The 72,089-nt window shown below is 38.2% G+C and overlaps 1 protein-coding gene across 1 annotated transcript; it reads right to left on the bottom strand.

Annotated features, from left to right (window-relative positions):
* Positions 1 to 14,871: 14,871 nt before the first annotated feature.
* Positions 14,872 to 41,380, bottom strand: klf15 (Kruppel-like factor 15). Its single transcript, XM_020922436.2, has 3 exons — positions 41,155 to 41,380; positions 37,600 to 39,123; positions 14,872 to 18,499 (listed from the first exon to the last, which is right to left on the bottom strand). Exons 2-3 carry the CDS (start codon positions 39,045 to 39,047, stop codon positions 18,331 to 18,333), a joined length of 1,617 nt encoding a protein of 538 aa, XP_020778095.1. The 5' UTR covers positions 39,048 to 39,123; positions 41,155 to 41,380; the 3' UTR covers positions 14,872 to 18,330.
* Between the last annotated feature and the right edge of the window lie 30,709 nt (positions 41,381 to 72,089).

Below are 72,089 nucleotides of genomic sequence, written 5' to 3'. Positions count from 1 at the left end.
GATTGAGGAAAAATGTGGTTGTTGACACGGTACAAAGTTTACTCTAATGATAGATGGAGAGTCATTATGAAATCCCATGCACAGATTAGACGTTTGATGAATGCACCACACACATACCTGAACATTTAGTCTGAGTTTTCTCAAACAGAAAACACTCTGTTCCACCTTCTGATGTCATGTGGTAATACAGGAAAAGCTCCACTGTGTTTTTAAAGGTGTACTATATATCTTCAGTAGAGAGTCCGTCAGCTTCTTGTTTGGAAATGTCATAGCTCTGCCTGGAATGTTCTACAGTATGACATTAAACAGCTCTACATTACATGAATTAAATTACAGGTGGTTTTATAGCTCAAAAATATCTAGAAAACAGGCATTCTGACTGTGAGCGGGGTTGCCTCTCCACAGATCTGACATGTAACTTGGTCTGGTTTCACCACATGGTGGAACAAAGCATTCTGAGCTGTGGAGATGTAGACAAACTAATATTACAGTGTTACTCAAACATGTGTCAATGAAACAAAACACAACTCCAGGTATGTTTTTGATGAGGTAACAACAATCTAACAATAAATCTCACAAATAATTTTGTGTCATAGCAATAAAACTCCTATGCAAATTAGACATTTGAATGCACCACACAGAAGCTGGAGGGCGAGATCCAGCGTGAATCATAGAGTTTTTGTCCAAGGTGAGGTATTGCCTGAAGGAGGTGACTACTTCAACTGGCAGCCTGTTTCTTCACATACCTCTCCACTACTTTCTACTTCTTTGACTCTGAACCAACACCTCCATTCACTTTCTTTCCATGCCAGGAGCAATGCAGACTTCTTCAAAGCGCCATGTCAGCCGTGCATAATACTTTTTGACATGAGGATTGAAGTAGTGAGTGTTGAGGTAAGCTTAACCTTTTTAGTGAAACATGGTAAAAAGGTTTAAGGTTGTTGGAGGAGTAGCTGGATTTCCAAATCAAACAACTCTTGCCCTGATTATCTGCTTCATTGACTTTGTAAGGAAATCCAAGAAGGTCAGGAATTATACTATTGGTGGAAAATACTTAATAGAATACAGAATGTATCGTGTGTTGATACAAAAGCGTGTGTGGTTTCTCAAATATCACTGTTTCAATTTTGACATCAAAAGAACAAATTCTGTCCAGATTTTAACTTCATAAATCATGTGGTTGACTTGCTTGAATGGGCAGGTTTTTTCTTCTTTCCATATTTTATTCCCACTACCTCCAGTAGTTGGCGTGCTAACACTAAATCACAGTATGAAGCATCGCAACACAGCATGATGTGTGTTTTCTGGACATAGACATAGTTTTAGATTTTTTAAAACGTGAAATGTGAAAACAGAGGTATCCAAGAACATGTTTAAAGGCCAGTAAGACTACAAACAATAATGTTTTCCTTACCTGGTCAGATAGAACCACGCGCTTTGACAAAACTTTACAAAGATGAGTGGATCTGGAGTCGTATCCTATCTCCCTGATTTCAGAGGGAGTTATTGACAGGTGGATTAACCAATCAGAGAGATTTATGGTTCGCACTCTTAAAAAATAAACATGGCTATTTATAAAAAGGGATAAAAACAACATAAAGGACTGAGAAGCAGATGTTTACTCCCTAAAGTTTGTGGCTAATAAACACAATGAAGAGAAGTCCTACTAGAAACACACAGGTAGAACATTAACACATAAAAACACATGAAGCCTCATCATCACCCCGGGATGTATAAACATTCTTAACACAACTCCAGTTATATGGAGAATAATTCAGGTCTGAGTTGGGTTTGCTCAGTGTCTGTGTGGAACAATTTCCATGTGAATATAAACCGTAGATTGTTGGTAAATTCTGTTTTCAATTCTTCAGTTCATTCTTTCTTCACTCTGTTTTTTTGTCAGACAGGAGAGTTTGTTGCTGCTTCACATGTTTCAAGCTCTTCCCGTAGCTTTCCTCAGAAGGTCCACCTCATAGTGTACTGACGTCTTTGGTTTTGTTAGACAATGGGAAAATCTTACGCCCCCTGTTCTCTGACGTCTTCTCCAGGACTGCATCCCATGTGTGTGATAAGGTGTGCACTCCCTTGTCATGATTTATGTACCTTGGACCTTGTTTGCGGATCTCGATGACCTCTATGATCCAGCGCTGGTCTGTCCTGACTGACAAACACCTTAAAGCTCACAGTCAGAGCATGCCGATTCAGTCTAAAGCATTGTATTACTAAACATATTATAAGCAAGTTGAAACAAAAACAAATGGACACACTTTGCTTTTTGGAGCCAACATTTCACTATCGCTACCAGATAGCTTCATCAAGGATTGTGTTGGTGACTGTGATGCCAATTCATACAACTTTGTCTCCGGAGTGACAGAGTCCTCCAGTCACCTACACAAGCCCTGAAGAAGATATCAAAAATGTCTAAAAATTTGCATAATTTAATTGCTAAATATAAGTTGTAGTCAAATATATTTTGTTTGATAAAGTAACTTTCCAGAGGCACATACAAGCATGACAATACGCTTGTCTCCAACCTGTAAAGGTCAATGCAGAACAGACCTCTCATTGTTTACTCCACTGATTACTGTTAAACATTTTTATTTACCGCCAGAGCCAACACCGTAAAACACACTAAATGTTTCAAATTAGAATGAAGAGCTTTGCATTTATTGCGCTGTGTGTTGTCTGCCCAGAGACATTTGGAGCTTCCTGGAACAATGCTGTGGCTAATCCCGGACCCCTCCAGACAAACATTTTCATTGGATACCTGCTTTTCTGTAAAACTGCAATTATGATAAAACTCCAATGGAACTTTTTTGTAGCAGTTTTATTAAATTTGAACCACAAGTCTCAAAAGCGCTGATGGCTGTGTGGCTTCGCAAACTCTCTGACCTTAGGCAACCTTCCATCTCTCAAATCATGTGTTATTCCCTTGTTTCCTGTGCATGAAGCTAAAGAGGTTATGGTCTGATAATGACAAGAGTGGATGACGAGTAAAGGAAATCAGGAACCAAATTCAAACACAGCAACACAAAGCTCTTTGTGATGAGAAAAGCTTTTGTCATATCATAAAGCATTGGCTTGGTTCAAGATCAGTTTGTGCTTGTGTAGCCAGGCTCCGCTCAATTTCATTTCTCCAGTGACTAGGTCAGGAATCAGAATACACCAGATGGTTTACAAGAACCTCGAAAGTTGTAGACCATCACCGGCCAATCAGCAAAGAGCTGTGAAGCCATGACTGGGTCCCTTTTGTGATACAGCACAACAGCAAACAAAGCGGTCAAGATGGATGTAGACCAAGCCATACATTCTGTGTTGGCACCGATTCTCAAGACTGAAGATTTAAAGCAGAACAACAAGAATGTTTGATGAATTTTATCAAGGGGAAAGACGTTATTGCCCTTCTTCCTACGGGATTTGAGAAAAGCTTAATATACCAATTAGCCCTGTTAGCGGCACATTACATATGTCACAACCAAATAGCAGTGATAGGTTAAATAAAAAAGTACCTGCCAGATGTTGAGCAAACTAATCCTAACGGTGCGGGGTCAGACAGTTTACACAAAGTGAAACCGGGTGATGAACCAGGCTACTTGAATGTGACCCAGAGACAGCAAATCTTAATTGTGCCCCAAAAACTGCATATAAATATTGGTCAGTAATTTTCAAAACCAACATGTTTTATTTTATTATAATTATTCATTTCAAAGCAGAGCTGAAGTCCAAAACAGTTTATTTATTTTTGACAGAATATGGTAAATGGCCAAATTTGTGTAACATTTCAAGGCACTCAAAGCACTTTCAAGGAACACTCACTTATTGACACACATATATTCACACACCAGCATACACAGGCACTGTTGGCAAGATTAGACAAGTGTCTTGCCCAAGGACACAACCAAAACCAAACTATGGGTCAATAGCAGTGTAATATAGAAGCAAAGTCTGGCTATACCAACATATCAGATTGTATTGTCCAAGTATTGTCAAAGTTCCACCTTAAACATTTGCTAATATTGTTACAAACTACAAAATAACATTTACCCAGGACTTGATGTTCCCCAGAGCTGCTGCTACTGTCCAGAAGTGATTATGTAATCCTTTTAACAGAGTAAAAAAGAGAAACGCCACCAGTGCTCTCTCCTAAACTCAGCTCCAGCTGGCAGACCGTGTGCTTTTGTTGACACTGTGGAGTGGGTCTGAACATGTCCTCTTTGCCTCACACCAGCTCTGCAGCATATGTGTTTGTGCTTATGTATATATTTCCAAATTGCAGTGGGTGAATTAAGTGGTAATTTTATGGAAATGGCTGCGTGAAATGGAGGTGGCAGGCGGTTTTGCTGGACGCTGGAGTCCCGTCAGTGTTCAGTACAAGCCCGAGGAACATTATGTACACATGGGCACGTGCTTGTGGACTGCTCTTTTTGCAGTGGTGGAACAAAACAAAGTAAAAGTAGTAAAGTACTGTTATTAAGCATACATATTAGGTATTTGTACATTACTTAAACAGATTTTAATGTGGATACTTTTTCCTTTTACTTCATTTGAGGGCAGGTACTTTCTACGGCACAACATTTTTGAACAGGTTCATGGTTTATTTTTTAACATGTTTGTAGTTTGAACAAAATCCAACACAAATCTTTATCAAAATCACTACATCCATCCGTCCATCCATTTTCGTCCGATTATCCAGGCCGGGTCGCGGGGGCAGCAGTCTAAGCAGGGACTCCCAGACTTCCTTCACCCCAGACACTTCCTCCAGCTCCTCCAGGGGGATCCTGAGGCGTTCCCAGGCCAGTCCAGAGACATAGTCCCTCCAGCGTGTCCTGAGTCTTCATTTGAACCTTTATTAGATCTCAAAATTTGCACAAAATACTTTTACTTTTAAGTACATTTTTAAACAGTTTACTTTAATACTTTTTCTTTTGGCTTGACTTACTTTGATGTGGTACTTTTACTCCAGTAATTGTACTTTTACTTAAGTAACAAAACTGAGTACGTCTTCTATGACTGTCTGCTTGCAAATGCTGAGAGTAAATGTTAATAGTTTTAAGTGACATTTATGTGTTTTGTAGTTGGATTTTATAACGTGTATTTTTTATTTGCATACAGTGTTGTATAAAACCCACTGACTGATTTGAAAATGTTTTCTTAAAATACATTTGTACACTGTAAAATGTAAATACAGTATGCAGCGGTGTGAGACAAAAGAAATACTTCCTTGTCAACATGTGGCCTGCAGTATTCTGAGAAAAGCACTGAGCCAGATCTAGACTTCCATGAACTCAACTCGGGCCCTACACAAGTGACCAGGATTTCATTCCTAACTGTAAACTGTTGAGTAATATTTGTTTTCTTTTTGTAACTTTATTTTTAAGAGCCTGTATTACACTATTTTCTGATCTATAATAATAGTGGAGTTGTGTTTTGTTTCATTCACACATGTTCACACAAACCCTGCATATTTAGGATGAGTTTTTCTTCTTCTCACAAATGGAAAACACTCTGCTCTACCTTGTAATCAGAGAACTATAATAAAATCCGGAAGATGAATCCAAGATGGCATCGTATTGTTTTCAATGACCTGTCCTCAATGATGCATGGGCCCAAAAAAGATTTTCACTTCGGACCAATCAGAGCGAGATCTGGTAGAGCGGCAAGCGTGGGTTCAGAACGGGGCTAGGCTAAGTCTTACAAAGCTAACTTTTAGGCGCTTTGAGGACTTAAAAATGTATTTATTTATTTTTTTTAAGTTTATGTTGTGAAAATAGAAAAGAATCCTACAAAATCCAACCTTTGTGAAAGTTGTCGATGCCCTGTCAGCCAAATACGGGTAGTGTGAATTCCCAAAAGATGCACTGTGCTTCTACAGGAGAATTCTTTCTAGACCCAAGCTCCCGGGAGCTGCAGTACCTGGAGCAGCCACTAGTTGGTCTCAAGTTTGTTTTTATTATAGATCCATGCTTGTGATGCTGTGCTGCAATACAGAAAATGCTCTACTTTGTTTTTAAACTTCACACATCTTCACCAGAATCATTTGGATAATTTCAGCCCTGTAATTACCACTCTCTGCTTAACAAAAGGTAAAAGGTAGGTGTTGAAAACTAAATAACACAAGGAGGTAAGCTTTATAATGTCAACTATGAACAAAATCTACAGTGGAATCCTCAGGCGTGACAGTGCACCTGACAGTTTACCCCAGAGGCAGTACACAATGGGCCTAATCCAAAGAACTGATTATCCCAGAGTATTTAAGTATAACAGAACTTACAACTCTGTCTGATAGAATGTGTCAATAACTAGTGCTGTCATGCGATAAAAAAAATTGAGATTAATTAATTATGATCTGTAATTAATTAATCTAATTAATCTCTTTTTAATCTCACCTAAAAATTGCTGAGAAAAGACTTCAATTTGAGGTATTTTCATTTAAATTCATTATTACATTATTGTGGCATATCAAAAGACTCATATAGAACAAAAAACAGTGACTTTATAAAGTCATTTATTTTTTAACAAACTTTAACAGATGCAGTCACTTACATTCCACAGTATCATCATTATTATTACTATTACTAATCTGCAGTGTTGGGAAGGTGACTTTTAAAATGTATTCCCCTACAGATTACAGATCCCAAAATGTAGTTTGTAACTTAATCCATTTAATTACTTAAAGTGAGTAACGTAATTTGAATACTTTGGATTACTTGATATTGTCATGCTTTTTAAAACTACATGAATGTAGCAATCACATCCTGCAAATGTTGTTCTTGTTTGTTCTCTTCAAATTGGCTGTTGAGCCCAAGTCTCCATGAATAAGAAACTGTTTGCTGTAAAGTAGCAAAGACAAGGAAATCTGAACATAATAACCTTTGTCTACTTAAAGACAATAAAAAGTCCAGTCTTTCCTTAACCATATTAAAAATATTATTGATAAGAGAAATGCTTTATATATGAGATCACTGGTTTTTGTCCTTGTTTTAGTCCTGGTTTAGACCTGGTTTTAGTCCTGGTTTTAGTTCTGGTTTTAGTTCTGGTTTAGTCCTGGTTTAGACCTGGTTTAGTCCTGGTTTAGTCCTGGACTGGGTTAGTCCCGGTTTTAGTCTTGATGTTAGTTCTGGTTTAGAGGCGCACAGGAGGAAGCGCGGTTTACGCAGCGTACGCGAGAAAACGTACGCGGCGCACGGGAGGACAGCGGTGTCCGCGCAGTAACTACAGAGGGAAACGTGGTCCGCACGTTCTCAGGTTAATGACGATGATGAAGGTGTGTGTTTGTGTGTGTGTGTTTGTGTGCGTGTCCCCTCATGTGGCAGGTCACTATAGGACAGTAGTGCAGACATCATGAGCCTATGCAGGTTGTTTTCACCAGTGACATTTAAGTTGTAGGGGATTTTATATTTGTTATTTTCTTTTATATTTCACGTCGGGAGAATAATTTCCAAGACACGAATGTGTTTTTACCTGTGCACTGTTGCCTCTGTTCTACTGGTTCTACGACCTCGTCCATTGTGCGACTGACACCGCCAACGTTAACATGACGTTTACATCGCTCTTATTGCATGCGTTTTGTGTGGGTTTCCGGCAATGATTGGAATTACCGAAATAAAAAAATGTATAAATGTGTTTTTTGTGTGTGTGTGTGTGTGTTGTTGTCCCAACAACACATAAAAACAGATTTTATAATAAAGCAACTCGCATACAGAAACAGTAAAGTTAGAGATTAAAAATGAGATTAACGTGATTAAAAAACATAACGCGCTAAATATGACTGTAATTAATTAATCGCAATTAACGCGATAATTTGACACCCCTATCAATAACTTACAAAATATATATTTTTAAATTGCTATGTATGTATGAATGCATGTATGTATGTATGTATGTATGTATATGATATGACTGTAGCAAATACAAGTAGAGCAGTACATGTGCTCAGTAAATGTCAGATGAAACTCAAGTGTTGCAATGTGTACAACTGAAAACTGTAAAAGTAACAAGACACTGGATACACATGGTACTACTGTAAGCTGAAGGTGGGTTGTTTCTACTAAAGCATCGTTAACTCGTAACGGCATACACACGGTTCTCCATTTTTCTTTTATTAGCAATTAGCCCCTTTAAACAACAATTACACCCAGCCTAGTGTACTTGCTCACTCCTGACTGACTGTCAGCTCTGACCTCTTATGTAACCGGTGTGATGGGGTTTGCAGGCGGCTGTGTGCCCCCGACCTGTCTCTTCTGCCAACAGTATCTGTTTCTGCAGCCCCTCTAGCAGATTTGTGAAGAGTGCACACAGCTGTCCGAATCTCACACTTTTCAGGAAACTTTTATAACACTGCTTTTTATGTTATTGCCATTAGAATCATTGTCCGTGAAAATGTTCCAACTAGAGTCTTCCAAGAATTGTTGACTTACTTTTGTTTTTTTTATAAGAACAGGCTATTTCTCTTATTGCCTGGCACTATCCAATTCCTTGTACTGAGCACATTCCTCAGTGCAGATGGCAATGCAAAAGTACAAGTTTAAAGCAATAATATGTAACTTTCTGGAGGTGGCACATCACCCACATCAAGGAGACAGAAAGTTAAAACCATACTTGGAAGATTGATGTGCTTTTTGCAATACTGTAATATTTTCATGGAAACAAGCAGGAGCCGGTTTCACTTCGTGGAAACCGTCTGACCTCGCAGCATTAGGATACGTTGGCTCAACGGGTAGGCGGGTACTTTTTTATTTAACCAATCACTGCTATTTTGTCTTGATGTATGTAACGTGCCAAATCCCGTAGGAAGAAGGGCAATAACGTCTTTCCACTTGATAAAATTCACCAAACATTTTCTTTTTTCCAGCTTTAAATCCTTGATCTTGGGAATCGATTTCAACACAGAATGTATGGCTTTGTCTACATCCATCTCGACCGCTTTGTTTACTGTTGTACTGTACCACCAAAGGGACCCAGACAGGCGCTTGAGTTTGACGTCATGGCTTCACAGCTCTTTGCTGATTGGCCGGTGCATGGCCTACAACTTCAGGGGTTCTTGCAAACTGTCTAGTGTATTCCGATTCCTGAGAGAAATGAAATTGAGCAGAGGCACTAGGTGGTACCAGCTTGGCTAAGAGAAGCCCCTCCTCCAGGCCAAATAAATTTTAAGATCTGCCATACTGGTAAAAATAAATTAAGTATAAGTATAATGGAAAAGAGATATTCATCTGGTCATTTTAACGCAGTTTAGAGAAGAAGTTATCTTGTATCTTCCAAATCTGAAGACATAATCAAAGACAATATTGAGGCTTTGTTTCTAGGTCTTTGTATGCAGTGAACTCTCGCTTAGTTGGACTCCTCACATTATTTATTTTGTCTGATGTCCATGTTGAGATGTTGCCTCAATATTACGCCTACGCTTTTGGTTGTGGACAGCAAAACATGAGTGTCCTGTGGGTTAGCAGAAGATGAGATGAGACTTATCACTTGTTTCTGTTATGGTCTTTTTTCTTGATGTAGAATCCCATACATCTATATATTCCATACTAAAAACTGTGGTTGATTCACATTTTTATTATTTATTTATTTTTGTTCAGTAGAGAAGGTCAATTCCAACTCTGAAATTATCCAAAATTGAACGTGTATGTATATTAAAAGAAGGTGGAGGGTTTTCTGTATTTCCACCTTTTCTGTTTGAGAAAATAACACAGCATAAATATGCAAGATGTGTGTGTTAAACATGTGTGAATGAAACAAAACACAACTCCAGGTATGACTGTGATGAGGAAACCACATTATAACATAAATAAACCTTTGATAACCAAGAATTCTTGTATCATCAACATCTGTGAAGCTCCAACTGAGGTATTTACTCCGCTTGTTACAGCTTCACATTTACCCAGCATGCCTTTTTTAAGCCACCATCATTTAAAACATGTCCAGATATCATGTCATGTTATTGTATGTAATCTATGCGTTCATGCCTCTTCCGAGTATTCAAGGAACATGAACTGTACAGAAGTGCAGCCTAAACCTGAGTAGAGCCGTTTAGATCCAGCTGTGTAGAATTAAACCCGGCTGCTGATCCCGGAATGCCTCAGAGACAGGCCTGCCCCGTAAATCAACAAGTACTGTATCCTCCAACACGCAGGCATTTAGCTTTTAGCTGCAATACCAAAATAGACTGAAAAAGCAGTTAGTAATGCAGTATTTGCTTTTCAGAACTGTGTGAATTACGTTGTAGTATGGGTTCGTGATTTCATTTTGACGTGTTAATAGTGATAATGTGATATCAACCGTCACATCATCACTGTTGCATTGTTGTTCCTTATAGCCTCTTGTATATAGCTGAAATACTTTTATTACTTATTTTTTATTGTTTTGCTATCTTTTTTACTACTTTTTGAGAATGTATTATTAACATTTATATTTTTGCTCTTTGATATTATATTATATTGTGATGTGTGAGCTACTGTGTCCAAATAATTTCCTTTGCGGATCAATAAAGTTTGTCTAAGTCTAAATCTATAATGAGACTTAGACTTTATTGATCCACAAAGGAAATTATTTGGACACAGTAGCTCACACATCACAATATAATATAATAAAATGTGATCTGTGATTATCAGTACAATTATCTGTGATTATGCATAACCTGTGATTATGAGCTGTACTTTTGTGTGTTTCTAACAATTTGTGTTTTGCTTATGATGTGTTATTGTAAAGCTGATACAGTGTCTTGTACAAGAATTTGATTTAAAGGGATAGTAAATATATAACAATTGCTTCAGCCTTTTCCTTTCATTTGGTTAAAAACATACAAAAACATGTCTATATGCTGTACATTATGTAAACTGAATTACTGCAAAATCCCCCCATCATCATATATTATAATAACAAAGAGCAACAATATAAATGGTTATAATAATTTCTAAATAAGTAGCAAAAATAGCAAGAGAACGGTGTCAAATAATTTATAATTATATAAATGTATATGTGCAATTAAAAAAACAAACAAAAAAGGAAATATGGTAATACAAATATATCTCAGCTATATACAAATATACAAGACAACTAATTACTGCTAATTACTAATTAATAGTTTAGACATTATGCAATCGTATGGGGAGCTGTGGTTGTGGGTAATGTGTGTTTGAATTCGTATCAAAAATAGTTTATTAAATGGTAATTTATACAAGGCAGAAAAAGGATAGTCAAATCTGTTAGTACTTATGGGTATTTGAAGTCTCTGGAGAGTATTGTGTAATGGTCAATGGCTGTCGAGAAAACATGATGTCATGGGAGATGTCATTCAGTGTTTTATGGTCTTATAGTTATAACGAAACGCCTATAGTGCAGGTGTTGGAAGTTGGAATATATTACAAGCTTTCTAATAGTTCTGTCAATGTTGTTTTCTTTATAGTTTAGTAGAAGATAACACATTCATTGGTGCTTGCATTAAAGATGCACTGAGAATTTGTTCAGGCGTATGGGGCATCACCTTCTTTTCTCCCTGGAATTGTTGACACTTGGCCTGAAGAGTCCTGTATTACAGTTTTAAACATATTTACTTACCATTTATTTACATTTTGTTCTTTTAATGATTAAAAATAAATTCATTTTTACTGGGCTGGGTCACATCTGTGTTACTGTTGTCATGATAGTAAAATTTCAAACTCAATTTCAACAGCAAGGAATAGACTCAATACTCAATACCGATTCTGATCAGAAAAGAAAACAATTTCTTTAGACAATAGAATGTGATTTTAAACATTAAATCATAGTACTTTCTTTTATATTTCTAAGTGGTCTTATATCCTTCAGTGGTCCAGGTAGGTTCCACCCTGGTCCATTGGCATATACTAGTCTATGTGCTCTTATACTTGTTCTGATACAGCTCAAGGTCTTTCTAAAGATATATCAAAAAGGCTAATTTCTGTCTTATAAATGTGATTTGCTCAAAAATATCTAATATCTAGTTTTAGAATAGATAGGTATCTGATTTTCAATACTTTTGGAACCCTTATTATGTGCAGCACTGTGGAAAGCTGGTAAACCTGTGCTTTACAAATTAAATTGGACTAGACATACATATGTTTGGGATGAAAATGCAGTCAATTCATGTTTCAAATCACGTTTCATCAGAGTAAGAATGTCGTCTATGATATTTTTGACTTTGTTACTTACACAGCTCGTAAATTCACACGTGTCCGTCAGTATAAAATTTATGAGCACAACTGTATTCACCAGGACAGTGGAGGAGTAAGACTATCTTGGAAATCTGTTGCACAACTCTTTCTTGTGAATGAGTCCTCTCACCAGTTGACCACAGAAAAAATGTGTACAGTATATATTTTATCTGTAAGATAACATACAGTATATATTTCATACTGTCATTCAACTTGTACTTTAAAGGTCCTATATTACACACAGAATTGACTTTTGTGAGCTTTAAGTCATGGAGTTGTGTTTTGTTTCATTCTCACGTGTTTGAGTAATCCTGGTTTATTACTCTTTACATCTCAAAACCTCAAAATTCTCTGTTCTACCTTGTGAGGTCATGAAGTGGTAGTTTTCAAATTAAAAGCTACCTTTTAAAATTTTGTTCAGCAGGGATTTGCAGTTCCAGTGCTGAAATCATCCAAATGATTATAGTGAAGGTGTATGGAGATTAAAAACACAGTGGAGCACTTTCTGTATTGTCACGTGACATCACAAGGTGGAACAGGATGTTTTCAGTTTGAGAGAGTGTATGTTTGTGATGAGGAAACTACATTGTAACAGGAACAAGGGTGCAGGTTTGGGCTCAGCTTTGGTGGGGACATTAAAAATACACAGAGTCTGGGTGAGAGAGGTGGTTTCATTTTTCAGTTCGCAAAATGTACAGTTTGTGTCCTCTGCCCTTCTAGATGATTCTTTAGTGGGTAACAGTGATGTAGAAGTTCATAGTAGATTTCCCTTTGCTTGTTGGTGATGAGATATTTGTGTGGTAATGTCCAAACATTTTTCCATGGAATATTATCAGTAGAGTTCAGCTGCTAGCGCACAAGTAGAGCTCTGTTTGGGAGGTGGCCTGGCACCACTAATGACATCAATCTTTTGCAGCCAGTCAAATAGCGGCAGGGGTAACCCTGTCTTCATATCACTGACTGTATCTCAGACTTGATTAACTTGATTAATTGAGTTAGGAAAAATATTGGAATACATTTATATTTTTGTTTATTAAAATAAAATGGCAAATATTGGTAGAGACTTGTTTTTCCCAAATATTGGTTGTGACATATCCCCACCGTCCCTATGCACACCTACGCCCAGGAACAGGAATCCGAGAATAGTGTAATAAGGGCACTTTAAAGGCATTGAAGTTTGGAGGCACCAATCCCATATTTAGAGATCTCTTTGGAGTCTGCATGTTCTCCCTGTGTTTGTCTCAAAAAAAAAAAAAAAAACCTTCTTTTACCTGTGATAAATAACAGTTGAGTGCTGCAATTGTTGATTCTGCAGATATCCACGTGTCTTTGTAAAGGATTGCACATGTGTGTGGTTTTGGCTGACCAGGTAATATTTAATCTCCCCTCTAGGATTTCTCTGAAAATGAGATTCAAAACACCAGAGGGACTTTGCTAGTTAATAAAATATTGACTAGGGCGACAGCAGCACAGATGACAGAGTGCTCGTTCACTGATCTGAAAGTTGGCAGTTCAAATCTCACTCTCATCACTGGTAGAGCAGTTAGATCCACTGGACCACAAGTCGGTGGCGCATTTTCAGATCCCACAGTTGAATGCTGTTGTTGTGTCCTTGGGTCCAGTGTCATAAATAAACAACTGGTATAACTGAACATGCTGTCTTTATGGTAAATGCCGTGTGTTGAAAATTGATGTGCATTTCTTTCTACAATAAAGAATACCAAACAGTGTACAGCAGCTATAATTTTTCTTATTTACTACATTGTAATGGGTTTCCTCAACACTTTCAAATATGTGCTTCTCTGATAAACAGGAAATCACTGGTTAACAGCCCTCTCATTTGTCTGTTCTAACCATCAAAAGTCTTTCCTGTTGTTAATCTGTACTTATGGAATGTGTTTGCAAGTTTTCATTTATCAAGAAGACCAGATGTAAGCTTCAGATCTCATAAACTTTTATGTGTGAATGGACTGAATTTCCTTTGGGATCAATGAAGTCTCTAGTAGAGCTGTCTAACCTCTTAGCGCCGATTGTCACAAATATGTGACAAACCTTTTGGATCAAGATATAAGCTGAAATAGCAGCTGCATTCCCCCAGTGCCTGTTAGTGCATATGCAGGACCTTCCTAGAAACCTGTGGCAAGCACTTGTTTCTAGTTGTCACACAAATTTCTATTTATTTATTTATTTAATTTTTGCTATAGTCAAATTAATAATCTAATTTAATTTACCATCTACTTAAAGGCAAAAACACACACAAAACTTTATTTATTTATTTATTTATTGTATATTGATGCATTGTGTAACTTTTCTGGTGGAGGGTCTGTTACTACTTTTCTTCATGGAGATGTTATAACTTTGTCTGGAATGTTTCACAGTATGACAATAAACCTTTTTATCTTCATGGAGACCAAACCAAGCAGGTCAGTTACAGGTCAGATCTGTGGAGAGGAGACCCATCTCACAGACAGAATGCCTGTTTTTCCTATGTATTTTGAAGGTATAAAACTAGCTGTAGTTTAATAAATGTACGGTAGAGCTTTTTAATGTCATACTGAGGAACATTCCATGCAGAGCAATGATATATCCATAGAAACCAGCATGTGATGGGGCCCCAACCAAAACCTTACATAGCTCACCCTTAAAAAAACATATGCAAGCTTCAAATGAACACAACTTGGACAATGTATACATTTTCTTTTAAATTTTTATTTGTAAATGGATTTACGTAGAACAAAAGCAACAAAAATATATATATCATTTTGAACATTTTTCCTGTTAAGTGTTTACAGAGCACAATTAAAAGAGGCACATTTGATGGCTCATTATGAACAATAAGGTACAGGAAGCAAAAACCAAACCTTGGATGAAAAGCTTCTCGGCCATTTAACCATGATGTGTAAACACTTATGCATTTATACCCACTATATATGAATGATCATGTTATTTACATAGCCTTAAAAATCTTTAAATCACAGAAATCACTAAAAGAATAGTTCATGTCTCCTCTTGGATGCATATACAATATTTACATACATTCACAGGCCCAGTGAACAGGCCCTCATTCTTCTGGGTGTATGGCTGCACATTTCCTCCATACAGGCGTCTCTCAGGTGCTCATCAGGCTTTGTCAAAGTACATTAAATGGCCCATATTACACTATTTTCTGATCTATATTATAATGTTGTTTCCTCATTAAAAACATACCAGGAGTTGTGTTTTATTTCATTCACACCTTTATCAGACATCCTGCATATTTCTTAGTTCATAGTTCTTCTCTCAAATGGGAAACACTCAGTTCCACCGTGTAATACCATGTGGTAATATAGGAAGTGCTCCACTGTGTTGTTTAACTCCATACATTTTCACTAAAATCATTTAGATTATTTCGGTCCTGGAGCTGCCATTCTCTACTGAACAAAGTGTAAAAGGTAGCTGTTAATTTGGTCTGGAACAGAGCATTTTGAGCTTTGGAGATGTGGACAGACACATTATTGCCAGGTCAGGAATCGAAAAACACTAAACAGTTTGCAAGAACTCCAGAAGTTGTAGATCGCGCACTGGACCAATCAGCGAAGAGCTGTGAAGCCATGATTTCAAACTCAAGCGCCTGTCTGGGTCCCTTTTGTGGTACAACACAACAGTAAACAAAGTGGTTGAGATGGATGTAGACAGAGCCATACATTCTGTGTTGACAATGATTCCCAAGATCGAGGATTTAAAACTGAAACAAAGAGAATGTTTTGTGAATTTTATCAAGGGGAAAGACGTTATTGCCCTTCTTCCTACGGGATTTGGTGCATTACATAAGTCACAACATAACAGCAGCGACTGGTTAAATAAAAAAAAAGGTACCCTCCTACCATGAAGCGAACAAATCCTAATGCTGTGAGATCAGACTGTTTCCACAAAGTGAAACCATCTGATGAATCAGGCTAGACATATACACCAAGATTACTCAAACATGTGTGAATGAAACAAAACACAACCCCAGGTATGCTTTCGAGAAGGTAACAATATTCCAACATGACTAAAAGTTCACATGAGTCAATTTTGTGCAATATAGGCCCTTTAAGGACAACACTTTATCACATCACTGGGACAATACTGAGCAAAGAGCTTATCCAGTCCCCTATTTGGTTCAAGTGGGATGCAGCATGGTCACACGCGGAAGACACAACAGTCATTGGTGCGTAAAGTAGGGGCCTCAGTATTCATATAAATCTTAAATGTGTTTTGTTTTCTACATTATTTTGAGGTATGTTGAAAAAAATACATCTTAATGTGAAAGCATCTTCATGAATTAAAGGTGCACTGTGTAATTTTTCCGATGGAGGGTCTGCCAACTGCTTGTTTCCACGGAGATGACTTTGCTGTCCTTTCCATGTCTAAAGAAACAAGCATGTGACACTTAAGGCCAAGTTATTGGTCAGATCTGTGGAGAGGCAACTTTGTAATTTACTTTTTAAATTTTACATTACAGGTAAATCAGTAACATCTCCATGGAGACAATTAGGTGACAGACCTGCTACCTGAAAAGTTGCAAAGGGCACCTTCAAGTTCAATGATATCATATGGCTTTTCTTGCATACTTATTTTTACTTTACATAACCTGGTGAATAAGTGCCACTTGGTAAGATACAGTGTTGTAAGCGCACATCTGTCACATCAGTATTGGAGCCCTTAGGGACATAGAACCAGAATAGAAATAGAGATGTAAATGTAAATCAGGCCATCCACTGTCCGAAATGAACAGTGCTCATATATGTGATAAAACGATACACTAAACAATGGCCCACTGTTCTTGATATGGTTTAAACAATATAATTTTATGCCTTTATACTTTCCAGTTACCAGTTAAACTTTGAGTTGTACATCCAGTTGTCGTACACATCTCTGCTCTTCATTGAGTGGCAGTAAAAAACTTTAAGTAAATAAAAAGTTACATAACCCAAAATGTTGTCTCCCAATGGCTCTTCTCACGGAGCACCACATGTGTCTGGGAGGATTGTTTGTCATTATCTTGATGCTTTCTTTGGTTCAAAACATTTGTGAACCAGATGATACAATGAGTTTGGATTTGTAAGCCAGGCCATACCACAAAATTGGATAAAAATCCAAATGATCTGGTTGGGCAAAGGACCAGAGATAATTATAAACTTACAGAGGCATCACTGGCTCTAATTCAACTCTTTGACACACTGACAACAAGAGGCTTCTTCAAGCTAAAGGAATGTTCATGTCTAAGTGTGGGTGGGACAATAAATTGCATTGTAGTGGCCATACTTTGGGTATTTCTAAACATAAAACCAAGAATTACCTTCTAATTTTCCATCTGTTCTGGTTAACAGGGAATCCAGAATTTATGAGTTTCCAAACCAGATATGTCTGACCCAATACTGTACATGATTGTCAAAAGGATATTGTCGTGATAATACTGCTACAATAGGCTGCACATGGCGATATGCGTTCTGTGTTTCCAGTTACCAACACTTTTTAGATTATTATTTTTGGTTGGCCCCGCCATGATTTCCCATCATTTACCACTGGTTTCCCTTTTGTTGGCATACATCACATATCAAATATATATCTACATTTACAACGCGTCACAGAAGTGTTCAGAGCACATCCCTCAGAGATGCTATACTGAAATAAGGCATTTCAATGTCAAAACACACAATTAAAAAGTGTAAAAATACACTCAATAGCTCATTTGTCTTCAAATTAGATTAGCTAAAGGATTTGAACGAGACAAATACAGTTGTAATATACAAGAAGCTTATTTCACCTGTGAAGGTGTTATGTCAAGTAACAGTTTTCTGTTTTCAATCAGGCTTATTTTTACAGTCCATTCCTCGCCACCCAATAAATTATCACAGTACCAGAATGTACGTCACGCGCACATATTTGAACATAAACACGGCTAACACAAGAGCCCCAGTCCCGCACACACGTTTTAAAGGGTGTTTGGACTCAACCACCCTTCTCCTCTCTCACTCTTTCACGCACACTCACTCACACACGTACAGTCCCATAGCCCCAGCAGCCCCTCCACAGCCCCGTCCCGCAGGCTGTCTGTGTGTCTGTCCTGAGCGGGCGGGTGGGGGCCTGGGTGGGGGTCTTTGCACGGTGGGGGTCTGAGCAGGGGTTGGGGGTGTCAGTTGGTGGCGCGTCCTGTCCTGCTGCTTCGTGGAAAGCGGTGCACTTTGAGGTGTTTGGACAGGTGATCACTGCGGGCAAACTTCTTCTCACAGACGATGCACTGGTACGGTTTGACTCCGGAGTGAGAGCGCCTGTGCCGGGACAGCTCATCTGACCGGGAGAACCTGCCAGCAGCAAAACACAGATCTGGGTTAGATTTACACTGCAAAACGTCATAACTACGTAACTTCAAATGACTCATATTAAGAAGAATTAACTTGATCTGAGGAGATTTCACTTGGAACAAGTTTATTTATTTATTTTTTCTTAAAGGGCCCGTATTACGTCATGATCTTGTTTCCTCATCTCAACCATATCTGAAGTTGTGTTTTATTTCATTCACACGTTTAACACACAAACCCTGCATATTTAGGCTGAGTTCTTCTCTCAAACAGAAAAAAAGTTCCACCTTGTGATGTCATGTAGCAATACAGGAAGTGCCCCACTGTATTTTTAAACTCTATTAAGCCTAGACAGACTTTATTGATCCACAACGGAAATTATTTGGACACGGGAGCTCACACATCACAAATAATATAATAACAAAGAGCAAAAAAATATATAAATGGTAATAATAAATTCTAAATAAGTAGCAAAAAATATATACACCTATACACTTTCACTAGACTCAAACGTGTGAATGAAACAAAACAATTCCAGGTATGTTTTTTGATGAGGAAACAATATTATAACATGACTAAAAGCTCAGAAGAGTCAATTTTGTGAAACATATGACCTTCAATTCAAACAAAATAAAATTTTGTTTCTAATTTTAAGTACTAAGAGTTGTTTTTCTTATCTTTAGTGTAACTAGGTGTATTTTCCTATTTCAAGTACAAAACATTTTGATAATTTTACTTGAAATTTACTCAAATCAATATAACATGTTCTTAATTCAAATCAAGATTTTAGTTTTTGTAGTGTAGGAAAGATTCATTAAGCTTTTTAAAATGTGTAAACGATATGCAAGATCTCTGACTGACAGCCAGGAGTTGACCGGGCAAATACTACAACTTTGAGAGATGTAATGTGAGAATTATATCCTGTTTTCCTTTCCATCATTAGAAGGTCCATATTTAGGGCTTACATGATGAATAAACCAGCAGTTAACTGAGCTGTAAAACACCACCAAGTCAGATGATCTCAGTATCTCCTCTTAGCATTAACACGATCTCAGCATTTACATTCGGACGGTAGGTAGGTATCAATTTCTGTTATGAATACGATGGGCAGAATGGCTGATTATAAGTACAAAACAAACAAAAAAAAAGTTGTCCATAGATTTGATTCCATTGTTACAGAGCCCCCAAAACACCTAAATCACAACTTTACATTTGTTTGCTATTCATGCGTTTTTGCTTCCTGTTTGTATTTTGGAAATTTTAAAACAATTAAAGTATCAAATGAAGTGATTTTGATAAAGAGTTTATCTAATTTTAAGTAATTCAATTGATTTCTTAATTTTTCTAGCTCTAGATTTTTATTTTGTTTTGTATTTATGTATTTTGTTTAGCTTAAAATTGGGAAAATAACTCAAAGTTTCAGCCTTTTCAGTCTCAAAAGAAAAGTACTTTTTACTTTTCAGGCCTGATCTGAAATGTAGCAGAGTAGAAAATACAGATACATGCTCTCAAATGAAGTGAAGTATCCACTGTAAAAAGGTTTAAGTAAAGTACAAATACGGAAAAAAATGTACTTAAATATTTTGAACTTGGTTACTTTCCGTCACTGAAGTTCTGACACATGAGCTTCATTTGCATTGAAACCCCGTGCTCCTAAACGTATGTACTCACATGTAATGAAGTCATGTGTAAGAGTGCCACATAAAAGTGCTTGGTTTGAGGAGTGTAATATGAGAGGTGTGAAGTGACACAAGTCTTCCCCTCTGAGCTCCTGTGAAGTTTAAGAGGGGCCCCATATTTAGCCGCACACATGAGCGCAGGCTATTCCTATACCCCCCGGTGCCCGTCTCCAAGGCTTGGGTGTCACGGCTGTCTCTTACTCGCAAAATAGTAATCCTAATCAGATCTTAAAGGTGCATTGTGTACCTTTTCTGGTGGAGGGTCCGTCACCTGCTTGTCTCTGTGGATATGTCATTGCTCTGCCTGGAAGGTTTCACAGTTTCAAACAGTTCCACATTTACATTTATTCAATTTTAGGTGGTTTTATAGCTAAAATACAGAGAAAAAGGGGATTCTGACTGCCTCTCCACAGATGTGACCTGTAGCTTGGTCTGGTTTTGTCTCCATGAACATAGAAAGGTTTAATATCGTACTAGAGAAGAGCATTTGACGGACCCTCCACCAGAAACGTTACACAGTGCACCTTTAAACAAGTAGAATGGTAAGCAAGTAATATCGCTGCAAAAATTAAATAGTCTAGTTTGGGTTAAAATATATCAAGTTCTGAATAGTAATCTGGATTTGAGTAGTTTTGACTAGATCCTATATTACGCAAAATTGACTCTTGTGAGCTTTAAGCTATTTGAAATGCTATTACCTCTTCAAAAACATACCCGGAGTTGTGTTTTGTTTCATTCACACATGTTTGAGTAATACTGCATTATTAGTTTTTCTGCATCTCCAAAGGTCAAGATGTTCTGTTCCACCTTGTGATGTCACGAAGAGGTAGTTTTCAAGTTAGTAGCTACTTTTTTACCTTTTGTTTAGTGGAGATTGGCAATTTCATGGGTAAAATCACCCAAATAATTTGAGAAGGTGTATGGAGTTTAAAAGCACATTGGAGAGGTTTGTGCATTACCACATGACATCACAAGGTGGACCAGAGTGTTTTCTGTCTGAGAGAAGAACGCAGCGTAAATATGGAGGAGTTGTGAGTTAAACATGTGAATGAAACCAAACACAACTCGTAAATAGCGCATGGAGATCTGTGGAGAGGAGACCCAGCTCACAGAAAGAATGCAGAAATATCAAATATAAACTAAACGAATAAATACCATATGCATAAGTTAAATGCCATACTGCGGAACATTCCAGGCAAAGCAATAACACCTTTATAAAGACAACCAAGCAGCACAGCCCTCACCAGAAAAGTCTCCATGGGGTCTTAAAACCTCCTAACGCTGTTGTTTTGACCTCTTCGGAAACACATGTGATCCTTGTATTCTTTCAGATCTTTTTTTTTTTTTTTTTTGTTCGATATCTACTCACGATGTTTGACAGAAAAGAAAAATGATAATGAATTCAAAATCATTTCTAAGCGTTTTACCACATCCATGAACAATGCATCAATTTCCTCTCCATCTCCAACAGCGGCTGGTGGAGAGGCCAAGGAGGTGATAATTCAGGCACGTAAAGCAGTCAGTCCAAGGATTTTTTTCAAAGCCTTTCCACTCTAGACATAGATTACACAACTGGCCTATTCATCATTTTAATGGGCCAGTAATAAAACAGAGATAACCAGTGGAGCTTAGAGAGGCAAGCTGTGGACCCGAAAAGCCAAGAACAGCAAAACAAACACTCGGATACACGTAATGATAAGCAAAAGAAGTATTATTTTTAGGCTTATGTCAAATAAACGTGCTCTACGATGGAACAGGAGGTTACAGTGGTCCACCAACTGTTACTAAGTCTGAGATTTATTTTCAGCTCCTTGTGTTTGCCTTTTCACATTTTTAGATTAAGATCGAGCCACGGTTGCTGCTCAGGCTCCACCATGAGTCAACAGCCACTCCATTACCCATGCAATTTGTATCAATCAAACGCAAGAAGCAGGTTATTTTCATGGTGGGATTTCTCAGATTACATGGTGGATAAATGTATGTTTCTATGGGAATTCATGTACAAATCAAAGACTATGTGCTCCCTGAGAAATGTAAAACATGAAAAATTATACACAAGAGGCCCCCAGGCATTTGGGCCTCTTACATGAAACTCAATGAATGTTCAGAACTAAATACATAATAAGCAATATTAAGAAAGACTGAGGTTTCTTTTCTTAGAATGCATCGACTGTGGATTTAAAGCAGATTAGACAACCTCCTTCAGTCTTAATTATGAACAAATCAAATATTCAACACATGTCTTTGTTCTGCCATGATGTAAGGGGGATGTAAAGGGCAAGACAATGCACTGTGTTGTAATGTTCCTGTAATCATTTGTAGAGTTATGAAACTTCAAAGTTTCCCAAGTACGCAAACTGTTCTCAGATCTTCTTTAAACAAATTATGACAGCAGAAGTCACTGGCGGTGTTATGTCTCAACCTCATTCAATGTCTGTATGTTCTGTGAGTTTATCCGTGTTTGTAGCTCAAGTAACCTGATGAGGTGACACATTTTATTTGGCCCAGATTCTGAACTTAAAAGGTATTTAAATACAGAAACACTGGCTGGTGTTATAAGAATGCATGCACTGTTCAGTTTGTGTGTAGAACTCTTAAGCATTTACATGTTTTACTGTATTTTCCGGACTATTGAGTGCACCTGAATATAGGTCGCATCAACTAAATTTTAACTAAATTTTAAATTTGTACATATATAGGTCACATCTGAATAGGTGTTCACGTCTTTAAGAACCTTTTCAAGTTTGGGCCATCTGCTTTTTCACCTCTGAAAGCTTTTATCATCTTTTTGCATTGAGTCAGTTCGTCACGCTGCCGTTGCCAAAATCTCACCATTGATGTCGAGCTCACGTGCAGCAGCTCTGTTTCCTTCTTCCACAGCCACACCAATTGCTGTTAACTTAAAAGCTGCATCATCTGCATTTCTTTGTGTATTTTCCATGAGGAGTGTGTGTATCAGGAGCAAAATAACTCTTCAAAACACAATCAAACGGGCATCTTCCTCGGCGCATCACCCCCGTCTCTCCCCGCGCTCTACTGCACATGACTCTTGCAGAAAGAGTCTCTGTCCTGTCTGTATCATGTCAGTGTCTTGGAGGATTTCAGCAGATTTCAGGTTTTCTTGGGGTCTACGCTAGTTCTATCAATCAGGTATGAGCGGATGTTCGGCTACTGAAGTTTGAGACATTTGTTCTCGTCATTTACGCATACGGCTAAGACGTATCCCCCTCACTAATGTTCATTTAGCATCACAACTTATTTTATCACACAGCAATAAACTATTTGAGTGCACTGACAATATCACTAGCTAGTGTAGCAATGTTAACCCGTGATCCAGGTGTAAACCACACAGACAGCAACGTTTTCTGCTCTCAGGCTGCGCTTATCCGCTGTGTTGCCAAACCATAGACCGTATATTTGAAAGGACAATGTGTCAAACAAAGAATCTGTCCATATATTAATCATTCAAAACAAATGTCTGTCACATGTTATTAAATTAATTCAGTGAAAGTCAAATTAAAGTTGGATACAACAGCATGGCCTAAATTGCTGTACACTACTTTATATGATGAGTGAAGAAAGTACAGTCAGTTACATAAATGTATGTTGTTTCTTCTTGCCCTATACACTATGGGCCTGTCTTTAATCTCCATGACACATGAGCAGAGAACACATCACACCCTAAAGCTTCAATCCAGGGCATGACACAACCCATCTCTTCTGTCTCATGTGGGATTCAGTCCAACCACAGCAGGTCAGGCCTTACGTAAACACTCTATTGTTCTTATTTTTAGGAGCTGTCATGTGGATATGTTTATCTCTTTCATATCCAGCATGTGACAACTTATCCACAGTATTTCCTGAATATAAATGAGTTTCAGAGTCCTTCACTGGCCCTTACTTCAAAAATTGAATTCTCGGTACAATTTTCCATTTATACTTCAACACAGACTTTAATATTTTGCTTTCATGTATGCAATCTGGGATCAAGATAAACACCAAAACACCAAAAATTTACTAACCATGTAGTTTAGACCTTAAATATATAATCATTCTTGTAACTGCTTGGGTGAATCTACACGCTCATCCTTCTAGTCAGAGTGTTACTATGAAAACTTGCGAGGTTACTAGGTTCATAATGACGTTTGTGTGGAGACGGCTCTGGTAATTACATAGTATTTTAATGGTGTTTTTTGCACTTCTTTAAAGCGACCGCACCACACATACTCTAAACTGGAGTGAGAAACAAGGCCCAGATTCTGTTCCAGCTTGTCCCTCGGCTCGGAGCTCCACCACCATCTGAGCAGAGAGAAAACAGAGCGCCTCTACACCTGCGGAACTACAATAACAAGAACACTGGCACGGTCCCAGTTCCCCGAATATTTGTTTATGTTATCACCAGTGAATTCTAAAAGGAAATCACATTATTGCCCCCATGCAGTAATTACACACAGATGGGACAGAAACAGAGATCGTCTTTGTTGGAGAAGGGAAAATGGGGTTTATGAGGAGTATTAGGAAGCTGACATACGTGCTAGTGTTGTCACGGTACTAACATTTCAAACTTGTTTTCGATACTAAGGAACAGACATGATGCTGATTCCGATACCACAATGATAATCAAAAACACTCTTCCTTAGACAATAGAATGTGATTTTCAACATCAAACTGTAGTACTTTTGTTCACATTACCATGCTGTATCTTATATCAGTGTAATCCATGGATGTGTATTAATCTTATACTTGTTCTGATGCAGCTCAAGATCATTCTAAAGGTTCATTTCTGTCCTGTGAATGTGGGTTTTCAATATCGATTCTTGATCAAATGAGTATCTAGTTTTAGTATCGATTAGAATTTGATTTTCTGTACTTTTGACAACATAAATATATCCAAAGTGCAAAAAATGCATCTCAGCTCTAACCTATGTCCTTAACTTTATAAAGCTCGAACCAAAACATAACAATTTCAGTGGTCAGCTATAATCCTTAAAAGTGTGATTCAATGTAAACCCATAAATCCAGGGAGTGGTGATAGAATACCAGCTGAGAACAGATCATGCAGCTATTGCGTCCTTGAGCAAGACACTTTAATCTGCTATGTATCATTGTGCTAAATGACAAGCACATTTTTACACACTGACCTGCGATGCACTCTCCACTGACCTACAAACTCAACACATAACTGCATCATGAGTTGTGTTCGCATTCGCATAATAGTTTTATAAAGGCAATAATGGAACAACTTTCACTATGGCTAAAGGCTTCCCTTAAAGGTCCTATATTAAGCAAAACAGACTCTTGTGAGCTTTAAGTCATATAAAAGATACCCTAATGACAATACTGACAGTCATAACGAGGCACAATGCACAAAATTAAACATTCACTTTAACAGAAACCAAGAAATTGTACTTAGCCTCAATATTTGGGCACGTGACAGCCACACATTTTAAATTACATACTAACATTGCAGCCACAGAAAACCTGAGGCAAATACTTATGCAAAAAACACAGGATATGTAAAAATGAGATTGTGATTTTCAACACTGTTTACATTATCTAGTGTTATTATTGCCATGTGGACCAAGTACACCACTAATACTGGACCTCATCATTCAAGTCCATCAAACCTAGAGCACTGTGGTGTTTTTTTAGTGATGGGGCACTGGTGTACGAGTCGGCTCTGTGGAATGGTTCTGTGAGCAGTTGGATGAGATCATTTTTTTCCCAATTTTTATGGACACAAGAATCAACACAGAATCAGATGAGGCAACATGAGAGAGCTTTGTGCACAAAAACATATTTGGCATTTTAATCACAGCTACTTTCTTAATTATTATTATTATTTCAGTGCAACATTTTATTTCGAATTTCATTATTTCAAAGCGTACACAGAGCTTAGCGGTTCAGACTGCTTTACGTGGTCCGTACCCCTGTTCAGAGTCCAAAGTGGACAACTGGAGGTGCTACCTTCCAAAGGGGTCTGGAAGGGCTGGGACCTCAGATCGGTTCGCAGTTGGCTGTGTTGCTCACACCCCCGCGCAGTCATTGGGTGACCAGGTAGGTTGAACCATTTCTCTCTGTGATTAGTCTGTAGATAAAATTAGTTCTCACATTGGCTTCTGTCATATAAATAAATATACAAAGAGTCTTTTGAACAGATCCGAAAGATTGCTCTCTCCAACAACCTTCCCACAGCGGTGACATTGCCTCCTCGGCGTGTGACCAGACTTAGGAGAGTATGTGGGCTGTGACGATCGAAACATTGCAACCATTTCCTCTAGGCAGAGCTCATAACAGGCTCCTGACAGTCCTTTCACTGTCACTTGCCTCTAACAGTGTTGTGTTGTAGAGTCATGCGTATCAGTTGACAAGGACAACACTGGGTCCTGATGACAGGGGGCCGTCGCGCTCACGTCTGTGTTTTTACCTTCCCAAAAACAAACCCGGAGTTGTGTTTTGTTTCATTCACACATGTTCGAGTAATCCCGCATTATTAGTCTGTTTACATCTCCAAAGATCAGCATACTCTGTTCCACCTAGTGAGGTCATGTGCAGTGGTAGTTTTCAAGTTAACAGCTACTTCTTAGCTTTGGTTCAAATGAGGTGTATGGAGTTTAAAAACACAGTGGAGCACTTCCTGAGCCATCACAAGGTGGAACAGTGTTTTCAGTTTGAGAGAAGCCTAAATAAACATATGTGAATGAAACAAAACACAATTCCAGGTATGTTTTTGATGAGGAAACATTATAACAGATCAGAAAATAGCATATGTATCAGCTGACAAGGACAACATTGGCGTCCTGATGACAGAGGACCAGCGCGCTCACGTCAGAGTGTTTTTACAGCAAACTGTTTGGGAGTGAGCCCAGGCTGTTCCCTTCACTCTCCATGCAGGTTGGGTCTATATGTAACATGTACCAGTAGGCCTCAGTGCTGTGTGAACATAAACTGCGGTGGTGTGGTGAAAAGGGAGTGAAAATGAAAAACATACACTGCAAATATTAAACCATAACTTTGTGTGAGTCTTTGGCCAAGTATGAGCAGACCGGCTGCGATGCGTTCTGAAGAGTTTAACATGTGGATGTATTCTGGGAAATATAGACGGTGAAATGGGGCTAGGGGCTTTTAAAGGTTAAAGTGGAAAAACATCTCACAGCTGGAAGGTCTAAGGTTTGATACCAAAGCAACATCAAGGTACAGTAGATCTGATGCAGACAATGTGCAAACGTACAGTGAGAATAGTCTGCCTTAAAGAACACATATTGTGGCTTTAAATTCCCTTTAAGCATGCTTTTGGTCACTTTGGGGTGCACATTTCACATCTTAAATTAATGTCTGCATTTGGAAAACACACTTTGAAATCTACCTATGATGCAACAATCCAGGAAAATTGCAAATTGAGCTTCTTTGCATGCTCAGAGAAGCCAACTTTGATTTAATAGACAGATGAAACAAGCATGAATGAAGCAAATACAATACAAATACAACTCTAGATATGTATTTCAGGAGAGGACAACAAATATAACATGATGAAAAATGCAAAAAAGCCAATTGAATATTATGAGTCTTTAAAAGTAACTCTTAAAAATCGTTATGGTGGGAGGTCTCCATGGTGACAGTATTGGATGGCCTGTAAGGTTCCAGAGTATGGGAGGTAGCAGAGGTCGCAGAATAGCTAGAAAAGGTGCATGATACACCGTTAACTATTTATACTTTAATATGTGATCACACTAAATATGTATTTTTTCATGGTCAATGCTGATACCAATGGTGTAGAATCCAGAAGAACCAATGGCCGATATTCTCTACCAATATTTCTGGGCCGATGTGTAGGGACAATCTGAGTAATTTTTCCCAAATTATCAAATAAAATATTGGTACAACTCACACATAAACTTGTCTTCCTACAAACTAAGTACAGAGCAGGATAATTACATTTTTGTAGCACCTTTTTATGTTCAAACAAAGCTTCATACATATATTTTTTAATGCATATTTTGCTAAATCACAAATATTTTCATATATACTGCTTAAACCCCTGGCAGCTACTTGAACTCTACTCTGTCCTGGTGTTTTGCACATGGCCCAGCTCTGACATTATGGCAGGCTAAAGGTGTCTAACCCCCATTTCCTGGCTGGACTTGGAGGACAGGGGGGCACACAGGGGAGGAGGGGCTCAAAGGGTTGACTGTATAACTGTATATACTGCTGCTGTCATACTGAGACCTTGGCAGCGTCGTTCTGTGAGAATTACAAGTATGTACGCTCTGACTCCAGGCCTTACTGCCAATAACTCAACAAACCAGGGAGAGCCTTCAAAATCACATCAAACGTACCAACGTCTTTCAGAGAGGAACCCCATCCTGTTCTCCTGCCTACACTGACAGCTGGTAGACAGTAAAAGTAAAAGTATCACATGAAAAAATCTATTTAAGTTAAAGTATTAAAGTACCTGTTTAAAAATTTACCTAAAGAATAAAAGGTAAGTAAGTATTTTGCAGAGATAAAATGTAAAGACTTTGATACAGAATTTAGTAGATTCAATTGATTTCTTAATTTTTCTCGCCATTTTTGAGTATTTATTTGCTCAAAGCTGGGTAGTTAACTTATTAAATGTTCTAAAAAAATAAATTCTCCACCATTTCAGGTCCCAAACCGTAAAGAAAACTAGTTTTTACTTTTTACTTTTCAGCCCAGATCGAACATGTAGTGGGTTAGGAAGTACAGAAACACTTTCTTAAATGTAGTGAAGTAAAAGTAAAAAATATCCACTTTAAAATGTACTTAAGCAAAGAACAGATATGTAATATGTGTGCTGTACTTTTACTTCTGTTGTTTTACTTCTTGGTTACCTTCAACCACTGAGTATGCTCCAACGAAACAGTATTTGCTCTAAGGCCAAGGATGATGCATTTATAAGGAATTCACAGTCAGCTGCTGTAAGAAAACTAGAAAATTTCAAGTGAAGTGTTCATTTGTGAAAACAGATGTCAACAGAAGTGCCATTCTTAAAAGATTAGTGACGGATTATAGTTTAGCAGCTTTAACAGTCGTGTTTTTTAGTGCAATAAAACGATAATTTCATCCTTTCACATCTAAAAAGGGGTATCTAGTTTGCAAATATTTTTCAAAAGATGAATTTAATCTGAATCTTGTTGTGTAATTTCTCTAGTGGATGGTCTGTCAAATACTTTTCTCCATGGGAATGTTATTGTTTTGACTGGAATGTTTCACAGTATGGCATTAAACCTAACCTCTATCTTCATGGAGCCCAAAGCAGACCAAATTACAGGTCACATCTATGAAGAGGCGACCCCGCTCACAGTCAGAATGACAGTTTTTCTTTGTATTTTTGAGCTATAAAACCACATGTAATTGAGTAATTGTAAGGTAAAGCTATTTAATGCAATACTGTGGAACATTCCAGGCAGAGCAAGGACAAATCCATAGAAACAAGCAGGTGACGGACCCTCCAGAAAAGTTGCAGAGTGCACCTTTAAGCTGCTTTTGCTCGATAGAATTCCATATAACTTTTACTCACACACGAATAGAAGTAAGAGACTGTCTTCCTGGTATGAGTAAATACAAATAGACTTGAGGTTACTTTGAGTCACTTAGGAATAGCAGTGTTAACAGTCTGACTTTCCATGTTTCAAATACATAAACAAAAGGTCAACAAACAAAGTCTAAAATTGGAACCTGAGCCTTCCATGGAACAAATTATACAACAAACATCAAGCGGCGAATAGTATATCTGCGTTTGATGTTTTTACAAGACTAAAACAAGAACTCAAACTAGTTTAGTCAGTCACTGAACTGAATTAATAACAATAATAATTACATCCTTGAAATCTGTTGCTGGCTTGATAAACCTCATGCCATCTGCAGCTGCCCCGGGGCTGAGTGACAGAAATGTGGCGTCCCATGTGCTCCAACAGCCTCTCCAAACACACTCTGCATTTACAGAAGTACAGTCAAACACACAATACGTAACTTTTTGGTTGGGGGTCCATCACCTTCTTGTTTCTATGGATACGTCATTGCTCTGCTTGGAATGTTCCACAGTATGACATTAAACAGCTCTACCTTATGTTTACATTTATACAGTTACAGGTGGTTTTGCTCAAAATACGATGAAAAACAGGCATTTTGAATGTGAGCGGGGTCGCCTCTCCACAGATCTGACCTGTAACTTGGTCTGATTTGGTCTCCAAAGATGAAGATAGAAAGGTTTAATACCAGACTGTGAAACATTCCAGACAAAGCAATGACATCTCCATGAAGAAAAGCAGGTGGCGTACCCTCCACAAGAGATAATGCACCTTTAAGTGTCTTGCACAAAAGCACAACAAGAGAAAGTGCTGGTTAGAGGGAATACAATGCCAACCTTAAGACAAAATAGAGCCACCCTCACTCTATCTTTGTTACAGTTTATGAATGCATTGTGGTAGGCTGCACACAACCTGATATCAAAAAATAAATAAATAAAATGCACCACACGTAATTATTTAGACATAGAATAAAACAAAACTGTTAAATGTTGCAGATGCACTTGCAAAATTAAAACAGGCGTTCACTAAAAAAGAAAGCCGGTATTTTCCATTTACTATTTTCATTCTTTTTGCTTGATTCAATTAAGCTTGTTCAGGCTGGACACAGTGTGCTCCATAGTGTTTTGACAACCCTGCAAAGTGGATGTAGTCATAACACTAAAATTACTTGATTATGCATTTTGGATGTGGTAAGAGCTTGCAGAACAACAGCATTTGACTGGGAAAGTGAAATTTAACTATGTAGTTGGCCAGCTCCATTTAATTCAATTTGGTTTTATTTAAAGTATCTAGAATTTGATTTACGAAACAACATTGTGTACTTCATCCATCATTGAAACTAACTATTACTGCTGATTAGGATTGTATCAGACAAGGTATTTTGAGTAATGAACCTTCTATTGTACAATAAAATCCAACCTTTGTAATTTGATCATTTTATTTTATTTATGTATTTTAGTTGCAATCATTTTATTATTATTATTATTATTATTATTATTATTATTATTATTATTATTTTATTTTATTTTTTTTTGTACTTTTTTTTTTTTTTTTCATTTGTATATTTCCTTTTTTTTTTTTTTTTTTTTTCCTAAACTATTTCGTCTTGTATGCGTCCCAAGCATGTGCAGCAAGTATGATGTTTATGAAAGATAGCACATGTCCGAGCAGCCACAATAACCAAACAACAACGCAACATAAGGAAGCCATAAAGGCCATAAAACCCAGCCTGGAGAACTTCACAGGGGCCATTCTTTTCTCTCGCAAAGTATTAGCAACTTTGGGAAGCGTTACAAAGACGCCACATTCCGTTTGTTGGTTTGAAACAATTATCTCAGCTTCCAAAGGGAAAAGTTCTCAAAAGTTCTTTCAGAGACATTAAAATGACGAGAAAAACACATTGTTACATAACTTACAGTACTTAAAATACTTGAACGAAATCCCAGATATTGTAATAATTATTGTAAAAAAAAAAACTAAAAAAAAAAAAAACGTGTCAAGTTGTAAATGCATGCAGGTGTGAGGTGGAACACTTTGCTAAACTACATGCTGTGCTCACCGACACATCAACGTCAAAAGTTTGGACACACTTTTATTTTCAGGATTATTTACATTGTAGATTATCACTGACGCATCCAAACTATGACAGAACACATACAACAAAAATAAAATACAATCAGAATAACTCCTAACTTCAGAATATGCATGTAAAAGTACTCGTACTACTCAAGTATAAAGTATTAGTAGTCCAAAAATGTTTAAGTGTGAGTATGGATATAACAATAACGGAAATATCGTGATATCGTCAAAAGTCTCACAATAATATCGTGGGCTGACGCAATATATCGAATCACAAGTTCAGAACAGCTTATAAACATCGGGAACTACATATCCCATGATTCATTTCAGTGCAGAAAACATGAAGAGGTATATTTTTTACTTGAATTCTTGGGATTATGATGGAAATAATCCACACCAAAATCTTGTCAAGGTATTTTAAAAGCAAAAAAGTGTCCTGTCTACAATTATATCAGCCTCTTTAAAATATCACAATAAATATCCTACCGTGAGATTTGGATATTGTTACATCCCTAAGTGTGAATGACTTTGGTAAACCAAGATGGTGCTACTTGCGAAGTATGCAGTACTCAGTAGCCACAGCTAACCACAACTACAACAATGACTCTAGTTAATAAACAGCTCCCAAGTTGTTCTACTTACCAGTGGAAGTTAACAAAGTACAAAAGTAAAAGTTCAATGCTTAAACAAAAATGAAAAAGAATCAGAATAATGAAAAATAGCGACCCTTTGCTTTTATCACTGCTTTTGACAGTTGGTATTTCTTGATCCTGACACGTGTTGTGAAGTAAAAACCATTTCAGGTAAAGTCATTGAAAGGCCAAAAGTTTACAGTGCTGTCAACAAAGTAAAGGGTGGATACTTTGAGGAATTTCAATACAAGATACAAAAAAATATTCTGTTGAGTTATTTCACTTTTGTCACTTTTTGCCACATAATTCCATATATCTTCTATCCTCTATCTATCTTACATCATATATTTCACCTCTTCTTTATGTATCCAAAATGTTTAAAGTAGTAAAGATAAAAGAAAAAACAACATTGAATGAGAGGGTGTGTCCAAACTTTTCACTTCTGGTGTATATTTACTATGTGATTCACCTGGGGCATAAACACAAATATCCCCCCTTAGTTCTTTTATCTGTTCCTCCTAACCCGGTCTCATCTAATCCTGCAATCTGCACCATAAAGTCATCTCCTTGCAAAAACATGGCTGTAATATTTGTTGTAAACATGCCCAGCCTGAGTGCGTGCATGAAGGACAGCATGCGCAACAACAGCAGGGTCCAAAGGAAGAATCCACTGACCGCCAGGCCGAAAGTCTGGGCGGACTTTGGATCGTAGAGTTGAAATCAGGATTCAGATTCAGTGGGAGAAATAGGCATGTTAAAGTACTTAGGTAGTAGTTGTGTTCGGTAGTACAAGATATTAGAAGTAAAAAATGTGGGTGGCTTTGGCAGAACAAGATGTTGCTACTGTCAGCTTTATAAAGTTTACAAGTTTACAAGTATAGTGGTCACAGTTAACCACAACTACAACAATGACTCAAGCTCCCAAGTTGTTTTACTACTTCTATGACTACTACATGACGACAAGTGTCTTACTACAAACTAATCAGTGGTGGAAGGTAACAAAGTATACTTAAGTACAATTTTTAGGTATCTGTAGTTTACTAAAGTACATTTCACAGTGGATACTATTTACTTTTACTTCACGACATTTGAGAGCAGGTATATGTAATTTCTACTCCACTACTTTTTAGATCTGGACTAAAAACTACTTTTGTTTATAGTTTTGAATGTTCTGAAATGGTTAAGACTTATTTTTAGCACATTTAATTAGAGTTTACATTGCAATTTTGAGCAAACCAAATACACAAAAACACAAAGAAATTATAGAAACGTTAAGAAATCAATTGGATCGTTACATTTCATGCTGTAATTTTTCAAAAAAATCTCTGCAGAAATACATTTACTTTTTACTCTTAGTACATTTTTCAGATATTTCATTAGTTTTTTAGTACATTTTTTAATGTGATATTTGACTGACTAACTATTTCTACATTTTTCCATAAATGGACAAGATATTTTGCGTGTAATAGATCTTCTATTGTTTAACAAAATGCCAACTCTGTGATTTAGTAATTGCTCAATTTAATCTGTGGTTTCAGTTTGATTGTAGCGACCTTAGTTATCTGGACTAGAACTACTTCCTACAACTACTACTTTAATTATTATTATTACTTCCAAAACCACAAACACAGGCTTTTTGCCACGACCACCACAAGTCCTGCTATTTCCTACTGTTACTGTTGTTAAAATTTAAGTACAGAGTTGCTGGTTCTGAGTCAACAGCACATCAACCCAGTGCTTAATTGGTAAATCAGCAGTTATTTGGGCTCTTCTGGACTGGTTTTATAGATTGGGTAACAGGTCAACACATCTGCCAGGTTACACACATTACACACTATTAAAATGTGCCAAATCCTACAAAAATATTCCCCAAAATATTTATTTCTGTAAACCTCAAAAAGATCAAACGTACTAAAGCATAAAAAACAATATAAGGGATGCACCGATGTGTTACTGGTGTAAGATAATGAATAATTTGCTGGATCGGATATTGGCTTCCAAATATTGGTTCAGGCAATATCCATGTTTGCCATATAAATTGATGCAATAAGACAACTACTACTACTACTTTACTGGTTATAATTGGCCTCAAAAAATTTATGTTTGAACTTGCATTTATACCAAGTTGTTCAGTAGTTACTCAAGAGATAAAGAACAGCTACATAACCAGTTTTGTCTTATTTTATTTTTGTTTAAAGGAAATAAATGCTGTTTTCAGTCTATCAACAAATAGTTAAAGCCATAGTATCGAAATCAGTACTGTGTCTAAAAAAGCTGTACCTCTAAACACTCATCAACATCACACCTACACAGAAAATTAAACAACTGTGAAATGCAAACCAGTTTAAAGAGAAAACTTTGAACTTGGCTTTGCGAGTAAGAGTGTCTGTATGTAGTGGCCGCAGACAGAGAGCAAACAAGCAGAATAACAAGCAGGGGGCAAAGTCTGCTTAAAACCCAACTTCAAACACTGCTCTATCTAATCTACAACTTTACCAGGGTACAACAACATCCAGATACTGGGAGCCGCAGTTATAGCAAGATTAGATCTCACCTAAATAGACTTTGTAATTGACTGTAGAAGAAGGGAGATTTCCTACTTTTACTACCACTATGTTTCTTTATTGCATCTAAATGACAATGTATTGCGCTGTAAAACTGTTGTGTGAAGTATTGTTTAAAAATAGTACAGAATAAGAGATTGAAGCCAAGAGTTATCCCTGGAAAGCAAAGTTGATACTGTTTACGCCTTATCATGTGCCATTGCGGTAGACATGTTCGTATCATTTGCGAGTGGCTAAATCAGGACACAAAAGACCACATGGGTTTCCTGGAGAGATTAGTTAATGGTAGCAAGACGGTAACAAATAAAGAAGGTTGAGGTAGTACTGGTACCAAAAGAAATCGGTACAAAAATGTTGTTTCCTCATCACAAACGTACCTGGAGTTGTGTTTTGTTTCATTCAAACATGTTTAACACACAAACCATGCATAGTTAGACTGAGTTCCACCTGGTGATGTCATGTGGTAGTACAGGAAGTGCTCCACTGTGCTTTTAAACGCCATACACCTTCACTAGAATCATTTGGATGACTTCAGCCCTTGAATTGACGATTTCTACTGAACTAAAGGAAAAATTTGCTGTTAACTTGTAAACTACTCAATACCACTCAAATTCATTTCTCTCCAGCGACTAGGTGAGGAATCGAAATACACTAGACGGTTCACAAAAACCTCCGAAGTGCGAGTTCGGGCACCAGCAAATCAGCGAAGAGCCATACATTCTGTGTTGGCAACGATTCCTGAGATCGAGGATTTAAAGCCGGAACAAAGACGTTATTGTCCTTCTTCCTACAGGATTTGGGAAAAGCTTAATATACAAGTTAGCCCCGTAAGTGGCACATTACATACGTCGCGACCAAACAGCTGCGATTGGTTAAATGCAAAAAGTACCCGCCGGCTGATGAATCAGGCTAATAAACTATTGCTTCATGACATCACAAGGTGGAACAGAGCATTTTGAGCTTTGGAAATGAAGACAGACTAATAAAGGATTACTCAAACATGTGTGCAACTCCAGACATGTTTTTGAGGAGGTAATAGTTTTCTAACATGGCTAAAATCTCAAAATAGAACCTTTAATATACATAATTCTTCAAAGAAATGTAATACAAGACCATAAGAAAACTATTTCAGAAAATTCTTATTCTGTTAAATAGTTGTAGATAAGTAAAAATGCAGGTGCTGGAAACTAGTTACACATTACACTGATCATTTCTCACTTGCGTTACTGGACATGAAATAGAAGGTAAAATGATTCTTTTGTTGGACAGAGGACAGTTTTAACTCCACTGACCGGAGGGTAGGGTGGCGTTCACTTTGCGAACCGCACTAACAATAATGAAAAAAAGGTTGACTCCATTAAACTCAATTCAAACAAGTCTTGCAATGCAATACAATATTAAAATACCATTAGTCGATGTAATTTCCTGAGACATTTGAGTTTATAAACACACTTCTATTTTGATGATGCCAATTGGGAACAGGTGATAAGTCATGCGGTTTCAAACATGTATATTTAGTTGTTGGTATTTATGTTGTTGACGGACTATTTTTAACCTTAAGCCTGGGAACACTCCTCTACTTAAATTACAGCCGGGTGTATTATTACAAACTAACATTACCATACAATACATCAATGGCCTACATTTTAGATTCCGTCATCTGTGTTTGCATGCTCTTAATATTGATACTCTGGGGGGGTTCTACATGTATCTATATGACAGAATATTCATCAGTTATCATGGTGACACAATTCAGACATTAGCAAATACCTATAGTATTCAAGATAGTTTGAAAAGTTTGAAAGAATTAGGGTGACCAGATGTCCCTATTTCCCCGGGACAGTTCCAGTTTTGAGCCCTGTGTCCTCTGTCCCAGCAGATTTATCCAAAACCAGTGATTTGTCCCAGTTTTATGCAAGAAATGTCCCAAGTGTGCCTATTTTTAACCAGTTTGATCCCTGCCAACAGTAAAGACCGACATACATTGTCATTTGTTGAGGTAAAATACACAAAAGCTGCTTAAAAATGACAAAACACAAAGAAAATGTGACTATACTGACTCATGTTAGTCGTGAATGGGCCAAGTGCGGACCAATTTTCCTTAATTACGCACTCGATTTGCAATTTTATTATCACCAACCAACTCAAACTGAGGGTGTTCCAGTTTTTTATTTTGAAAAACTGGTCACCCTTGAAAAAATACAACATTAGTTAAACAACACGTTTTCAGGAACCTGTGATCAATACAAGGGTCCATGGTTCTGTGTAGGTGAGTGACTAAGTGGAAAACTGTTGGCTAATACTAGCGAGCTTGCGACTGTAATTTTAGGATTCAGAGACTTGCTTAAGAGCACAAATCAGCTCATCTGTTGTCGTGCCAACCAACGCAGCCCTTTCTGGTCAGGCTATGTTAAAATAAAACTTAAATTGAGTCTAATTTGAGGAACAGAGCTTCTGATATATCTCTATCTTTAGCTTTACTTTCGTCACCCACTTACAAACTACCTCTGAAAGCAGAAATTATGATGCAAATGGTTCTAAATCATGACAGTTTAACCAGATCTTAAATCATTTACAAAGAAATACAAAATTGCTCACCTCCAACCACATCCAGGCCAGGTGCAGGCGAATGGCTTTTCCCCCGTGTGTCTCCTGAGATGGGCCTTAAGATGGCTGCTTTTGGTGTACATCTTATTGCATCCAGGAAAAGAACACTTGTGCATTTTTATCAGGTCCGCTACGGCGCTTTTCGGGTACCTCTGAGCTCCGCCAAGAACCCCAGCAGCCACACCTCCCCCTAGCCCTCCTTCGCCAAGCCCAATTGGTTTAGCTGCAATGGGTACGGGTGCGATCCTCACAAATTTGGAAGGACTGTTGCTTCCAGTTTTGCTTGCATTGGCCAAGCTCGTGGTTGGAAGTAGCTGAGGCACCAAGGCAAATGTCTGACCCTGGATGTTGACGAGAAGTTGGGCGATTTTGATGTCTGATGCGGCATTCGTGGTTTGAGTTTTTTGCTGTTGCTGGTTGCTAGAATCAGAAATTGCACTTGTGGTGGGTTCCTGTTTGATCTGAATGGGCTGGATCTGCAGGATAACAGGCACACCAGATTGGGCGTTGGTGCCCTCTTTTAGTGAAGGGTGGTCCTCCTGCTTGATGCCATTGGTGTCAATTGGTAAATGTATGTTGTCCTTGTCCAGAAGTGCTGGTGTGGGTTTGGTCTCTGTGAAGGAAGACGAAGGGTTTGTAGCAGCAAAAGCCACAGGTACAGTCTGATCTGCTGTCTGTTGTTCTAATGTGGTCTCTGCAGAACCTGTTATAATGTCCATGTCTGCATCCTGGGACATGGGGGACATCTCTTCATCACTAGCCTCCTCATCTCTGCCCATGGCCACCACCATGTTCTCCTCAAGGAACTCCTCGATTTCCTCCAAGGTGGGCTGGAAGAGGAGCGCCGCCGGGTCTTGCAGTTCATCCAGGAAGACAGGGAACTCATAACAGTCCTCTTTGGCTTGGTGCTGGAGGCTGACCCTCTGCTCCTTTTTAAAATCCCAGGACAGACCCATGGGTAACTGTGGTGCAGTGGGTGATGAGGACAGTGAAGAAGGAGGGGATGAGACGTCTGAAGAGAGGGAGGTGGTGCTGCCGTGATGATAAGGGGCTGAGCTGTTGAGGCTGGACTGGGACAGGAGCAGGTCCAGGAGGCTGTCCTGGCTCTCGCCTGAGGAGCTCCCACTGCTGCAGTTGCTCCTGCTCTCATAGCTGGACCCAAACGTGTGGTGCGAGGACGGAGACAGGGACTCTGGGCTGGAGCACAGAGATGAGCGGGGACTAGACGAGTCACTCAGGTCATCTTCAGACAGTGTCATACCCGAGGAGAGGGACAGGGTCACCCCCGGGTAAGGTTGTTGACTGTGGCTGATACAGGCGTCCGTTACCATAGCACCCTGGGATAAAGCACCGCCGGTGTGAAAGCAGGGGTAGTCCGCTCCCGGGGAGTGAGTGTAGTACAGGAAGGTCTCCTCACCAAGGGGCAGGTGATCCACCATTCCTGTGTGGGCTCTGCTCAGCTATAGAACTGTTCAAGATGAAAAGCCTCAGTATGGATGAAAACAACTCTTCCTCCTGAAATGACAAAGAGCAAATAACAAGTAAATTAAAAAAAAGTTTTTAGTTTGTTTTGTTTTTTTTACAAACCCAACCAAACCCAGTGTTCTGTAAAAAGTGTCATTGCAACAACAGCTTTAAACCTGAACCTGCTACTCGGGGAGTCGTTTTTGGAGTAGTGGCAGTTACATAATAATGTATAAGGTGACACAAGATGATGCTTTTGGTGTGTGTCAATTTTGCACTAAAGCTTCCGGCTATTTTTGCTGCAGTAACAACACTTTCTAACTGTGCCTAGATTAGATTAGAGTGTTAAGGAGTATTATAGACTTTAACATATACTAGTACTAGCACTGTCATTTTGATTTGTCCCTGAAATGTAATTATTATGCCCTCACATATACTATCCATGCATTTTAGCTTTATGAAAAATTAGGATGGTTGTTTAAACATTTAACAGTTTAAACCAAAATCTTTTAAATGAGAAAAAACCATCAAAACAGGAATTTGATACCCATGAATAGTCCTATTCACAAAGTATGTAGTATGTTTCATGTACCAACTTGTACCCATTCACACTCATTAAAGGACCATGCTATAGTCAGTCCCACAAAACACAACTGAAAACGCAGGTGAATGTTTAATGACATATTTTACTATGGAGCATCAGAATGTTGTCAACTTTGCCACAGTTTGTGATTGTACATTTTAATTGGTTAACATGCCAAGTTAATCCAGTGTATGTTTTAGACCAGAGGAACGTAGCCCTACAGACTTCTACATAAACTACCTGCAGCTTAAGCTGACTGTAAACCAGTGAAGTGGTCCAAAGCCATGCTAATTGGCGGTTTTGTGTCCTGTGTACCTCCAGCTTTCTTTAGCTCTGCACTGAGGACACTCCAGAAAAGAAAGTCAACCACGTGTGAACCAAGTGGAATGTGAAGACTGTGCGCGTGCGTGTGAGCGCGCGCCTGCTGCAGCTGCTGCAGCACGCTTAAAGCTGACCATGTGGAATCAGGAGTTCCCAATTCTCACTTATCTTCTAACTTCAAAGCAGTCGTTTTAACGGCCTGTTTGTAGGTTATATCCGTGATACGCTCATTAGCAACAGTTCAATTGACTTTTCATGGTAAAAGGCACATGATAGCATCCAAGAATGACTAAAGATTTGTATTCATTATCTTTTATACAGCCACGTACAGGTACAGACACTGTGCATTTAGCAGGAAAACTGATATTAATAATGCCATGAGCACTGAAGTGAGTTTTAGATCCTAACGAAGTTAGACGTACGCATAAAGCCAATTGTGAAGATAGAGTGAGGATTAATGGTGGTGCGCCCTCTTCTGTAAATCTCGCACACAGCAACTTCAAATATTTCAGATCCCAGAATTCAAATCCACAGCAACATTTTTTTTTTCTTAAAAGGCCGAGCTATGCACACTTATAATGCTGCCACCGCGTTATATAACCGTGTCATCTAAACCAGAGCATCTGATGCTTTTCAATGGATATAAATCACATGACACGCAATAGCCGTGGAAAAAGTTTGGGGCAGTTTGTGCAGGTCGGCGAACCAGTCTGACCTGGTCCAGGCTAAAGCAGTTTGTCCAATAGTAACCCTGACACATCAGAGCGCTCTGACAGCGTGACGCGCGCTGCTCTGCACAAAACAAGCCACTTATGGATCTTTACAAGAAAGGCGTGTGAAGAGCGCACACCCAAATACTTTTACCATCACAATACCGTAAAGCACATGGGTTCAATCGAAAATTTGGATTTGCAACAACAATGTTTCAGCACAGCATATGTTTGAATAAAACTCCATGCAAGTCAATGGCTTTACACTCGATCTCCAAATCCACAGCAGACACAACTACAAAACGTGAAAAGACAGAAGAAGAGACAACATTTTCAAAGCAACATGGGACGCACATTTTGCACTCGTTTAATCCTCGATTATCAGTTCTTCTGTCTCCTCTCATCAAATCGATTTGTCAGGACATCACTGAAATACAAAAATGTTTCAGTAAAGCTTCGTGCACTCACCTATTGCATGAAGAATCCGCCCCGTCACACCGAGGGCTCTCCGGAACAAAGTACCTGTCGGTGCGTAATTGTGCGTAATGAGAGTATAGCTCCACGGGACGGTCTTTGGGTGGCTGTACGGCTCTCTCAAACTCCGTATCTGCCTCTCTCTTTTTCTCTCCCTCTCTCTCTCTCACTGACGTTCACGACCACGTGCGCGCGCACCCAGCATGTGTCTTTGGAGCGCTGCGAGTTAGTTTATCCCGTCACATGATCATAGCGGAGTTTGTATAGAGTAAAATCGAGGAGGTTGGCTCATGAAGGCTCGACTGCAGAACGCGCAAGGACTGGTTTAGAGAGGCAGAGGCGGAACTCGAGGGTTGGACTTGGGAGTGGAATTATGTCAATATGCCCATTGAGAGACTTGGAGGAATAATTTTTAGGCCTTAAAAATTACAGAACAATGTAGCGTAGTTCAAATAATTGCCTTGTGAATCAATAAAGTTGGTCTAAGTCTAGTGGATAGAAAGTGATGAGATACTGTAAAGAAATAGAATGCAAATTGTCCAGGATTCAAGAAATATAATTTTATATAAAAATACAGTTCTGTCATTGTCAAGTTTATTAAACCGGGATCCACTAAAATGATTTGAGCTTCAAAGAACACTTTCTCTGGGGGCGTAGTGGTTTCTGTCAAACACACAGCTGCTGTAAACAAAGCCATAAATCACAGGTTGTGAATCATCTTTCAGCACAACACCAGAGGAAAAAATCATCTGTAGTTTTTTTGTGTGCTGTGTGCAACATGTAAAAATTAAAACTGACAAGAAAGACAGTATTAAAAAATGGCTTTCAAATTAGACTTTCAAACCAGGAAAAGAAGGTAGAAGGTAAATAAAATATAACAGTCTTTTGGGTGTGTGTGATTTTATTTTATTTTATTATTTTAAATGTTTGCTTGCTTGTTTTTTAGGGGTGTTTGTATTTTTAAGTGTTTCTGAACAATGAAAACATCTGTAATCAAATAAATGCAAGATAGATAACTCACTCATTACATAATCCAATCAGTTATTAATTCTTAATGTCTCATTTGCATGATACAGTTCCATTTGCATGCCCCGTGTGTCTGGTTCATTCCACCCTTATTTAAATTCCCCATTAGCTCCGAGTGGTTTTGGGCTGTGAGCACCAGCCCTGTTACAGCTGATGTCCTGGGGATAAGTGCTCGTCTGATGGAGTTTCTGAGCCCGCCATTGAGGACCTAACGGACTGTGTTTACACGGGGCCTAATAGCATCAGTAATAGAACTTTCTGCCTTTCACTTTAAACCAGCGGGCTACTTAAAAACACCTCCAAAACTCACTTTGCTGGCTCCGACTTAATTTGATTTGCTTGCGTAGGTCAGATTAGGTTTCAGCATGTTTGGATAAATGATTCAATCTGTAGGTGCTTGTAGTGTAGTGGGTAGAGTTTAGAAGCTGAATGTTACACTGAGGAGGTCTGTTTAGCACTGGGAAAAAGAACAGAATATGTGCTAGAGTGGACCTTTACAGTGTGACGTCACTCAAACTTGCATAGACTGAGAGAAACGGGGATTATCCTTATATCTGGGAAGATCAGGCACAGCTGAGTCATTTGGATATCTCATTGGTCTGTATGAATTTGACCCAAGCTGTTGTATAGAGGATTTTCCAAGGAACGAGAAATCCAGCGACTGTTTGTCCTTTTTCAAATGTTGCGCATGCGTGAAACCACCCCCCCTCCCCTACAGCTCCCTACGTAGAAACGCCTCCTCCCTCCTCCTCCTTACGCCAGAAACAGGTTTGTTTACAGCCGGTGCGCTGCACATGACTTGTAAACAACTAACTACAGTGTTGGTTAGGCAAGACGGAGAAGTGAGGAGCGAGGGGAGCGGGTGCGCGGACGAGAAGTGAGGAGCAGGGAGAAGAGCGGAGCAGGGAGCAGGGAGAGGAGAGAGGAGAGAGGAGAGGGGAGCGGTGCGCGGAGATTCCGTGCCCGGAGAAGTGAGGAGCAGGGGGAAGAGCGGAACGGGCAGCGGGGACAGGAGCAGGAAAGGGGTGCAGAGAAGAGTGCGCGGAGATTCAGTGCGAATGAACTAGCTACAACACGCAGCAGCAAGCGGACTCTTTCTTTGCCTTGAAAATTACGTTTTCAGACATAGGATATCGCTTTCGTGTCCTGAAAAACGTTTGTCTCGCTCTTGGAAATAAAGTACGTTTTCATAATAAGCAGAAGTGACCTGTCCAGGAGTAATTTGGCGACCAGTGCGTCAGTCTTTAGACCCTTCGTCTGCTTCAGTCGCGCCATCGCTGGAATGAATCTCCAAGAATCACCTTAGTTTTTTTTCGCTGCTTTTCCCCTTTGTCTTCTTCTTTCAGCGACCTCAAAAACGGACTTTCTTTTGCGGCTAACTGCTCCTGGATTCTTGTCGCCATTGCAACAAACTTTGTGCTAACTGCGAGGAAGATATAGGTAAAAAAAAGCCGCTAAGAACTGTTGCGTTGGTGGAGTAAACAGCGTCTGTGCGTCTTGCGTCTGTGCGTCTGTGGACTGCGTGACAGGCGTATGTAAACCACGTAACGGCAGCGCGCAGGCAAGTCAGTTACGCTAGAAACGTAGGGAGTTTGATTGACAGCCTGTCAGCTAACAGATAACGAGGCAGTGTCGTTATCTATTGGCAAATGTTTAGCCCCACCACGTCCAGAGTTGATGAATTTTTATTCTCTTTTTTTTGGTCATCATAATTACAAGGCTACTGCACCTTTATAATGCTATCATTGACAATTTGAAACAAAAAAAAATCCTCCATACAACCTTTAATACATAAAGAAGGGTATAATAAAAGTGCATTAATGTGTTTAAAAATGACAGAACTAACAGCAACAGTGTACACATAAAAGCAAGTGTAATAGAGGCAAAATTCTGTGGAAATGTTATTGCTTTGCCCACAATGTTCCACAGAACAACATTAAACAAGCAAGCAACTGACATCACCAGACCAAGTTACAGGTTAATAGGTCAGATCTGTGGAGAGACGATCCTGCACGAAGAATCATGAATGGTTTCTTTGTTTCTTTCTTTGCAATAAACAGAGGTAGGTCAAGTAGTATAAAGTAGTAGAAGTAGAAGTACAAATTAGTGGTCCAAGTGGATCAGAATCTGGGAAAGCCACAAAGTAAGACTAACAAGCTAACTAACTAATAATGCCTTACACTTGTTATGCACTGTACTCTCACAACATTTATACCTTACTGACTGGTAAGCTATTTTCGTAGCCGCAGCTGCCCTGGGACAGACTGACAGAAGTGAGGAGGCTGCCAATCTGCACCATCGGCCCCTCTGTCTCTCTCTGTAACTGTAAATATCTCATTTATAATTTGAAGTGAATGAAATTTCAAGAACAAAACATTAAATAATTTACAAAAATGTGGTATTTTTAAAGCATAGACACAAACATGAGAAAAACTAAATCATTTCTGAAGCCGTGCAAAAGACACAAATTAATTTAATATTGTCAACATAAAGATTTGTCCCCTGTAGACTTGTGGACCTGTAGGAAAAGGAACCAACACTTTTACTCAAGTAAGTATACTGTTACTTCAATAAAAATATTTTATAATATACTCACATTGGAGTAAAAGTATGTCGCTAGAAAAGTATTCTGAAAAACAAAAACAAAAAAACAATTCCTTTTAAAAGTTACTCAAGTAAATGTTAGTGAGTACTACGCACCTCTATAATTGAATAAGTACTGGTATATAGTTACAACTAATACCAAACTGTGCTACATATCAGTCCAAGCAGCACATCTCCATGGAGACAAGCAGGTGTTGTACCATTCGCCAGAAAAGTTCCACAGTAGACCTTTAAATACCTGTTAAAGTCATCGTAATAGCACATCATTACCTCTGCTTCATTTTCCAAACTGCATGTAAACAGCCACTACTTGAGTAACTTAAAGTAGCCTGTGAGGTGTGGACAGCCCATTTCAGATTCATTAAAGGAAACATACTTTGACTTCATGTCCCTTTCTGGTAGAGAGAGGTGGTGTTCTTGGCCCCGCACTGGACCGTGGCCCTGTCTGAAGCCGCTCTGTTAATGTTGAACCAGCCTCAGTCAGTGTGTCCACGGAAGCAGGGTCAGGGCAGTTTACAGCCACTTTCAACACTTCTCTGTGCTCCCAAGCCCTTACATGTGAGGCGAGAGGGCCCTTCGTTTGTCCGCACGCATGTTTCAGACCTGACTCAAAAACATATATGCATGTACACAGGTCAAATGTTTAAGTATGGATTTTTGCATGAAGAGGGTGGGTGGTTGATTTATGGTATAATGTTGTTTTCTCATGACAAACATACTTGGAGTTGTGTTTGGTTTCATTCATGCATGTTTAACTCACAAGCCAGGCATAACTATGCAGGCTGGCTCCACCTAGTGCCTCCGCTCAATTTCATTTCTCTCCAGCGACTAGGTCAGGAATCGGAATACATTAGACGGTTTGCAAGAACCCTGGGAGTTGTAGACCGCACACCAGCCAGTCAGCGAAGAGCTGTGAAGTCATAACATCAAACTCAAGCGCTTGTCTGGGTCCCTTTTGTGGTACAGAACAACAGTAAACAAAGCGGTCGAGAGTGATGTAGACAAAACCATACATTCTGTGTTGGCAATGATTCTTGAGATCGAGGATTTAAAGTCGGAACAAATAGAATGTTTGGTGAATTTTATCAAGGGATTTGGCACATTACATACATCATGACCAAATAGAAGCGATTGGTTAAATAAAAAAAGTACCTGCCTACGGTTGACCGAACAAATCCTAATGCTGCGAGGTCAGACGATTTCCATGAAGTGAAATTGACTGATGAATCAGGATAGGGCATAACACTCTCTTCCACCTTGTGATGTCATGTGGTAATGCAGGGAGTGGTCCACTGTGTTTTTAAACTCCATACACCTTCACTACAATCATTTGCATGATTTCAGGCCTGAAATTCCTAATTGCCAACAAAGGGTAAAAGGTTAACTTGAAAACCACTGCTTCATAACATCACAAGAGAAACAGAGCATTTTGAGTTTTGGAGATGTAGACAGACTAATAATGCAGGGTTACTCATGTATGAATGAAACAAAACAACTCCAGGTCTGTTTTTGAGGAGGTACCAGCATTATAACATTATCACAAGAGCCAATTTCACATAATTCAGGATTCCTATATCAAGCTAGAGATATAGGATTTCATCAGAATAGCTGGTTTAATACAGGTTTATAGCACATGAAATAAGGGGACAGACAATGTGTAACTTTCACATGGATTGCTGGCACAGAGTATTAAAGTTGTAACATAAACATTTAGTCTTTTCTCAGACCCTTAATATTATACACCCTCTTCAAAAAGTGAAATATTTCCATAGCTTACTATTAAAACAACATTGTATTTGCCTCAATGGGCACATTCACACTTCCTGGAACGGTTCTGGTTTGAGCTCAGTTTTGTCTACACTTTAGATTCTTGGCCCGAGCCTCACTCTGATTTTTGGGCTGGAGCTTCACTCTCGTTTAGTCCTGGTTTAGACCACAGAACGCAATAGGCCACCATAAAAAATGGGATGGTCAAATCATAGAAGTTAATTTGTAGCACATGTTTTTCAAATGTGGAAGTCATCTCCTCTCAAAATTTCTCCTTATTTCAAACTAACTTGATCATTGATCCTGTGTTATTTTTGTTATTTATTTTTTAGGGATACTTGACAGAATGTTTGTTTTTAACATGAACAGACCTTTCTCTGATTCAGGCAAAGTTTTGTCCCAGATCAGCCCCACATTTAATTATGTGCCGTCAATGTGGTCGTATATAATATCAGTTGTTTAATAATGATGTTATTTTAATACAGACCAGTCATTTAGCTTGTGGAGAATCCTTCTTCTAAATGATGACCACAGTGCTCATACAGCTTTCTAGCGCCAATAAAGAAACATAAATTTGTATATTATTTTAGAGTTAGACATAGACAAACTTTATTGATCCAGAGAAAGAGAAATTATTTGGGCACAGTAGCTCACACATCAAACATATCATAACAACAAAGAGCAAAAATATAAATGGTAACAAGGGTCCCTAGACACTAAAGGCGAGTCACGTCACGTTGTTTCACTTCCTGGCCACTGGGACCATCACTTTGCGACACTAATAGGCCCTTAGTCAGCTTCTGGCGCTCGGGCCTAATAATAAGTTTAAAATAAGTCACAAAAATAGCAAGAGACTTATCTGCTCAGCTCGCACCACACGCTTTAATAAAAACTTTACAAAGATGAGTGGATCTGGAGTTGGATCCTGTCTCCTGATTTCAGAGGGTGTGACTGACAGGCGGATTAACCAATCAGAGAGACACGCGCTCAGTTTGCGTCAAAACAAACATGGCTACTTACACGTAAAAAAGGAGAAAAATGTACATAAAGACTGAAAAACAGTGTGGATTTTTACAGAATCGAAGTATCGAAACACCAAAACCATCACACATCTCAGGTAAAAGACGTTATATATTTTGTTCTGAATGATATGAGAATTTTCGAGAGGAGATGTCTTCCGCATTTGAAGGACACGTGATTCAAATTAGTGGCAGTGGCTGGATCATGTCAAACTTGAGTTTTTACGCTCTTTAGTCCAGTCCTGACAGGTTAGGAAAGCAAGAAACTGGTGGCAAATAAGGCATAATATAAATGTATATGTGCAAATAAAGTAAAAAAAAAAAATATATATATATATATATAGAGAGAGAGAGAAATAATAGAATGAGCACAAGGAATTAAATCAAAACATGTGACAGACAATACAAGAGTAATGAAACTTTTAACAACTAAGAAGCATAGAATAGGAAGTGAGTTTTAAGAGTGCAGACTAACTATTGATGAGAACACAAGCACCCAGGCTGCATTAAAAACATTCAGAGCAGCCCTTTAATACTTTACAGTTTGTTTTGAAAGTTAGTGCAGCTAATAAAGTATCCGTGAGTGCATTCCAGCTTACCGTAAACTTTTATTTGAGTAAGAACAGTGCTTGTAGTCAGTGCGGTGCTTTTTCACTGCACCGCCAGCTAATTGCATTCGTGTGTTGTGCTCAGACTTACACCTCCACATCTGCATATTATGTAAGTGCCCTGCAGCTGGAGCCAATGGGTTAGCATCCTGTGCTAATGCTCGCGACGTGCCAAACAGCGCTCTTGTTTTCATGTTGTAGCCATTAGCCACATTATCTTTAATAACACTGCCTTCTCCCAGAGACAGAGAACCAAGCCACAACATTTAAGAGTAGTTTAGTACTGGATGTACAGCTATGTTCTGAATGCACACATATAAATACTTTTTTTTTTTTTTTTTGCTCTTTAAAGGTCCCATAGTATACAAAAAATGTTGTTACCTTGTCAAAAACATATCTGGAGTTGTGTTTTGTTTCATTCACACACGTTTGAGTAATCCTTTCTATATCTCTAAAGTTCAAAATGCTCTGTTCCACCTTGTGATGTCATTCATTCGTAACATTAGTTCAGAAGAAAGATGTAATTCCAGGGCTGAAATATTCTAACTGATTCAAGTGGAAGTGTATGGAGTTTAAAAATATAGTGCAGCACTTGTGTATAAGTCGGAACAGAGTGTTTTCTGTTTGAGATAAGAAATATTTGTGTGTTAAACATGTGTGAATAAAACAAAACACAACTCCAGGCATGTTTGTGATGAGGAAACAGAAAATAGCTCAGTGTGGCCCTTTTAAACTTTCCTGTATTTGTGCTTTATAGCTCAACAAACACAGGTAAAAATCGTTAGCTTTTTCTCACATATTGGAAGTTTGCTCATTCTATAATATACTATAGTCTAGGTTCTTCTTTATCTTTATCCTCTTAACTTCTTATGCCTTCTGTTGCTACTGAGTATGTTTCAAAACAACTGACAAAGTCTCAATCTGATTGTTAATAATAATTCATTATCATACAGACTGCTATAATTCAATGTAATAGTATGGCTTATATAACTGCTACTGAATATCAATTTCTGACTTTATAACTTTTATGTCGGGGTTTCCATCACTTATTTTACCTGGAATGTTCCACAGTATGCCTCTAAACTTAACATGTCATGTATTTAGTCTTTTTCAGGAGCTAAAAATACATTCTTACTGTGAGAAGAGTCACCTCTCCACTGATCTGACCACTAACCTAGCAGTGACTTGCTTATCTTCATAAGTTATTAAGAATCATCATCATCATCATCATCATCATCATCATCATAACAATAATGCATCAGTTTTATATAACACTTTTCTGGACACTCAAAGACACTTTACAGAGCATTTTTCATTCACTCTGTACCTGATGGTGGTAAGCTACAACTGTAGCCACAGCTGTCCTGGGGCAGACTGACAGAAGCATGGCTGCCAATCTGCATTATCGGCCCCTTCGACCATGACCAACACTCACACTCACACCACATTCATACTAGGCAATGTGGATGAAGTGTCTTGCCAAAGGACACAATGTGGCACTTGATTATCTCCCATTCAAGTGTGAACCAGGGCCGGGCTTGCTGAGCTTCTGAGGTCTGACGGGATCAGACTTTGGCAAACTGCTATGGCCACACAGATAGATCAATTTAATGAGATACTATAGGACACTTTCAATATTTTTCAATATATTTTTTCTGTCCAGTAGGTCTCTATGTTTATTTTCCTCTGATAATAATTAACTTTATTAACCATAAAAGACACTCTTTGGTATATTCATTTCTCAGCCACTCCCTTGTGTTACTGACAAGTTAAAAAATAATCAGCTCTGAAGAGGCTTCGCCAAGTTTATTTTCATTTTTGCAAGATGCAAAAAAGAATGAGGCAGATTTAAGATATATAAGCAGCACAGGTACAGGTCTTTGTGTAAAGGCAAATCAGGGGGAAATGTGTATTGATTCTTTGCAGTGACATTTCGCTGGGGTAGTTCTACACGTATGAAAAATGAATAGAAAAAAAAGAAAAAATAAATAAATACAATTTTCAGGAGCCTGTGATCAATTTGAGCGTTCATGGTCTTGTTTAGGTGTTTGATTTTCAGCAAAAAGGTGAGAGTGACTAATTGAAAAAAAATGCTGGCTAATGCTATTTGGCTTCTGCCTGTAATTTTATGTTTGAGAGACTTGTTTAACAGCTCAAAACAGCTTACCTGCTGTAGTTCCGAGTAAGTCCATTTTTTTTCTGGCCAGAGTGTCAAAATAAAAAAAAGCAGACTAAATTCTAATAAAGTCTCAGACAGAGCAGAGCCTACAGTTAGCATCACATCCCCATCAATAAAGTCTGACAAACAGTGGTGCATGGATTTGATAAAACTATTGTTCACCACATTTGTTTCTTTCAGGTATTATATTGTACTGTATGAATAAAGACTAAAGTTGAGCTTCACAGAGTAACATGAGCCATGTGCAGATGATGTGCAGTCCCAGTAGTCACACATTTCACACAAGTAATTAAAACACAGTCCTGACAGTTTGCCCCTCTGGCTCTGGTTGGAGGATGGGTAAAACGCAGAGAAAGAATTTCCATCACAAGGGATTAACAAAGTATACCTTAACCTTAGTAACTCTTCTGTACACATCTGCCAGACACTCCTCATTAGCTACTTCATATATTAGAAGGAACTTTTTAAAAAGTTTCTTCAAAATTGTATCGATAAAACTAAATCTGACCTTGGCCTAGTGTGTATTCTTCCTCACTTCTATTGTAGACAGTCCCTTGGGTTCTTGGAGATTTTCTGGAAAGAATCGGGGCCACAGGTTTAGAACACTGATTTCCCCTGAGACTGAAACACAATAGAGCACAATAGTTTCTTAACTTTTAATCTCAGAAAAAAATCCACTGTTTTCATCAAAAGAAAAATACTGGCAGGTGGACAACAGGACAAAGCTGTACTGCTGGCTGTGTTATGTTTTCAGTGTTAACAATTTACTAATGATAGTTTGAATTCCCCAAATGTCCCATGTGAAAAAACATTCTATACACAAATACTGGCTGCAGATCTAAAAATCAGATAGGTAATTTGAAAACTCAATAATTAGGTCATATTTTTCTTTTCTTCTTTCTCTCAGATCATTCAAAAACAATAAAAAACAACATGATTTTTTTGGCCAGCTTCATACCTGTAGTTTTATACCCTTGCTACCATAGACTGTATATATAAATGGACATAGATAACCTGCTAGCCACAGCTCTCCAAACAGGAAGTGAGCATGGGCCCGCTTCCAGCTCCATCCACTCTGGTTCCCGTTCACTTTACATTGAACAGTTCTCACCTCTCTCTGTATCTGGTGCAGTGAGCCTCATCATTTTGGTCTTAAAATGTTTGTATTAACCCGCTTTACATGATAATCGTGTTTTTATTTAGCTATTTTATCTGTAAATAAATTCCTCTTCCTAATATAGAACTCAAAATTTCCCCTCTAACTTCTGTTATTATGTTATTTTTTTCAGACCAAGAGTTTGTTTTCATACCTGACAGTTTCAACTGCTCATTCGCGGTCTTCCTCAGAGTGGTCACATGATGTTGCTGTGATGTGTCTGGTCAGCTGATTTAAACAGGTTTTGGAGTTGTCTTCCTACTGGTGGAGGCAGGATGACAGCGCCACCTGCAGTCCGACTTCCTCAGGACAGTATCCCAGGTGTGTGAGAGTAAAAAATTCCCCTTGTCTCGGTTTATAGTTCCATGGGCACGTTTCCGTATTTCTCTTGTCTCTATTGTCTCTTTAATCCAGCGACGGTGTTTGTTTTCAGTCCTTGTATCATTTGTTCATTTGTTTTTAAATATAAAACCAAAAATAAATAAAAAAAACTTCTTTATTATTTGTCTCCATAACCAAAATGAAAAAAACGGTTTTCAATTTTGTGTTTAAATGAATAATGAAAAAAATGGATAAAGGCCATTTCATTTCCGTTTCTATGACTTAAACTGCGATGCCGGACTTTTTCTTCGACTACGGACTGAACCAGGACTGAAACAGGACTAAGCCAGTTCTGGGACCAGACCATGACTGAGACCAGACCGGGACCAGACTGGGACTGAAAATGGTTAGTCCTGTTTTAGTTCTGTTGCAGTTTAAGTCACGTAAACGGGAAACAACCGTTATCCCTTTTGTCCATTTTTCATTTTTACACACAATCAAAAACTGAAAAAAACAAATCGACTGGAATGCTCTGTCCCAGTCCATAATATGATTCTCTCTTTTACAGGTATCAGAAATGTCTGATTTGAGTTGTTCTTTTTCTGCTTTGTTTTTTGTTGCTCTTGTGCACCCCTTTGCACATTCTGTTCTATGTGCCTTTTTTCGCATACTGAATGCCCTTCCTCTTGGTCTGAAAAAAGAACCTTATAACATAAATTATCAGAAGACCAAATGAACCTCATTGGACTATTCGCTCTATAACGCCAAGCCTCATGAGCTTCATTTGACTGGAGCCCAACGCTATGGATGACATAACACTTCCTTTGTCCACTTTTTCTGTGCTTGTTACATTTTTACCCGATCCTCCTTCTTTCTCTAAGTTTTGAAGAAGAAAATATCAGATAACTCCTTGACCTTGGTCTAAATGTGTTTTTCTCACTTCAGTTCAGTCTCTGGGGATTGCCTACTACTACCACCGCTTCTCGCAGTTATGTGAAAAACAGAAGCCGACGTTTGGGGCAAGTCTTCCTCCTGGGCCTGTCTCGATGCGCACGTATTAGGGACCCCTGCCACGCTTTGACTCCCCCATCCCCTTCCTCCTCCCCCCTCCCCTGCGTCTACCCCTGGTCCCAGACAGTAAAGCAGCCTGTGGTTACACCGACTTGGATTATTTCATTTGATGGATTAAGCGTCTCGGCCCTCTTGCCTCCAGACCAGCCGCACAGTCATTGGCAAACAGCTCCAAAACGAGAAACCTGTAAATCCGTAGAATAACACGAGCCACTAATAGGACAGTGTTTTTAAAGGCTCACTAATCCTTCAGAACAGCTAGTTTTAGAAGGAGCCACTGTGTATTTTGCTGATTGTTGTGAGACTTGGATTAAAGTGGAAGTATTTAATGTAGCTGAGCCAAATTTGCTATCTTTGCTACTTATTTTTAATTTGTTATTAATAATTCTATTTTTGATCTTTGTTATTATTATGATTTGGGAGCTACTGCGTCCAAATAATTTCCCTTGTGGATCACTAAAGTTTGTCTAAGTCTAAAATTTGCCTTGCCTCAGTACAGATATATTGTATTTTGGGAGCAGTTGTGTGCTGTCTGTGTTTAGTCTCACCAGCCAAAAAATGTGCAGTGAAGAAGAAAAAACATATATACGCTGCACCGGACTATAAGTCTCACCTTTTGGAGGAAATGTATTTTATAATATCAGAGACCAGGAACCGATATTTCATCTTGAAAGGCAAGTTATAGTAATAACAATAGAACAGAGAACAACAGGCTTTTAACATAAGATATGAAGGTAACTATAGCATAAACAACAGAACAGAACACATTCGCCAAATTCTCCATCTCACTCCAAATCACTAAATCCATTGAATTCTTCATCTTCGCACTTCTGAGCAACTCCATGACCTCTGGAGGTAAACAGAGCATTGCTTCCTCTTGTGTGTAGCTGTCGTCAGACTCGGCATCAGTTCCAATTAGAATTATTCCAGCTTTTCTGAATCCTGACAGGATGGTTTTGGTTGTCACTGAAGTCCAGGCTTTGATGATCCATTCAGTGACTTCCAGGAAAGTTGCATGACTTTCCGCCGGTCCCTCACAAGTTTCTCGCGCACTCCAAACTTTCTTTCTGCTGCTCGATTACTGTTTTCGGCTGAATATTTCACTACTTGCAGCAGGACAGCGGCTTTTTTCTGCAGGAGACATGTGCAGCAAAGTGAAGTGACAGTGGTACAGGAGTAATAGGAGTAGTAGATACTGGCTCACAAGACTAGAGCGCCCTCTCAAGGCTGTCAATGTGAAAATTTGAATATATATGTCGCACCGGAGTATAAGTCGCAGGAAACACTCAAATCAAGAAAAAAGTGCGACTTATAGTCCGAAAAATACGGTATAAAGTGTTTTATTGTGTGATAATCAGGGAGTGAGCATTAGCATACTAGTTGTTTTTAGCCTTGAAGTTAAGAATAGATCATTTTCAGTGATATCATACGTGGGGTGTTCCACATGTATCTCTATTGGCAGAATGTTCATCATTTACCATGTTGGGACAATGCACACATTAACAAACACTGTCAAAAAGGTTTTTAAAACTGTTTGAAAACTCAAGAAAAATTGATCTAAACAACACATTTTCAGGAGCAAGTGTCCATGAGTCCTGTGTGTTTGATTTTCAGCGATATAAAAGAATAAGAACTTTGCGCATCAATTACTTGAGACGGGTGCGTTGGAGGAGAGAGAGCAGCCCAAGAGCACAGAGAAAAATCCTACACACCGTCTTACTTGCAAAATGTGAGGTTTATTAGGACTGATGAAGGTCTAGTGTTGAAACGTTGTACTGTTTGTCCTAATAAATCTCACATTTTGCAAGTAAGACGGTGTGCGGGGTTTTTCTCTATGAGTGAATGTCAACAAAAAAGGTGAGAGTGACTGGAAAACCGTTGATTAATTGTACACACACACACATCAGCTCACCTGTTGTAGTTCCATCCAAGTCAGTTCTTTCTGGTCAGATTGTGTTAAAATAAATATCAGAAGTCTAATTTAAGTAACAGAGCTTCAGACAGAGTAGTGCACAGCAGTTAGCCTCACAATCCCAGGGAATGTTGATTGTTGACATCAGCTGCAGAGTATCAAGAGCCGGAAAGTTAACAATAGTGCTTATATAAACTTGTAAACTCATAGTGATGAATAATTAGGACGCTTGGAGTGCGTTGCCTTTGGTTTAAAGTAAGGTTAAAGCAGATCTATTATCCAAAATCAACTTTTCAGAGCTTTTAAACTGTTGCACTTGTTTCCTAGGGATGTAACCATGTCCAAATTATCACGATATGCATCTCACAGTAGGATATTTATTGTGATATTGAAGCGACTGATATAATTGTAGATGGGACACATTTCTGCTTTTAAAATACCTTGACAATATTTTGGTGTGAATTATTTCCATCATAATCCCAAGAATTCAAGTAAAAAACATATTTCTTCATGTTGTCTGCACTGAAATGAATCATGGGATATGTAGTTCCTGAGGTTTATAAGATGTTACTACTATAAAACCATGCATTTAAACAAAGGAACTTGTGATTCGATATATTGTCACAACCCACGATATTATTGTGAGACTTTTGACGATACGATATTATGACATTTTGGTTATTGTTACATCCCTATTGTTTCCCCTTCTCATTTACCCTCTAAACCTTCTAATCACCTATTTTCAAGACGCTATAATGCCCATCAGCCTGTTTTCACCAGCATACGCCCACTGCTCTGTACTTACTTTGTTCTCTAATTTTACTGTCTTAATCAGTGATACATGCAGGATTGAGCAGCGTCACGTAATCATTTTAGTACAAATTTTAAAAATCTGCTTTTCTCTAGCATGATCTGTAGTTATCCATTGGAGATTCAAGCAACTTCACAGCTCTTTTTTGTGATGACGTCTACAGCAGTGTCTACCCACATTGGACACTGCAGTTTTCTAACACAAGTCAGCAAACTTGTTTCTTTTATGAGGTCTTTTTTTAAAAATATTATTATTATTATTAACATTGTGATTTAAAATGTGCAAATGTGCAAACATATTGATCCAAAGGTGTCATAGATTATAACAACTACTTATACAGCAGACACAAGCACAACAGGTCTGCTTTAAAGTACACTTTATATTACTCAGTTGGGACATTTTCTTCTCTGCATTGGACATGTTGTTGTTTTCAGATTTTAGAAAGTGATGACATCATTCTCTCAGATGGGGACAAGACTATTGTTAACTTGTTATTTTACCATGAAATATCCAAAAGGTGATTTCACAAATGCTAAAACTTATAATTTGTTTTAGTGATTACACTGAAACTCAGCAATAATACTTTAACACATTTCCCAGTTTACAACTTTTATTTTTACCTTTTTTAAAAACGTTTTTTATTTGGCACGTTTGACATTTTGTCACACAGTGCACGAGAGGCCCTTCAAATTGAAGTTGAGCTCAAAAACTGGCGATATACAAATATTTCGAAAGTCTGTGAGGTCAGTGAACGCTGGCTCCATCGCTAATGACGCACGCGTGATATAACACCGGTCACTGCAGATCACCAACAGACAGGAGCCACACAAATTCACTAAGATCATCTACGCCAAACCCGGTACACGTCAACAACAGCGAGCCTAAGAAAGACATGTGTCCAAAAACTGTGCGAGCATACATGTAGCTTATATTTACCAAGCTTCCTGTTTTATTTACTTAGCCTATAAAAACAAGAGTGGAGTTTGTCAGCTGCTTTCAGGGTCATGGACTGGGCCTGGCGTCAACAAACCTCAAACACAAGCCCTCATTGCTCACCTCATCTACATGTTTGGTATCTATACATAACAGCTTGATAAATATGAGATGCTAAAATGATAGAGATACAGTTTACACATACTAAAATAGTTTCAGCAGGGTATGTCCTGTAGAGTGAATGGTGCAGTGTTCTGATACCAGTAAGATGGCATATGTCCAGGTATATCAGGTGCTCTGACCATGTGTTTTCTCAACGCAGTGCAGCCACAGCATCGAGGATTGCAGTTATATAAAAAGGAAGTTCAAAGAACATAATGTCTGAAAAACTTCAGTGTTATTTTACAGAAGGTTAGGGAAGTTTGCAATGGATATTCATGGGTTTCAAGCTATGGAAACCACTTCCATAGTTATTAAGCAATTCAAATCAATATTGCCATATTTTTCGGACCATAAGTCGCTCCGGAGTATAAGTCGCACCAGCCAAAATATGCATAATGAAGAAGAAAAACACATAATAAGTCTCACTGGACTATAAGTCGCACTTTTTGGGGGAAATTTATTTTATACAATCAGAGAGCAGGAACTGACATTTCATCTTGAAAGGCAAGTTATAGTAATAACAATAGAAAAGAGAACAACAAGCATAAACATCATAACATAATAAGTTTACCAAACTCTCCATCTCACTCCAAATCACTAAATCCATTAAATTCTTCATCCTCAGTGTCACTTTTGAGCAATTTGTGACTTCAGCAGGTAAACGGAGCACCGCTTCCTCTTCTGCATAACTGTCATCAGACTCAGCTTCAGTTCTAGTTAGAATTTTTCCGGCCTTGCTGAATCCCGACTGGATGACTTCAGTCGTCTTTATAAGTTTGTTTAAATTTAAAATTTTCAGTGGTACAGAAGTAATGGTGTGATCGACTGACATGATCCCAGACAGGACAGTCGCTCCACAGTATAAATTTCAGGACCATTCAAACTGTGAAAAAAGTGTGACTTATATATCAAAAAATACGGTATATGTTCTGAATGAGGACAGGTCTTCACAAAGTGCTTCAAATTAGGAAGAAATTGTTTGTCTGAAACACAATGTGCAATATATGATTATTTAATGTATTGCCATACTGTAATATGTATATTCGAGCCTAGTCCAGTCCAGTCTGGTATGCTTCGGTTGTAGGGAGTATTATACCTTTGATGACGCAGGTCATTATAACAAAGACTGAGCTGGTAGTGCGGTGCTGGCACAGCACAGAAATATAATTTCTCCATCTTCTATTATATCCCATGATAATGTTTGATCAAAACAAAAGACTATACTACAACTGAACTGTAATACTACATTTTTATAAAAATGTTTTAAAGTGCACTATATCAGTTCCAACTTACAGGTCAGGTCTATGGATAGGCAAGCCCGTTCACAGTGCTTTCAATGTGCTTTTGAACCAGAATAACCCCTGTCACTGATAAAATGCAAGATAGAAGTGTAATACCAGGCTGCGGGACATTTCAGGGAAAGTATTTCACTGTGTGTGTCCAAGTGGGTTTCCTTTAAACAAAAACATGAACCACAAAGTCTTCATGATGCTATTTGTTATCATATGGATCTCTACAATACACTATACACTGCTTATGACAGGTTTCCCCAGTAGCATGGATACAGGAAGAGAAAAGATTTAATAGGAGAAATCAGGAGTTAATCAAAAAGTTTAATGAAAAGTGACAGTTCTATTCAATCCTTTGTTTACTGTGTGGAATTTGATCTCTTAATTGTACTTCGACTGCTATTCTTCTTAGAGCCCAGGTCAAAATAATGCAATTTTAAGCTGTCAACAATTCAAAACACATCATAACATGTGGGTTATTGTCAATGGCCAAAGTATTACAGTAGAAAATTAATCAGACGATCTTATCTAGAGGAACAAGAAGTTGTATATTTTGATTTATTACTATATTTTATGATAAGGGCTATAGTCTTTGTAGTCTTGTGTGTCATTTAGTCTGTCTGTTGTTCATTATCAGCTCTGAGTTATATAAGGGTTTGGCTGCTCCAGTGGCAGTTTAACCTAGATTAGTTACAATGTGGTGTTAATATTTGATTAGCACACACAGTCAATTTACTTTTTAGTGTTAGGTCAATATCATTTTATGTTGACGCACTGAAATGTTTTTTGAAAGTTAATTTTGAAGCAGATATGAATATGTGTGGGAAAGTTTGTGTAAAGTAAATTAAAAATGTGGAAGGATATTATACAGAGAGGAGCACTAATGCTCCTAATACTAATGCTTTTCCCTATAAACAGGTATATTCAGAAAATGTATTTGTTGTATTGTATATATCAATTTGTGTGTATCTGTTTATACCATATGTTTATCTTCTCTTCTAATAAAACAAGTAATGCAAAAATGAGCTTTCCTGACATGTTAAAAATATAAACACAGTAGGAAAAATTGTAGGAATAGAGGACCACGAGTTCAAATCAGGCATACAGACCATCGACAGAGACGAGGGGGCATTTATCTTGGCTCACACTTGACTCACTTCTCCAAAGACCACCACAAGACGGCAGGCATGATCAACATTTGGACCTGCTAGATCTGTCAAACTTAAAGAAAATGCTAAATTTGACAGAATGGACCTGCTTTCGTAAGACGTAAGAGTCGATCTTCAGTGCAAGCAGAACATATTTCTGTGTGCTTAAGCAAGACACTCCTTGCCTGTGTAAATGTGTTATAGTGCTTAAAGCTTTTTATGATTCTCAAATTTTGACATTTGGTGAGATTATAACTATAACTATAACTATTACTATAGTACTGCACATATCAAGAAGCAATTTGTAAAAAAAAATTGAAAAATATGTTTAAAATTACTTGCACTAAAAAAACAGTGGAATACGATAAAAATGTTTATTGACAGCGAATAGATGCAATGGCTGGGGAGAAATTTAGCAGTGGGGCTACAATCTCCAATCGAAAATGGTCACCCAGCTGATTCAGGACCCCAGCCTACCCTTGAAGATGACGTCTTCAGACTGAAGAATGGGCAAATGACACGGGTGAGAGGGAGGAGGTGGAGAGAGCTGTTGTGGATGGTGCTGTCGGGACAGCCCATATAAATAGGGCTCCTGGGTAATTGAAGGCATGGTTGAGATAAGCTTTGGTTGGATGGAGAGGAGGCTGAGGCGTATCCAGGCTGGTGCCACCTAGTGCCTTCTCTCAATCTCATTTCTCTCCAGTGACTAGGTCAGGAATCAGAATACACTAGACAGTTTTCAAAAACCTCGGAAGTGTGAGTCCAGGCACCAGCCGATCAGCGAAGAGCCATATATTTTGTGTTGCAACAATTCCCGAGATTGAGGGTTTAAAGCCAGAACAAAGAGAATGTTTGGTGAATTTTATCAATGGGAAAGACATTTTTGCCCTTCTTCCTACAGGATTTGGTGAATTTCATATGTCACGACCAAACAGTAGCGATTAGTTAAATGAAAAAAAGGACCCACCTACCATCAAGTGAATGAATTCTAATGTTGCGAGGTCAGAGGGGTTCTACGAAGTGAAACCGGCTGATGAATCAGGCTAGTTGAGGCGTGGTCCAGCTCCTGAATCTTAGTTAACTCCCTGTAAACAGAAAGTTGACATCAAAAAGTTTGACAACATTTACACAAAAGACACATTTTATCTGATATTTTAAACATGCTTTCAACAAAATAAAGGTGTTTTCCTTTATTTGTATTTGTTAAATAATAATTTCTTTTGCCAGGTTACAGTTATGATTTCCCTAGAGTCACAATTTCCAACCGGAGAGTAAAATTTTAAACCTCAAAAAATTGCCAAATTGGGAGAACGAATGTGAATGTTTTTGCAAAACTCTTAAACATAAAGATCTTGACTGTGTTTTACTAAAATTAGAAGTCTAAACCTGTCAGAGGAACTTTAAGAGCAGTCACATCTGATTTGCCGCTGTGACCTCAATATGCAATAATGTGCTGAATCCAAGCTGCAGTTCTGATTCCAGTGTAATTACTCAATGTCTGGAACCTCCTTAACTATTACTGACAATACAACTGAGTGACTGGGCAGCACATTTTTCATTTAGCTAAAGTTAAATCCAGTCAAAACATATTAGAAATGTACCACGCAGTAGTCCAAACAAATCCAACAGAATTCATCTCCTGGTCTCATGCTCGGATCTCATCACTGGAGCGTCGCCCATACTGATGAACGGCAACTTGGGAAGCTATTAAATCACCCGGTGGTCACTGTGGAATGCATATTAAGACGAAAGCATTTTTAGATGAGACAGTAGAGCACGGGATGGGGGGGTGGGGACATTTTATACCCCTGTTTTGGAGATGAGATGAAGGCCCTGCTTTGTTTTAGAGGGTCTGTTAATGGTTTGAATTAGCACTGCAAATCCAGGAGTTGGATGGTGAATATTCCCAGTGGGGCATGGTAGTCGTCATGACCGCAGAGCCGAACACAGGAGCCACTGTGCTGGAATAAACAGCAGAAAGTGAAACAATAGTAAGTAAATGCGCAGGGTAAGTGTTAGTGAGAAGCAAATGTTGTTTCTTGAAAGTTTTAATAAACCTCATAAATCATATTCGAAACAGAATGAGCGCACTTACCTCAGATATTCCAATAATATTCCAATAATAAGGACCACACAGTACAGGTGGAGCTCTGTGTAATAAAAACAAGATTAATGTTATAACTTCATCGATCAGGTAAGCACAGGCTTGTTGTCACGTTTACTAGTAAATAGAGCTTTTCTATGAGGTTCTATATTGTCTATTTACACTCTCCCTCCTGACCTCCGCAATGTTGACTCACTCCCACACTTTAAATCCAAATTCAAAAATCAAAACACACTTGTTTAGATTGGCCTATTCGCTCCACCACACCACCAGACCGTAGCTGCACTGCCCCGCTTTAATTGTATGTTTTTCACTGTATGTTCTATGTTTTTTATTGTATTTAACTTTCTATAAAACACTCTGGTCCACCTTGAGATGTCATGTGGTAATACAGGAAGCGGATGACTCCACACATCTTCATTAGAATCATTTGGACAATTTCAGCCCTGGAACTGCAAATCTCTACTGAACTAAAGGTAAAAAGCAGTTGTTAACTTGAAAACTACCCCTTCATGACATTACAAGGTAGAACAGAGCCGATGTGGGACCAAGTTGTTGTTTTGCAAGCCTCAACTAAGTCTCAAGTCGTTGACCTCAAGTCCAAGTCAAGGCTCGAGTCACTGGCCCAAAATTCCAAGTCAAGTCTACGTTGTCTGCTTTGAGCTTCAAATTATTTCAAATATTTAAACCAAAATATAGCTTTGGTTTTTGCAATTTTACCTGACTTTTAAACAAAACAGTACTTAGAAATTCATGGCATATTTATATATTAGTGTTTAAGTGTTGTTGAAATGTTATTATTTTGCGATCAAAATAGAAAGAATTTAGATTTAAAATTGCTAATTATTTTGTCATGTAGTCTGCACTGAAATGGAAGGATCATATTTGATGTAGTTCCCTCTGTTTTACTGTATTGTACTGTATATTACTGTATTATATTGTATATTACTGTATTGTACTGTATATTACTGTATTATATTGTATATTACTGTATTGTACTGTATATTACTGTAGTACATTTGATGACACCATCTCACAGTACCTCACTTACATCAAAAGTAACAAACAGAAGTGGGATGGACATTTTACAATTTGTTCCTGTAAAATTAAGCACCACATTTATCAACTGTAAAGAGGAAAGTATTTTCTACAAACATTTTTTTTTTTTTTTAGGAAAAGCATCAAGTATTCTCACGTTACAGGCCTCAAGTCTGAGTCAAGTCCCAAGTCTTGGTTCATTTTATCAATTCAAGTCTCATTTCCTAAAAATAGTGACTCAAGTTTGACTCAAGTCCAAGTCACGACTTGCACATCCCCACCTCTGGAACAGAACATTTTGAGGTTTGGAGACGTAGAGAGGATTACTCAAACATGTGTGAATGAAACAAAACCCAACTCCTAGTATGTTTTTGATGAGGTAACAACATCTAACATGGCCTAAAGCTCCATATTATGCAACATAGGACCATTAAAGGAATATCGCAAATCCCAAAAGGCATCTCACCTCATAGAATATAATACTATAATCTGACACACCTTTTGTATAGCGTAAATGGCTGGATAACATTTGAAACCATATGAAATCACAATACAGAAAGGTCAGTGATCTCACAACCCATAGAAAAACAAGCGGCACCGCTACTGTTGAACTAGTTTATGCCATGGCTAATGAAAAGCTACAGCATTAAAAGGTTGTGAGTGCGATTCCCCGGAGAGAGGCTTTACACAGTATACGATTGTACCAGGGCTGGCTCCTCTCTGTGAATCAGTGCGTCCTGGGCCCTCAGCGCTGACAGCAGAACAACAAACAAGAGAGCTGTTTTATGGAGCGGCACTGTGGCGGTGAGGTAAGTGGAAAAACAGGGCTACCACATGTACTTCTACTACTACTGCTACTTTTAATGAGTCTTTAAAACCTTACAGTGTTACGTCTGTATGCGTATTTACCCGGCACTCACTGGTAGCGTGTACAGTGGAATCTGTCATTTTCAATTATACGCTGTAGGCCTTTGGTCATTTAGTCAATTATTCAGTTGATGTTGTCCTAGTCTTAGTATTGATGATTTTATTTATATTACACAGATTTATACTGGTTAACCGCAAAAAGGGGAAGTTAGTGTCGGGGTGAGTTAAGTGATGATTTGGTATTTTTCTGTTATTTGTGTAAAAAAAAAGAAGCTGATTAAAGGTGCATTGTGTAAATTTTCTGATAGATTTTCAGATTTATTTTTTTTCCTGAAATGTTCCACAGTAGCATTAAATTTATCAGGGTCGCCTCTCCACAGTCCTGACATGTATCTTGGCTTGGTGGTGTCAATTTTTTTTGTCTCTGTGGAGATAGATATGTTTAATGCAACAACATCTCTCCATGGAAATGACGAGGTAACAGACCCTCACCAAAAAAGTTACACAGTGCACCTTCAAACTCATGATTGAACTTGAATCTGCAAATACTTTGTTTCCTAGTACTTTTTCTGTATAAATAGCAGTTTGTCACACCCCCCTTTTAGCCAACTAATAGATGCATCCCGAATTTTGGACTTCAGCGCAATGCAAACTGGGAAGGGCCCTCAGAAAAAGTGAGCGTCACATGTTTGATTTCCCAGTGGGATGTGTCTATTGTCAAAGCCGATCTTTTCAAGTCTTTTAAACCATATCGCTTTTGTTTCTGGTTCTGATATTGTCATATTTTAGTTATGGGATTCAGACATTGTAATTGTGTGGTTGTTGAATGTCCTAACAGCAGAAAACAAGCTCCGGAAGTTTGCAAACTCCATAACTGCAAAAGGGAATCAGATCTGTATTACTGCAAACCTCCGTTCAAACTGTTTCCCTTCCCAAAGAAATTGAAAAATAGTCCAAGGCGAAGGCGATGGGCAGTACTGATACACAGGAAGGACAAAAAAGGAAACCTTTGGCTGCCTAAGAAATCATCCCAAGTTTGCAGCAAACATTTTGTATGTGAAGCGCCATCAAAGCAAAATCCCGTTTGTTAATTGAGAGGTACAGAAGACAGACAGGCTGAGCTCGCACTTTCTTGTTCGACTGACTTTACAGAAACATCACGTTTTGGTCGCTTTGCAGTGGAAGGTGTTTCTTGGCAAACAGTTTGTGCCTTTCGCTTTGGCGTTGACTTTTTAATTTGTAACCAAGGTTGAGCGAGGGATCGGGCTTTTGCTTTAATAGCGCTCCACATACAAAATGTTGGCTGCAAACTCAGGATGATTTCTTAGGCAGCCAAAGGTCTCCTTTTTTGTGCTTCCTGTGATCAATACTGCCCATTGCCTTCGCCTTTCACTATTTTTCATTTCCGTTGGGAAGAGAAACAGTTTGAACAGAGGTTTGCAATCACACAGATTTGATTCCCTTTTGCATTTATGGAGTTCGCAAACTTCCGAAGTCTGTTTTCTGCTGTTAGGACATTCAACAACCACACAATTACAATGTCTGAATCCCATAACTAAAATATAACAATATCAGAACCAGAAACAAAAGTGATATGGTTCAAAAGATTTGAAAAGATCGGCTTTGATAATGGATGTATCCCACTGGGAAATTAAACACGGCGATTTGATGCTCACTTTTTCGGAGGGCCCTTCCCAGTGTGCATTGCGCGATGACCGGAAGTCTGAAATTTGGGATGCATGTATTGAACCAAGAATGTCTTTAGTTGACTACAGTTATACAGATCAGGCACTGACCCATTATCCATCCCTGTGTTTTTTTGTTTTATTTTGTTTAGTTTTTTTCTTTTTTAACTGAGCAATCATTTTCGGAAACCCATTTGGATCGCCCTCAGACTGTGCCAAGTTTTTGTTTAGAACAGTTACCGACTTGAAAAATGTGAAAGTTTCTCCACTAGCTTGCAAAGTGCCCCGTCTTTCTTTGCCCCCTTTTTAGGCTTGAAGGCACCATTTATAGCTGTACAAAGTTTCCCTGAGTTAAGCCTGTCTGACCTATTACCCAAAGTCCCACAAAACACAGTTTGTTCAAGTTGTACTTTTAAAAAACTAGTACACGTTTTTGCCAGATGTTGTTCCTTGTTTCTTTCCATATAAAACGTGTTTAGATGAAATGAATTGGAGTAATGGCACGGAGAGCTTTTAGTATCCAATGCGGAGGTAGACATGTTCTGTTCTGACGTCTGCGGTGGTCAGTTCTCAGACAGCACAAGGTTTGGTCTCTGCCTCCTGTCTGCTGTCACCCATAGAGCTGCTACTGTCTTAGTCACCACACGACAAGTAGTCACATTGAGTACATACTGTAGTGCTTTTCTACTTTCAAGCCTCTTAATATTAAAGGGCCCATATTACTCTATTTTGTATCTATTTTCCTCATCACAAACATACCTGGAGTTGAGTTTAACACACAAATCCTGTATATTTAGAATGAGTTCTTCCGTGGAATTGGCTGAAGAAAAGTTAAAAGCAGCAGTTAACATGAAAAAGACTGCTTCACGTAGATGTAAACAGACTTTGGGGATGTAAGCAGACTAATAATGCAGGATTATCCAGGCATCTGAGTCATCATTATCTTCATCACAATCTTCATCATCACTTTCATCTTCATCATCAACTTCATTATCATCTTCTTTATCATCATCATTAACGTCAACATAAAAGCTGTTATCCTCCATCTTTAAAATTGTGACCATTGTCTTCATCGTGTTCGTCTTCATCATCATATCAGAACACTACATGGAGAATCTCTGGAGAAACTTCCATTTCATACATACACACACACACACACACACACACGCATGCACACCCCCACACATGCATGCACACACACACACACACACACACACATATGTATTTATGTATCTTTATTTAACCTCTGAGATTAAGAATCTCTTTTTCAGAAGAGTCCTGGCCCTACAGGGGGCATGTACATGTTTTCAGTGGTAGGGGAAACCTACACAGGCACAGGGAGAACATGCAAAGGCCCCGGTGTAAGTCGGGCGTCCTCCTGAGAAAAAAAAAAAAGCGAGACTGGGGGGCGCTTGATTTTGCTCACACCAGAGTCTTAAAGGTGCACGATGTAACTTTTCGGTTGGGCGTCATCTTCTCTGTTTCCTTGTTTCCATGGATATGAAATAAAAATGTACTGGCAAAAATATAAAACAACTTTCAATAAAATGTGTTGTTGTGGACCATGTTACAAGCTTTTATATAGTGTATGATCTGTAAATGTCTGAATATTAAGAGACCTTAAAGAAAACACAAGAACATAACAGGACATGAGGCTCCTGTGTTCTTCATATACGGCTTTCCTCTGGGGCTCCACATATTTCATGCATACACTTAGATTATAGACATTATAGAAGGAGCAAAAAGACAAGACAAAACTCGACTAATGTAATCATTTAATAGTATTTGAATGCTCTGGACATTATTTACAATAACCCTAACCAAAGACTACAAATGTAATGATGAAAACGAAAGATACAGATAGGAATTAAATCAACAAATACATGAAAGAACAAGTCATAAACATGCTGATGTAGATTTAAAACTAAAATCTCAGAAACTGTTGGTCTTTTTCACAATAAAACGTCCAGCAGCCTGAAAGATGTTATTTATGAGGCGTTCATACCATCAGTCACCATTTGGGGGAGTTGTGTACCATTACACTGACATCTACATAAACAGAAGTGTACTCTACTACTGTAAGTGTATAAATTGATGGATGATGATGTAGGGAGGGCATCTGACAGAAAAACAAACATTTCATTACATGTCAGGAAGTTTATTTGCTGTAAAACTATCTGAAATACAGTTTTTGTTTTACTCCCCCTACTGGTGCAACCCTGAGACTTGCCAAATATCTTCATAATAATGTTGCATATACATGTATTTATTCTCAGAAACAATTTCTTAACAGAGACAATGTTAAGCATTTTATGTTATTATTTACTGATAGGTTGTCCCTAGCGACTGGTTTGTAACAATAGGCTAAATAAGCGTGATCCTATGTCTTTAGATGATATTATAGGAAAGCTTTTTCTGCGTATAAATCTACTACTTCTAGGTAATAGGCCTATACATTGTAATAACAACAGTATATCATAATGCCCGATTAGTTAGTAACATGTGGCACACCTTAATGCATATTTTAATTGATAAAAACCATGAAAAACTATTGAAAACCTTTAAAAACATCTTATTTCGTTTTAATGTTGGCCTCTATGCTATTCCACCCTGTTCTTTGGCGCAGACCCCAAACCATAATTGCATTTGTGACTGTACACTTATGTAACTTATTTGCATTTTAAGCTTATATTTTTCAAGTCCACACACCCACATGAGTTCACTGTTACTTAAGGGGTCACTGCTGGTATATGTAAAGACACCAAATGGAAGGTCAAGACTGGGAGGGCATCCAGTGTAACATACATAATCATCTAATTAGACTCAGTGTATTGTTCAGACACTTCGTTTGCTTTACATTTTGGTGTTTGTTTGTTTTATTTTTTCCTCATTCACTTGGTAACAGTGTGGGTGCCCTTCTTCTCTGGGGTCCGATACAACCACATTCACATCTATTGATACTCGCAGTGATATCACACCTCTGAAAATTCCAGAAAAAAAAATAAAAATACAAAATGGATTTAACCTATACATTTTCAGAACCTTTAATCAAAACAAGTCATAGCCTCTTTTAGGTAAATACATTTGATTTTCAAGAAAAACTGGGAGTGTGACTAACTGAAAATGCATTTTAATGTCATTTCAAAGGGATTTGTTTAACAGCACAAACCAGATCTTTCATTGTAATCTCAGCTAAATCAGTTCTTTCTACTAAAACAACGCTCAGATTAAAGTTTATCTTGAGTAACAGAGCGTCAGACAGAGCAATGCCTCCAGTTAGCGTTACACCACCAGGGAATGTTAGTGATATCAGCTGCAAAGTACCAATACTTTTCCACCTAAAACCTCATAGTTGTTGGTGAAACACTGGAGCCATGTACATTTCTTTACCTCTGGGTTTGTAACATGTCATTGACCTTTCAATTATGGTGACTGAATAAACAAATGAAATCAAATAAAATAAATAAAATAATCTGCTACTCTTTATCTCGGTTTCTGAAAGGGCAAATAAGGTGGAAGGTCAGGTACACACATCCAAAGACTCAACATTAAACAGAATGTATTTGCTATATTTGAAAACATACTTACAGTAACATATCTTCTATATATTAAACATTGTGTGAGTTCTTTCAAACGGAACAGAGCCTTACACATGTACCAGCTGAATATTTGACATCTCTGACGTCCAGCAGAGACTCACGTTTATTTTCCAGTCCTCAGTCATGGGCAGTGTTAACACACATGTCAGGGCCCCTCAGCAGAATACAGGAGGGCTCCGAGGGGCCAAGACACAAAACAAATATCAAATGCACACATTATTCAGAACTGACAGGGGCATGACGTCACAAAGCAGTACTAAACACTGTGAGTAAGGCCTGTATACTCGGACATGCAAGTACAAGTATTCATGTAATATTTATTGTACACAGGTATAAAAAGACAGCAGAATGGCCCACAAAGCCACCGACATCACATTAGAAAAGTGACAGTTCACAGTAGATATAGATCACAGAGTAGTGTTTGGAGCAGTGAATGCAGTGGAGTCTGAAGAGGACTCGACTCTGGGTACACTTTGTTACACTGGACTTTAAAATCAAATATTCAAGGACTTTAAAATCAAATATTAAAAAAAAACAAACAAAACTATTCTTATTTGTCTTATATCGCAAGCTTTTGGACACTCAAATTCACATTAAGTTGCATCATTCACTCTTAATTCTCTGTGGTTATAAAATCTCACTTTGAAGCCACATTATCTGCAAAAATTTAGAGGACTACTTCATCATTCAAAAGATATCATATTTTGTTTTAAATGATCAATTGCGACAGTCCAAATTTTTCATAAATCTGAAATCCATGGACTGACCAATGTAGCAGCCAAATCTCCACCAATTTTGCATTCTATTTATCTATTTATCTATTTATTTATTAATTTACTAGTGTTTATTATGCACAATATGGCCACAGCTGTGATTATTTGTAAAATGTGCTATAGAAAAAAAAGTGGATTTAATTGGACACAGTATTCATACTTGAATAATACGGATGAAGTGTCTTGCCAAAAAACACAAAAGCAGTAATAAGTAACTAGGGATGAACTGAATCTCCAGCCTTAACTCATGAAAATCTGCCTAGATTGACATGATTATTTTTGCATTTTTGCACATTGAATTTAAACCATGACTGTACACATAGCCACCAAAAAGTGCTACTTACAATAGTAGTAGTGGTAGTAGTAGTAGCAGTAGTAGTAGTAGTAGTAGTAGTAGTAGTAATATTAACACAAAAACAGAATTATCTTAACATATTTGTCCCAGAAGTGTCTCCACAGCTAAAGTGTCACTCCTCAGACTCCATGCTGAACCTTTAGCTGTAGCGTATTATTAGATCTGTACAAAGGGACGGTGAAGTTATAGATTGGACATGTCCGGGACTTGAGTTTCATGCATAATAAAGACACCCTGCAGTTCTCTGGATCGACACCAGGTGGCAGGCTTGCTCTGCTCTGTACACCACTCCAGTTGTGTGTGGAGTCAACTGTCAAGTCATGGCAGCGGGAGAGGGGGACATGCATAGGGACACACAGAATCGTATATGCTCTCTTTAATATGTATTTATATTGCTTTTCGGAATGTGCGCTTCAATACCACTCACTGTTAAAAAATATATCTCCAACTGTACAATATGTTTCAAAACAGACAATGGCCCTGTGTGCTGCTGTGCTTTTGAAACTCAGGCTCAACCCCAACACATTAAAAAAGATAAGAGTCTTCCCAACGCGTATTTCACCGCAAAAAGCAATATTTAGATAAGTTAAAGGTGCATTGTGCGACTTTTCTGGTGGAGGGTCCTTCAAAAGCTTTTCTCTGCACAGCAAAAACTGGAGGGTTAAAATTTTAGGATAAAATATTTCACTGTTGTTTTTTAACACCAAAAGTGTTATTTTAACTATTTGAAAGTTAAATGGTGGGTTTGAGTTGGAGTTATTTGTCAGAGTTGATGTGGTTGAAGTTAATTCCACTTTCTCTAGTGTTAATTTGACTCCTCCCATCCACCACTTCAAACTCTTGTGAGAGAAAACCAGTTTGAAACAGTTTTGTACATAATTTCATCTTAAATTAACTAAAATAAAGTAAAAATAAAATAAAACACCTGTGTGTGTCTCCAAAGTGTTATCTGTTTGCTCTCAAAATGTTAATATAACTCTGGATTTCGGGGTTAAACAGAAACTTTGGTCCAGTAATTAACATTTCCAAAAATGTTAAATTAACTCTAGAACAGATTGGACTCACATAAACTCGTGACTTGTGAGAGTCAATTTTAACACTCCACTTTTTGCTGTGTACAGAGGTGTTATTGCTTTGTCTGGAATGTTTCACAGCATAGAATTAAACTTTTTATCTTTATGGAGACCAAACCAGATCAAGTTACAGGTCAGATCTGTGGAGAGGAGACCCCGCTCACAGTCAGAGTACTTGTTTTTCTAAGTATTTTTGAGCTATAAAACCCACCTGTACTTTGATAAATGTAAGGCAGAGCTGTTTAATGTCATACTGTGGAACATTCCAGCAAAAGCAATGACATATCCATAAAAAGAAGCAGGTGACAAACCCCCAACCAAAAAGTTACATAGTGCAACTTTAAGTGTAGCAAGATGTATTTTCATATTTTAATTACAAAAAGTCTTGTTCCATTGGTTCCATTGAAATCTGAACATGGTTAGAATTTAGTTTTTACAGAACAATATCATGAGTTAAAAAGTACTAAAAGTGATCCTGAAATTAAGGGACACAACTCTCAAAATTTGAATAGTAAATAGACCAAAAATATAAAATTAGGGGCTCAAAGCTGAAATCAGGTCTTAATTTGAGAAATGCTTTGAAATACTCAGTCATCATAAAGATTACGCCACCTAAAACCCATAAATCCTGATTAAGATGCTTATAATGAGCCAATAATAACAGTTCTCGTGACAAATCCGGTAAATCCACAAAATCACCACCGTCCATGTTTAAAATGTATTAGCAGCGATTAGCACATATTATATTTTGCATAAGAATTTGTGGATCAATGCAAATCTGTAGTCTATAGTCTAAAATATGTTAATAATAATGCTGTAATCATCCAGCTATAGGTAATCCTGACCTGGGTATTATTTGAAGATATGGACATAGGTCTCTGTGCACTATACAGTATGTTTAAGTCTATCTATGTGACTATATTTTCTCTTAAACGGAAAACATTCTGTTCCACCTTGTGATGTCATGTGGTAATACAGAAAGTGCTCTATTGTTGCACCTTCATCATTTGGATACTTTCAGCGCTGTAACTGATCTAATGAACTCTACTGAACAAAAGGTAAAAGGAAACAGTGCACTTGAAAATAGGGCTGAATGATTTTAAGAACAAACTGAACTGCAATTTTTCTGGCAGATATTGCGATTTCGATTCCATCTACGATTTTTTTTACATCAAGTTTTAGAGCACATGATTTTTTGCAAACATCAGAGAAGTTTGCATCGTACCAGAGTCCCGCACCAACAATTTGATGCTGGACCATAAAGCCCCATTGACCCAGACAATAAGGGCTGTGATTCGTCCTCTCTACTTACATTTCCTGTACCCTGCTTTCCTTTCTTTCAACATACATTGAGTAATAATGTGTTTAATGCAGCTTTCGCACATTTGTTTACATTTTACAGAAACGAAAATTAAAACCACATGGCTAA

The sequence above is a fragment of the Boleophthalmus pectinirostris genome, unplaced genomic scaffold (genome assembly GCF_026225935.1).
Source record: "Boleophthalmus pectinirostris isolate CB_2022bp ecotype Guang Dong unplaced genomic scaffold, ASM2622593v1 HiC_scaffold_8, whole genome shotgun sequence".
Lineage (NCBI taxonomy): Eukaryota > Metazoa > Chordata > Actinopteri > Gobiiformes > Gobiidae > Boleophthalmus > Boleophthalmus pectinirostris.
This window is presented reverse-complemented; position numbering and strand designations above follow the sequence as displayed.

Bases quoted from the DNA above. Each gene is read 5' to 3' on its own strand.
- klf15 (XM_020922436.2), bottom strand. From the start codon at position 39,047: ATGGTGGATCACCTGCCCCTTGGTGAGGAGACCTTCCTGTACTACACT. The intron at 18,500-37,599 runs GTGAGCAATTTT...TGCTGCTGGCAG, and splicing joins TGGCCTGGATGTGGTTGGAG to GTTCTCCCGGTCAGATGAGC.